Here is a 66,073-nt window from a genome sequence, read left to right on the forward strand (position 1 = left end):
TCTAAAAATAGATAAGACATTAACTGTGTTGTGGATGTTGTGAACTTGATGATTTCATTAACAAAACACCTTAGTAGATTTTACTTAGTGAAAAATGTAGCACTCGACGGATAAGGAATATAGTCCTGACGAATGACTCAATATAGTCCCGACGGATGATGATTTATTATTCATCGAGTGAGTAGCTTGTGTAATAATGAGTCTGTAGCACATTTCTGCATACACCTTGTTTAGATTCTATAGTAGCACTCAAGTCATGTTGACTTTAACTAGATATGCAGAATAGGTTGATTAATTGTACATAGATGATGTCTTGTAATTTATGCATAAATGAAATGAAGTCAAGTGCCAGATAGCTACCCGACGGATAAACAATAATGCCACTCGACGGATGATCAACAAGGCAACCTGACGGATGATCATGTACCCGACGGATAATCAATTCAAACATCTGTTGACAGTGACAACACAGTCACATGCGTCAAGTGTATGCAAAAGGAATGTGGAAGCCTATTCAACTGGGTTTTAGAGGACAAAGAAGTATTACCATTTCCATGTTATTATGAAGATATTCAAAGATGCTGGAATAGAGTAATGAAGCAACATAGTATTAGACTTTATAGGTTTTATTTTATTATCTTGTCTTATTACTTTGTAATCTTGGTGATATATAAACCAAGAAGTAGCAAATAGAACAACAAGAACACTAAGCAAGAACATTATCTCAGAGAAACAATTGTAAGCTGCATCCTTAGCATTTCTCTGTAAACTTAGTTGTTCATATTTGTAAGCAGTTGTGAGCTAATCTTGCTACACAGAGTTCTCTTGATATAATATATATCTCTGGTGGATACATTCAAATCCACCAGAAAGTTTTTAAAGACTTGTGTTTTCAATTACTTGTGTTTTGATTTTACTAACTTCTTATTCCGTACTTTGCAAATCAAACACTTATATATTATTAAGATAGAACATTTTATAATTTGTGAAAAAGGTTCAAGAATTCCATTCAACCCCCTTCTGTAATTCTTGTTGCATTGTTAGGGACTAACAATTGGTATCAGAGCAAGCTCTTGAAGAACAAAGAGTTTAAAGATCACAACAAAACAGCAAGATGAACAAGAAGGATGTTGGAGTCAAGATTCCTTTTCTGTATAAAGATAATTACCATCATTGGAAGGTAAAAATGGATCTCCATTTACTCTCTCAAGATGAGGCCTATGTGGATTGCATAGAGAGAGGTCCTCATGTGCCAATGAGAGCTGCAATTGGAAATGATCCATTTGTCCCCAAGCCAAGGCATGAATGGTCTGATCCTGAGATTGAACAAGTCAGGAAAGATAAGAAGGCCATGAATAACTTGTTCAATGGAGTTGATGGTGACATGTTTGACGACATCATCAATTGTAAAACTGCCAAGGAAGTTTGGGGTACTATACAGATTATATGTGATGGCACTGAACAAGTTAGAGAAAACAAGATGCAGCTACTAATTCAGCAATATGAGCACTTTTATAGTGAAGATAGTGAGTCTCTCACTGATATTTTTAGTAGATTTCAAAAACTACTAAATGCTCTGAAGTTGCATGGAAGGGTCTATCAGACAAAAGACTCCAATCTTAAGTTCCTTAGATCTCTTCCAAAGGAATGGAAACCTATGACAGTCTCATTGAGAAACTCTCAAGATTACAAGGAGTTTACTTTGGAGAGACTGTATGGCATCCTGAAAACTTATGAGCTTGAAATAGAGCAAGATGAGAGGATGGAGAGAGGAAATAAGAAAGGAGGATCCATTGCACTAGTTGCTGAGTTAGAAAAAGAGAAAGATATGAAGATGGAAGCTGTTGAATCAACTTCAAAGGTCTGTGAAAACAAGGGCAAGGGGCTGGTAGCAGAAAATGAAGATTCTTTGAGCCAAGATGACATGGAAGATATTGATGAACATCTAGCATTTCTTTCCAGAAGATTTTCCAAGCTCAAGTTCAAGAAGAACTTTGGAGCAGCTAAGCTAAATAGAAACATGGTGGATAAATCAAAATTCAAATGTTTCAAATGTGGCTTGGCAGGGCACTTTGCCAGTGAGTGTAGAAAGTCAGATTCCAGCAAGAAAAAGTTTGAGCCTGTGGATTATAAACAGAAATATTTTAAGTTGCTCAAAAAAAGGGAAAGGGCTTTCATTACACAAGAAAATGACTGGGCAGCAGATGGTCTGGAAGAGAATGAGGATGTCAGCTATGTTAATCTAGCCCTAATGGCCAAGTCTGATGAAACAGATAAAAGTTCTTCAAGTAATCAGGTAATCACCACTAACCTAGCACATTTATCTAAAGCTGAGTGTAATGATGCAATAAATGACATGTCTGCAGAATTAAATCACTTGCGTGTTACACTTAAGTCTCTTACTAAGGAAAATGCTGAAATCAAAGAAAACAATATTTTTTTAAGTGAGAGGAATAATGAGCTAGAATCTCAGTTCATTGAATTTGAAAAATTGAAAATTGAGTGTAAAATTGCTAAGGATGAATTAACTGAGTCCTTGAAGAAAGAAGAGATCTTGAAGAAGCAGCTTGAACGAGAACAGGAGGTGATTAAGGCATAGAAAATATCTAGAGATGTTCATGTTCAAATCACCAAAGTTCAAGGTATTGAGTCCTTTTGTGATGCAGCCTGGAAGAAGAATAAGGAGAAGCTGGAATCCAACTTAGTTGAGGGATTGCTAACAGATGTGGACTCGACGGATAATGAGAGTCATCCGTTGGATAACCAAAAGGATTATCCGTCGAGTGACATAAATCCTCATCCGTCGGCTGTGAGCAACCCTGTGAGTAAAACCAAACTTGCCAAGTTAAATGAAAAGTATGGATCAGTTTCCAAAAACTTCATTTCAGGAAAATCTAGTCAAGTGAAGAAGGAGAAAAAGGCTAATGTTGGTCATATGACTATCAAGCAATTGAGTGACAGACTGGAAAAGATTGAGGTTAAAACAAAGGCTAAAAAGAAAAATAATAGAAATGGTAAAGTAGGAATTAACAAGCATAACAACTACACACCTGATAAATATACTCCTAGAAAAATCTGTGTCAAGTGTGGTAGTATAAATCATTTATCTGTTAATTGCAAAACTGTCATGCCTACTTCCATATCTGTGCCACCTCATTTTCCCAACATAAATGCCTTGCCTTCTGTGTCCTATGAATGCTATGTCTACACAGAATATGAATGCACAGTTTGCTAATATGCCATTTGCACCTAATCCTTATTATGCTGCATTTAGTATGCCACAAATGCCATTTAGCATGCCTTACTGGAATAACATATTTACTAATAGCATGCCATTTCCTGTTAATCAAAATATGCATGATAATTCTGCTGTAATGAATGGTTTCAAAGGTCCAACTCAAATGACTAAGGATGAATCTGATATCCCCAAGTCAAATGAGATCAAACCTAAGAAACAGAAAAAGAAAGCTAACAAGGAAGGACCCAAGGAAACTTGGTTACCAAAATCAACTTGATTTGATTTTAATGTGTGCAGGGAAATAGAAAGAATCTATGGTACTTGGATAGTGGTTGTTCAACACACATGACTGGTGATTCTACCCTGCTCACAGAGTTCAAGGAGAGAGCTGGCCCAAGTATTACTTTTGGAGATGACAACAAGGGTTATACTGTGGGATATGGCTTGATTTCAAAAGACAATGTTATCGTTGAGGAGGTTGCCTTAGTGGATGGTCTCATGCATAATTTGTTGAGTATCAGCCAGCTTTGTGATAAAGGCAATTCAGTAACCTTCAACTCAGAAGCCTGTGTTGTGACAAATAAGAGAAGCAACAAAGTGGTTCTCACTGGTGTGAGAAAAAGGATCGTGTACCTAGCTGACTTCAACTCATCAAATACAGAATCTGTTACTTGTCTTCTCAGCAAAGCAAGTCAGGATGAAAGTTGGTTATGGCACAAGAAGCTATCCCATTTAAACTTCAAGACCATGAATGAACTTGTAAAGAAAGAACTGGTTAGAGGTATTCCTCAAGTGAAGTTTTCTAAGGATGGATTGTGTGATGCTTGCCAAAAAGGAAAGCAAATTAAAGCATCATTCAGAAAGAAGCTTGATTCAACAATTGAAGAACCTTTGCAACTACTACACATGGATTTGTTTGGACCAGTCAATGTGTTGTCCATTTCAAGGAAAAGATTTTGCCTAGTAATTGTAGATGATTTCTCAAAGTTCTCTTGGACATATTTCCTAAAGTCTAAAGATGAGGCTAGTGAAATCATCATCAATCACATAAGGCAAGTCAATAATCATCCTGATTTCAAAGTTAGAAGAATCAGGAGTGACAATGGAACTGAGTTCAAGAATTCTGTCATGAGAGCATTTTATGAGGAAAATGGGATTCTGCATGAGTTTTCAGCAGCAAGAACTCCATAACAGAATGGAGTTGTAGAAAGGAAGAACAGATCACTTATTGAAGCTGCAAGAACAATGCTTGAAGAATCCAAGTTACCAACATACTTTTGGGCTGAAGCTGTAAATACTGCATGCTTCACTCGAAATATTTCTCTGGTTAATCAAGGAAAATGCATGACTCCCTACCAATTGTTCAAGAACAAGAAGCCAACTCTAAATTTTCTTCATGTCTTTGGCTGCAAATATTATATCTTGAGAAATCAAACTGATCAGAATGGGAAGTTTGATGCTAAAGCAGATGAAGAAATTTTTGTTGGATATGCTGTTGGTAAAGCTTATAGAGTCTACAACCTAAAAACCAACATTGTTGTGGAATCAATACATGTTGTGTTTGATGATAAAAAGATTAAAGGACTGCAAGATGGAGATTACAATGAGAGCCTCAAATTTGACAACGTGGAGATGGTTAGTGATGTCAGTGATGATGAAAGTGATCAAGAAACAGTATCAAAGGATAATGCAGAAAAATCCACTACCAATGAAGCACAAAATTCAACATCTGTCGAGTTGCATAATGCTTCATCCGTCGGGAGACAATATGCTTTATCCGTCGGGAGACAACCAGCTTCATCCGTCGGTACTCAAAATTCACCATCCGTCGGGTTATCAAAAGAAGCTGGAAGTCAGAATAGATCACTTACAGAAAGTTCCCCTTTCTCAAATCAAAGATCCATTAACTCAGGGGGAGTTTCTAACAATCAAAACTCAATCGCACATCAAGATAACAATGAGGCCTCTTCATCTGAGCTAATCTACCTCAAAAAAGGAAATGGACAAAGGATCACCCCTTTGAGATCATCATTGGTGATGTAACTTCTAGAGTTCAAACAAGGAGATCAACTCAAGAAAAATGTCTATACAACAGCTTTCTTTCTAAGGAAGAACCAAAGAAGGTAGAAGAAGCTTTGTTGTATCCTGATTGCATTTTAGATATGCAGGAGGAGCTAAACCAATTTGAGAGGAATAAGGTTTGGAAGCCGGTGCCCAAGCCTAAAGGAAAGAATCCAATAGACACCAAATGGGTATTCAGAAATAAGATGGATGAAAATGGCATAGTAGTCAGGAACAAAGCTAGATTGGTTGCTAAGGGCTATTGTCAACAAGAAGGAATAGATTTTGATGAAACATTTGCTCCTGTTGTAAGACTTGAAGCCATCAGAATCTTCTTAGCCTATGGAGCCCATGCCAATTTCAAAGTCTATTAAATGGATGTCAAAAGTGCCTTTCTGAATGGAGATTTGAAGGAGGAAGTCTATGTCAGTCAGCCTCCTGGTTTTGAAGATCAAAATTTTCCAGAATATGTTTACTATCTTTTGAAAGCACTTTATGGACTGAAGCAAGCTCCTAGAGCCTGGTATGACACTTTGTCAAAGTTTCTTTTAGAGAATCACTTCACTAGAGGTACTGTAGACAAAACTCTTTTCTTTAGAAATGTTAATGGCTCTAGTATACTTGTTCAAATTTATGTAGATGACATTATTTTTGGCTCTACAGATGAAAAACTTTACAAAGAGTTTGTCAAATTGATGCAAAGTAAGTATGAAATGAGTATGATGGGAGAACTAACTTACTTTCTTGGTTTGTAAGTTAAGCAAGTTAGTGATGGAATATTCATTAGTCAAACTAAATACATTTATGATCTTTTGAAGAAGTTTGATCTAATGGATTGCACATCTGCACAAACTCCCATGGCCACTGCAACTAAGCTTGAATTAAACACTACTGAAAAGTCTGTGGATATTTCAAGTTATAGGGGCATGGTTGGCTCACTTCTGTACTTAACAGCTAGTAGGCCAGATATAATGTTTGCTACATGTTTGTGTGCTAGATTTCAGGCTGATCCTAGAGAATCTCACTTAGTAGCTATTAAGAGAATTTTCAGATATCTCAAGGGAACACCAAAACTTGGCATTTGGTACCCTAGATATTCTGGTTTTGATCTAACTGGTTATTCAGATGTAGATTATGCAGGTTGTAGAATTGATAGAAAAAGTACAACAGGAACCTGTCAATTTCTAGGAAACAAGCTTGTGTCATGGTTCAGTAAAAAGCAAAATTCAGTTTCTACTTCTACAGCTGAAGCTGAATATATTGTTGCTGGCAGTTGCTGTGCACAAATTTTGTGGATGAAAAACCAATTGCTAGACTATGGTTTGTAAGTTGAAAGAATTCCCATTTTCTGTGATACACAAGTGCAATTGCCATCACTAAAAATCCAGTACAGCATTCAAGGACAAAGCACATAGACATCATGTACCACTTCATAAGGGAACATGAAATGAATGGTACTGTGGAACTACATTTTGTTCTAAGTGAAAACAGCTTGCAGATATATTTACCAAGCCACTGGATGAATCCATCTTTTCAAGGTTGGTAAGTGAGTTAGGTATGCTAAATTATTCTTAAATCTTTTCAGATAATTTGCAATTTGTAATGCAGCCAGAAATTTAATTGGTTTTTCAGTCTTGGATGAAATTTTGGCTAAGTCAAAATTTACATCTCAACGGATGATCATTATCCATCGAGTTTGATCATCCGTCGGTATACAGTTTGCTAATAAAATCAATTATTTTTCTGGAATATTTTATGACTCGACGGTTAACTGATTTATCCTCATCCGTCGAATTGTCTTATTTTTAGCCGTTGATTCCCTGAACATTATCTATCGAGTATACTTATAGTTTGCAAGTATAACATGACGGATAATTGAAGGAATTTTTACATTTTATTTTTAAACGGCTATTTTGTGCAATTCTTATTGGTTACTTTATTATTTTTGACAGTTATTTTTGAGATAGTATAAAAGCATAATTCATTTTCATTGCTTTTCTTTTATCATTCTCAAATCATCTGCTCTAAATTATCTCTTTCTCAAAAGCAATTATCATCTCTATCTCTGTAATTTTCACTCTCTAACAATGGCACCAGTCGTCAAGATCATGTCACAAACTGGATTTATCTATGAGAATAACAACTTCACGGCTCTAGTAAACAAGGGGATTCAACAGTCTGGTGACTACCACAAAATGATGGATTTTGTGAAGAACTGCAAACTCAACTATGCCATGCTAGAATCACCCACCATCTTCTGTGAGGTTGTTGAAGAAATATGGTCAACTGCTGTGTACAACTCAACTGATAAGACCATCACACTCACTATTAAAGGTAAGGAATTCTGTATTAATAGTGATGTTGTTAAAGCATGTTTCAAAATTCCTGATAATACTGTAACTTCACCACACACAGACACTGACATTGTTAATATGCTTAACTCCATGGGCTATGCACTCTCTACTTCTAAGTTAAGTGAAATTAGGAGGTTGGGTCTTAGAAAGGAATGGAGTTATCTATGTGATGTAGTTACTAAGGTATTCTTTGGTAAAATTAGTAATTTTGATTCTGTCGATATCTCTATGCTTAACATGCTAGTTACTGATAAGTTCTTTAACTTTAGTGATCTTGTTTTGTTTGAGTTGGGGTTTAAGTTAGGGGATTTAGATAAAAGGGGTAAAATGTTTATTATGCTAGATTTTTAATGATGATTTCTAACCACCTCTCTGAGGATATTGTGCTTGAGAATCCAACCAACAAATTAGATTGTTGGGTTCAAGAGAGAAGAATTATTGCAGATTTGAACAGGGAAAACCTTCACAAAGAGGTGCCACTCTTTTATTTCCCTGTAATAGAGGCACCTCAGGTAAGTGAGGTAACTTCATCTGTCTCTACTCTTCCAACCTCACAAATTTCTTTGCATTCTAGTGTAGCTATGGCAACTGTGTCAATGACCCTACAGTTGCCTACCCAAGCTACCAAATCCAAAATTTCTAAATCCAAGTCAAAGAAAGCCCCCTCTGGAATCTCTCAAAAGATGTCAGTTGCAAAATCCACCAAATCTAAAGAGGGGAGTGTGAAGGTGGGTAAGGTAGGTGAGGGACAGGGTGAACATAAAAGAAACCCTAAGGATAAGGTTGGAGAGGTGAGTGTTTCTCAGCCTAGCCACACTACAGTTTCCCAACAGACTATAGTGCTTAATAAGGAAATGAGCTCATTGCTAGTTGCATCCTCCCAAAAGGATGTGACTATTGAATAAAGCTCTCAGCCAAGAGCACAGGCCAAAAGGGTAAGGGACACAAGCTCACCCCAAACCTATATTAGAAAGAAGAAACCAAAAACCCTTGGGGATGTACCGGGTTCACACACTGTGCAAACTAGTGCTAAAGATACAGTCACTACACCTTTTCAAAGTCAGTTTGATGTGGCTCCAATAAATGTGGAGTCACAGCCAAAATCTTTAACAATAGAAGCACCAAACACACCAAACTCACCCACACATTCACTGGATGTAGATATGATTCATACATCAATTCTTGATTCTCCATCTTTAACTCTCATAGAGGAGCCAAAAATCCAAGCAAGTGAGCATCATCTTTTAGATGATTTGTTGGCTCACTTGCCATTTCTTTCGGAGTCTACTGAAACATCTGTGCAAAATCTCAAATCAATCACCACAGATTCAACAGTAGTCTCTACTCCAAAATCTATCATTTCTTCTATCTCGACGGATATTGTTCATCCATCGGCTAGTGATTGTATTCCGACGGATGTGCCTAACAGCAGTCATCCTTCGGCTATCCTAACTACTATCCTGATGGATGTTCCTCATCCGTCGATGCTCACTACACAAGCTGAATTTTCAACAATTGTTACAAGTGTAGATGGGCTAGTGGTTGTACAATCACTCCTAGGATTGAGGGAAGAGAGTGAACGGAGTGAGAGGCTGAGTTGCTCTCATGAAAAAGGAGAGGAAAAGAGAGAAAATATGCAGGCTATTTTTTCTAGTCTGGCAAAAGTGAGTGAGGGGAGTTCCACCTTAGTAGGTGAAGGTGAGGGTGTGAGGGTGGTGAGCCAAGGGGAGCCCTTGATGCAAGAATATAGAGAAATTGAGAGAAAAGCAGGTACAGGAGATATAAGGATGGAAACCATTGCTAGTGAGTCAATGAATGTCAGTGATGCGGAAAAGGAGAGTCTATTTCAGCAAGAATATCAAGCTTTCATAGCTTCTATATCTTTGGATGCTGAGACATTTACTCATCCGGTTCCAGCTTATCAAACTCTAGATGGACAGGGCAATGAGGATGTTGAGAGGATGAAGAACCTGGTGCATACTACTGCTTCAATGCAAAAGGGCAAAGGATGCTATAACTACTATACCTTCCACAGCTGGTAGTGACTTTGAATTAGCTGAATAATCATTTGGGGATGATGGTGAGGATGATGAGGATGATAGAATGAACATTGGGGGAGATGTAGACACTCCATCATGGATGCTAAATAAGGACTGCTCATATTCACATCTCCAATTCACCTTATTCAAGCTTATTCATGACACCCAAACAGCTATTAAAGCATCCACAAGTGCCAGCACCAAAAGGTTACTCAAAGCATACCTGGAATCTCTACAGCTGCACAAGATTCAGGCTCTCCAACAAAGTCAGAATGTGGATGCAATCAAGCCTGAGATTTTAGAATTCAAACAAGACTTTGTAGCAAGGTTGGATGCTAGGCTTCCAGGAACCACAATGACTAAAATAGCTCAAAAGCTAAGGAAGGAAGCTGATTTAAACAGGAAGGTTGAGGCCATGGACTCTAGATTGACAAATGTGGAGAAGTCAGTGGCCAAGATACTTGAAAATCAGGAAGATCAAACTAGTCTGCTCCAACAGTTGGCGGCTGCATAACTCCCTTCCTCTACTCAACTTGATGCTAACAAAAAGGGGGAGAAAGACTCTATCATCCCAGTTAGTCAGGGGGAGTCAATAAGTGAGGGGGAGAAAGTGCTCAACATACAAGTCAGTAAAGTGATTGTGCCAACAATTGCTTTCACTAAGCCACTAGCTATGGATAGCGTTGATCAAATCAATCTAGCAGCAGTAAAGTTGGAATCACATGACAAACTGTGAAAGATTGATATAGCAGCAGTTGAGAAAGAGCTGGATAATAAATGGAAGCATATTGATGAAGAAATCCAGAAGAATTTTGGTCCAATTGAGAAGAAAGACAAGGTCTTTTCTCACTTCTCTCAGTTGAGACAAATTTCTGCAAATGAAATGAGCCTAGGGAACATGAAAAAAGGTCAACTCTCATCAGTCTCCAAAGGCCGGTGTAATTTTTAAACCTAAGAGAAACTATCTAAAGAATTCAAACAGAAATCCACTGGACCTGTCCTATTAAACTCCAAGGCCAGATGAAAAGAAGCTGTTGGCAAGGTCCATTGCATTCTTCAAGGATCCAACTAACTCAGTACTAAAGAGAAGAATTACTAAGATGTACATGAATGGGAAAGAAATCTGTGTGGTGGCTGGATACCCTCAGTTTGCGGAAGCTAAGAAGGAAGAAAAAGAGAGAATTAAAAAAGAAAAGAAGCAAGCTGCTTTAGATGCTAAGAAGCTCAAACAGAAGAAAAAAAAAGCTTCTATAGTAGCCAAGCTCCAAGCTGTGAAAACTGCAACTGAGATTTCTGAGAAACAACTTGTGATAGCTGAAGCTTAGGATCAGAAAATGCACAAAGAACCTCAACAGACAAAGAAGCCAAGATACAAAGTTAGGGTCAAAAGAAGATTGGACTTCAGTGATGATGATATGGAAGATTACAATCCCAACCAGTCTACATCTACAACTGAAACATCCAAGCCCTCAGTGGTGCAGGATGAATATAAGGTGGATCCTACAAGGAATTTTCATGGTGAGCCAATAGTTCCCAAAGATGAGCCAGTAGACTGGGATAGCTTACCTCTTCCTGAGCTTAATTTACCAATCTTCAAAAAAGTTAAAGAAGACAAAGATATGAGCAATGAAGAAGGTCAAGCCTGTGAGTCTCAAAACCAAAATCTTAACCAAAACCCAACCAACTGTCAACAAGGGAGATCTTCTATATATCAGTGACATCAAGGAATTTTCAGATATAAATCTTTACATGGATGAGCTAGAAGAAGTAAGAGCAATTGATGCTCACAGAAATCTCCCTGAAAGACTGGTGTTCAAATACAAGGGTGGGAAAGAGATCATATAGCCCCTTCACAAGATTCTTCAAGAGAGTTGTTCTATTTTGATAAAGATATTCTCATCTTTCAAGATTTTTTTTGGATTTAATGTGACTTCCAAGAGAATGACTTTAAAGAAGATAGAAGAACTAAGGAGCAGAAAAGCCTCAGATGCACTCCCAAGGACTCTATCAATTGCCTTCACAGGAAATATAGTGCACTTGAGGCCTTACTGGCTGATGGAATTCATGGATGAAAAAGGTGTAAGGAGATTCTTCAGACTGGATGACCAATTGAGCATCTCAAGCAATGAAACTCTATTGAAAATGCAAGAAAAGCTGGATCTATCAAATGCTGAAGAACTTGAATTCCACAGTCAACTCCAATATCAAATAGAAGAAAACAACAGGAAGCTTGGGAAGATATCAAGACAATCAAGGAGATAGATCACGTCTGCTCAGACTAGAGGAGTACCTTGAAAATGATTGTGAGAACTGTTTGTACACTTTACTTTGTTCAATTTTCAAATAAATTGTAGCACTTACTAGTTTTATCTACCACAATTCAATCGGTACATTTAGGGTGTTTTGTTATCATCAAATTTCTCTTAATTTATGGCTATAATTTTAGTAGACATAAATTGGGGGGAATTGTTAGGAATATGTTGCGAACTTGATTAAGTTCAACAAAACACCTTAGTAGATTTAACTTTGTGGTTTTGTAGCTCTCGACGGATGTTCTACAATAGTCCTGATGGATGAACTTTATAGTCCCGACAGATCACCCCTGAACATCCATCGAGAGTGTAGCTTATGTAATAATAAGTCTTGTAGCACATTTCTGTAAACAACAATGTATTAGTTGAGTAGATGTTGTAGGATTTTTTAAGTCATGTTGACTACTAGATTGATATGCAGAATAGGTTGACTAATTGTAAATATAAGATGTCTTGTAATTTTATATAAGTGAAATAGAGTCAAGTGGCAGAAAGGCTCCTGGCGGATGATCTACAAAGGCTCCCGACAGATAATCAACAAGGATTCCGACGGATGTCCAACTTAGTCCCGACGGATAATCATATTCAAAAGAGCAGTTGACAGTGACAACACAGTCACATGTGTTGGGTTTTTGCAAATGGAATGTGGCAGCCTAATTGCAGGATCAAGAGAACAAAGAAGCATTACCATTTCCATGCAATTATTAAGATATTCAAAGATTCTGGATAGTGTAATGAAGTAGCATAAAATTAGACTAGAAATAATTTTTGTTTTACTTGTTTGTCTTTTCATCATGTAACTTGGTAATATATAAACCAAGTGTAGCAAGTAGAACAAACAACTAAGTTAGTAGGCATTATTTTCAGAGAGATAGAAAAAGCTGAATATGTTAAGCATCTCTTTGTAATTCTGCAAGTTTACTTTTGTGCTATTCAAGCATCATAGAGTTCTCATCTTAATATTTATATCTCTGGTGGATAAGTTCAAATCCACCCGAAAGTTTTAAAGCCTTGAGTTTTATTACTTTGTGTTTGATTTTCATATCTTTATCATTCCGCAACATAGAAAAAATTTGCACAGTTATATTATTAAGTAAGAACAATTTTAAAATCAGAAAAAGAAACCAGAATTACATTCAACCCCCCTTCTATAATTCCTGTTGCATTGTCTGGGAATAACAATATTACACCCTTCATCCTTCCAGGTTCTTTATATTGTGGGATGGAAGATCAACACTCATTTTAATGAATGGGACGAAAAAGGTACCATATTTTAATAATTTTTTTTTACAAAAATACTACTTTTAAAATTTTTGATCAAAGGAATGGTGTAACGACTGCCCTTGTATCCGACATAGATCCGGTGAAATTAAATGATGCAAAGTATTAATTATAACGCCCCCAAATCTGGGGTCAGAGGATTTGGTCGTCACGAAGAAACCTCAATCCAAATCAACCTGTTTAATCGATAAATAAATGTCAGCGGAAGATATTTAGCATAAATGACCCTAAACTAATCCAAGATCTTTTAAGGTTATAGTTATAGAAACAAGATATCCAAATTCCACAAATAAATTTTCACTTTCTTTTAAAACTCTTTTCAACAAATCCAATTCAAAACTAAACCCACTAGTATAACTTCGAAATAAAGTATACTAGGCCCAAATAAAATACACAACTATAATATAATATAATATAAACACTTTATACAATAAAACTTACACTAGCCCGCAAACCCTGGACCAGCCACCTTCCAAGAGCTTCTTCTTTGCTTCCTCAAATTACGCAGCTAAACAGCGCAAGCTAATCCTCACTGGAGGTTAAATTTGAAAACAGGCAAGTATGAGCGGAAGAAATGCTCAACAAGATCATTATAGCATATATAGGGTCTTTTGATATAAAACCGACATCTGCATTAGAGCAAAACATTTAAAATCATAATTGTTGAACCAGAAAACTCTTTTTGATATTTTCAAGCGAAAGGCTTCAGCAATACTTTGAATCTTGACGAGAATAAAACTCATAAAACTGTGTTTACGGAAATATCGTAAACAACAATAACAAGAAGCAGTGATTATGGATTGAATCATAAACTTTACTCAAAACCGAACTCTTGAAATTAATACTTATTTTGTTGTCATATCAAATTAGATATCAATACAAACTTTGATGCTCACAACATTCCATACTGAAGTCAACATTAATCATCTATACTAATACCACCTTTGATATTTAACAACAACATAAGTATCAGCATAAATCAGAATCTGAATCAAAACTGCAATTCACTTTTAATCCAAAACAGAATCAGTACTTTTAATCCAAAACAGAATCAGTTGATAAATCATTTATTCTATGATTATCAAAACAATTTAGAAAACCATATTTTAGATTGGAACCAATAACATTGCATGCTGTTTCCGATGATCAGTCGTGAAACAATACCGGTATCCCGCAGCCATACCGTAAATATAGGTACTACCCGTATCTCGAAGACATACGGTACCTATAGGGCACCAGAAAAGGCATAACTAGCCTTGAAAGATATTACAGCTGGACCGATATCTTGATCACCTACGCTGTAACCGGTAACCAGTAACCATTCCAATCTTAAAAACTTTTTTATTGAAAAAGGAGCCGAATCATTCGACATCCTAAATAATTTTATTCCCCCATTTACTTGGGCTGGAATACTCGTAACAAAATCATCTTTCTCAAAATCCAAAACATTTATAAATCCGGTAATTTGATACATAAAATCACTTAGCTATTTTGAACCTAGAATAGCAGAAGAATACTTGCATAAAGAGAATTATTTAATTCAGCGATATGTAAAACATTTATCTATTCCGAACTGAGGAAAGCAATACTTGCATGAAAAGATTTAAAATAATTATCACTTGAATAATAAGTGATGATAGAGATACTTGCATAATATGATTCGAAATAAACGTCACTTAAACAATAAGTGAAGTCAGGGGTACTTGCCTTTGGTCCTTAGCAATCATACACACTCGCAATAACACAAATATCTCATGATGCTTTCTCAAGACGTCACCATTTCCTATTCTTAATTCTTTGATATGTCGTTAATGCAGTTACTGCGATCTGATACGAAATCTTATCCAACTTCAGTCTTGATCCCCAACGTCTGGTTCTGTTCGTCTTGAACCATCCGTAACTACTGAACCCCTATGCAACTCTCCATTTTTCTTTTCTTTTGCTTGGTTTCACGCCCTTAATGCTCGATCCTATCATAAGCAAAAAGATACTACTTTAGTATCCTTCTGAAATGATTATCTTATTTCTACCCTTTCGCGATATATATATATATACACATATATATACATATGGCATATTATATAGCATATAACAAGTAGAACACATTTTAGTTTAAAACTTATTACCAACTCAGAATATTATTTAACACGAGAACGCGTAACTTATGATAATATTTTCTACGGAAAATTCGGCATGACCTATTCGTAATATGGACGATACCCTGAATAACCACACCACAAATACAACCCACAAGTCATTTCAATGTTCTTACCCATACATATCCTATACGTGTTACGACTAACAATCATAACATGCTTTCAAATCATTGAAATCAAATAAGTCAAATAGATTTAGATATATAGGAATTTTAGAAAATTTTGGCATGAAGTATTCGTAATTAGGACTGTTTGGTCACACACACTGTAGAGGGGGGTGAATATAGTGTATAGCATAATCAAATAGAACTCTAATAACTCAAGTAACAGAAAATAAACTTTATTCAAAACAATAAACTCTGTTACAGTATGGAACTGTCCTCTCTCAGTGATGAACAAATATCACGAGAGCTGCTAGGGTTACAATGATTAATCTTCTCGATAATGATAACATTTATAGTATAAACCCTATGTCTGTGTTTATATACTACACAGTTACAAGATAATCTCTAATTGATATGGAATATAATTCTGCTTCCTAAAATATATCAATCAGATATCTTTTCTTCCAAGTATTCTATTCTTCATAGAATTCCTTCTTCATGCATATCTCTTCTTATGTTTCTCTTGATCTTTCAATCAGCCGCCTTCCTTATCTGAACGTTTCCTTTAAGTCCTGATATTATCTTCTGATAAATATCTCCTGAACCTTATGTACTAATGACTTAAGTTCTGACTTCAGTATAAGTGCTGATTTCAGTTAAGTACTGATTTGTCCTGTTTAAGTAAGATATGAGAACTAAACATAAATCATATTAGACATGACATTATCAAATATATCTAACAATCTCCCCCAACTTGTAAATTAGCATAATATACAAGTTTAACAGATATTTGATGATGTCAAAAACATTAAGTACAAATGCATAAGAATTTGACTAGATAACTACAACTTACAGTCCTTAAAGCTTTACCAATTTTAACTTCTGATAACAACTTCAATCTGTATACATATCAGAATTTGAGTAGTTATAGATATTGACTTGGCTTCACTTTCTGATCTCTCTGATGTCAGGAGTTGTTCTGAGATAGTTCTTTAATAAACATCTCTCAACATATCTGAGTTCATCAATCATCCTCCTTTTAGCATCTTTAAGTTCTGCAGAATCTTCACCAGTTTGAAAGATTGCAGCCCTGAGATCATTAATTTTAGCTTTCCTTATGTCCTGATCCAGTCTGATCAAATATGCCTTGTCAGACTCAAGATTGAATTCCACAGCCTTGTAACCCAGAAAGGTAGTTATAATCTTAGCAGAGTTAGGCTTCATCTCAACAATATCACCCTTGTGATCTCTGTACTTTGGAAGATATGTGCTGTCAGACTTTACAGAATAAAGCCTTTTCTGTCTCTAAATTTGACTCTTCAAATAGTTTACAGCACTTTCTGTTATTTTGTCATTCACTTGAAGTAAGAATAATACATGTTCCAATTCTTCAAAATACTTCAGTGGAATGGCATTTTCCCTTATATGATAAACCCTACCATCTGTCATGAAGTACAACAAGATGTGTTCTTTCAAGTAGGTATGGTAAACCATCTGTACAGATTCTAGTTCACTCAATCTTTCAGGAGTTGCTCCAATACCGGGTTCACTTAAGGAAGTTGGATCATTGGTTGTGTTCTGTATTCTTCTTTCATCAGCACTACCCAATCCAGATTTATCTCTTGCTTCCTTTCCAGTAACCACTCTTGCTTCAAAACTACTTACAGCAGTCTTCAAAGGTTGAGTCTATTTGGCCTTGGTGAATCCTGGTAGGAGTATCTTTGAAGGTTTAACATGAGCAATGTCAGAGGTTTCCTTTGATTTATCTTCTGATATCAAGTTAACTTGAGCTACGTCAGAGGTTACTTGCTTCTTTGAGATATCAGAACTAACTATATCTTTACTCTGAACAACTTGAGCCATGTCAGAGGTTGTCTTAGAAATTTTTCTTGAAGTCAGAGCAAGATCAGCATCTTCAACAGTAATTTCTTCATCCACAGGAGGCATAAACTTTGATAGGTTCACCAACTTTTTCTTTGCCCTTGGACCTTGGATCTATCTGCAATTGTGATTTAGCCTTGGTTGCTTCAAGATTTGTTCTTTCTTTTATCACAATGCCTTTAGCCTTTGGAAGTTTCTTTTTACCAACAGAAGCTTCAGATTTAGATTTGACTTTTTCTGACTTAAGTCTAGCTTCTTCTTCCATCAGACTCTCAAAGTCCATTCCTGGATTTTCTTTCAGAAATAGTTGTCTTGATATTTCTTCATCAAGATCCAAAAGTTCATCAGAACTTATCCTTTTACCAGTATCAGAAGTAATTCTTTTTTCAGCATCAGAACTTGTCCCGTGACTTGTAATTTCAGCTCTTCTTGATGAGAAACTTCTACCTTGACTATGACCTCCACCCATTCCAGAGTTTCCCTGGTCATCTTTTTCATCATCCTTCCCCTTCAGTGTCTTAACAGTTTTGCATTTGGACTTAATTACTTTCTCCCCCTTTTTGGCATCAGCAGGTAAGAGAAGAGAGACAAGCAATTCCACTGAGGCTTGGATTTCATCGAGTTGAGATTGCAAAGAAGCTTGATTTTGCAAAATATCATCAATCTGAGACTGTTGCTTCTCTTGGGTCTTCTCAATGTAAGCAACTCTGTCAAAGGTAGGTTGGAAAAATTTTTTCTTATCAATTTTCCGAGTCGTTTCTTGCTTGATCAATTCTTCCTGAATTTTATGTAACTCTGCATGCGTTATTGAATGGAGACCTTGAAGATGTCTAGTACTCAATACAGTGACACGAAGCTGTGTCTTGAAATCATCATTAATTAACATTTCATCAGCTTTTGCCAAGTGCTCAGCAAGAATCTTTTCAGATGGAACAAAGGTAACTGAGTTCCATTCCTTATTCCACTCTTGTCCTCTAGGAGTTTCACTCCAAGGTACTGGTGCTTCTCTTCGAACAAACTTCTTGACTAACTCACTTTTGTGAATAGTTTGTTGAGTTGCATGTCCTGATGGACCAGCTGCAGTAGCATCTTCTGTTAGGTCCCAATGTGTTTGTAGAAGAGGGGTTGAATACAAACAGTACCGAATAATCGAATTAAATGCGGAATAAAAAATTGAAACAAAATTCAAGTTAAATAAAAATATTATTAAACTTGAAAGGTGTTACAACAACTATATCGATTACAAGGAATTAATCTCAAATTAATTATTACAAATCTAGAATAAATTTGACATGAACTTTTTCTATTTTTGCAATAATTAGAATCGAGTGCTAAAAGCGATTTGAGATTAAGTTTTAGGGATTTTGATCCGCTAGATTGTTACACAAGAACAAGATAAAGATTTCTAGTGGTTTGGATTTAACTTTATAAACTAGAAATTTGATCTTGAAGTTTGCAGATGAAAAGATGAAATATTGCTGCTTGTTTTTCTTTTTCTGCTTTGTTCTTGACTTCTGTGTTCTGGATAAAATTGTTGAATGGCTGCTTCTGTCTTTTCAATCAATCAACAGAATGGAATGAACTGGAATGACAATCCCATAGCTGGTAGGACTTTCGGTGAGACTATCCTTTGAACTAGCAAGACAATCTCAATAGCTAGCAAGACTTTCGCTATGACAATCAAATGAACTAGCAAGACTATCAGAATGAACTAGCAAGACAATCCTCCTCCCAGTGTAACTTTCGGTGAGACTATTGAAAATGGCCTGGCATGACAATCGGTATGACAATCCTGATTGTCATGCTAGTTCATTTTCAATTGTCTTGCTGATTTAATGCAGATTTTAATCCAATTAAAATTCTGAAAAACCTTAATATTAATTCAGAATTAATTAATCAATTAATTCAATTAATCAATAAATTAATCTTTGCAGATATAATTTATTTTCTTAATTAAATTATATGACTTAATTAATTAATAGAGAATTAATACTAATCTTGAGCAGCAACCATTCTTCTGAAAATCTTCTGAAAATCACTGTCAATTATGAATCAATTCCACCACTTCAATGTTGACACTCGATGTACTGTCTGGTTCATGAGTGACTAACTTCCGTGACGTTTCTTCAAGCCTTGACCTTGATACTCTTGATTTTCTTCAGACTAAATCCTTGTAATTAATTGATACCCTGACGAGATCTCTGTCACTTGATTAAATCCACAATCTTGATTTATATCACTGAGGCATGATCAATTTCTTGAACTTCTTCCAGTGAATTAATTCCTCAAGTCTGTAGATGAACCTTGTTTCTGAATCCTTTGACAGATATTACTTTGCGAGATCTCTTTGACGGTAGATCCACTATTTACTTATTACATTCTTATTTGAGTTGAGTTAAATCCTCGAATATACAAATAGGCTATGACATATGCCACAATCTCCCCCTATTTGTTTGTTAGACAATAACACACAAATACCTAGAGGATAACTCAACTAACAAATAAGAAAAAGATATAAACAGAAATGCAAAGTAAATAGCAGAAAAGTTCTGGATGACATTTAACCTTTTCCAGATTCCAATTAAATGTTCCTCTAGACTGAACATATCTTCAAGTAGTTTCATCTTCTTCTGTACAACCACATTTCCTGTTGAGAAGCGCATATCTGTCTTGCTTCTCCCCCTATGAGAATCAACTGATTAAAGAAGATCACCTTCGTTTACCACCTCTCCCGTACAATAGGATCCGCAGATAAAAACCAATGGTACTCCCCTTTTGAAAACAGCTTCTTCCCTACTAGAAAATCACCTTGTGTTTACCACCTCTCCCGTACAATAGGATCCGTAGTTACAAACAACAATGGTGTGGTGTAGTGTACATATGATCTTTTTCTTCCTCCCTGCTATTTCTCCCCCTTAGTTGAGGAATCCTCCAAACTATTACTTAAGCTTTTATCTCCCCCTTAAAGAAGGAATGTATGTCGTCATCTGAAGGAGTTCTCATATTTCACTTGGTTGGAAAAGAAATAACAAGAAGTTTCTCTTTCTTCCTCACTGTGAGTGTGTGATTCTGTTTAGTGTACCTCACATGTGTTTCACTCTTCTCTCCACTCGTGTTTACACTCATTCTCACAAGTGTATCACTCTTCTCTCATAGCTCCATAATCCAGCTGTACCTGCAAGGAAAATCACCTTAGCCATCCTTAAGGAGGTCATAGGTGGTGCAATGGGAGTTCACAAATCCCCATCCTTGTTAAACTCGTCAGATGAATCTGAGTCATAATTTACAAGTTGCTAGTTTCCCTTTTAGGGTTCCAGATTTAAATTCTGGGAAGGTAAACAATGATCCAATGAATTTAGCATAAAGATCAAAGTTCCCTTCTAATGTCTGTGAAGACATTTCCTTGTGACTCATCAGGTAATATCTGAATCATTGTCAACAAGTTGCCGATCTGCACCTATGTCAGATCCACTATCCGTAGATGCATCCAGGGGATTTAAGCCTGGGGAGGTAGATACTGACCACTGACATATGGCTTTTGGATCAGTATCCTCTCCTAACACCTGTAAAGGCAATTGGTCCATTAACGAACCTTGAACAATCGAATCTGACCTTAAAATGGTCGAAACTCTTATTTCCGTCAACTCATCCTTTGTGTGTGTAACCTTTACTTATGCATCAAGAATTGTTTATGTTTGAAGTGGTGACACTACATCGGATGCCTTGGCCGACAGGCAAAATTCAATAGACGCACCCTGTTGAGAGAATGAATCTAGTAACTGTTTTTGTGCCTTTTCAGCCATTACATCTTTTTGAGAAGATGTATGGGGGCTAGCAGTTGTCTCGGTTTAAATACTACTCATCTATGTAGGAGACAGAGCTACTGGGTTGACTTCAGAACCTTCCTTATATGGTGCACTAAGGCACTATCTCCCTCACGCTCACTCATACTTCATTTTAGTGGTAAGAGAGTGTTGGTTGGTTCTGTTTCTGTGTTTGTCTTTACAGTCTGGGATAGATGTTGTGGGTTTTCAACCTCATGACTGTCAATGAAAGAAAGCCATTGGAGACTGAACCTGTATCACAGAACATAGGGCAATATAGAGAGATAAAATGTACTTAAGATCTATAATGAATGAAAATTATACATTTAATCTTTTGAGAGTAATGATGTACAATAGTGATTTCAAAAGATTTTACATGAAATAAGAAATCACTAATGTAGAAAGAAGTTTGATTTACTCCTAAAACTCACTGCACATATAAAACAATATGATTGTGCCTAGTGATTAGAGAGTTATAAATATGACGATTGCTTGAGCAGTACACTAGTTCATACCAACCTGAATTGAGATCGTGAAGAAGAGATTGCATAGTCCAATAGATCTGCAGCTGCAAAGTCCATGAACTGTGGTGCACTGACTTCCTCTTTTGACTCACCAACCAGGAGTACACTTGTACACATCTTACTAGAGTCCAATTCCAAGTGTAATGTGCAGCAGGTGCCTGATATGTCGTAATATTCTCAAGTCTCGTCACTGGTGCTATATGTTAGATACTGCTTCCTGATAATAACCTAGCATAATATACAAAATTTCACTGATAACATATCCAGCTTGCAAACAGCCATATCCCTCAGATAAACCTTTGTTGTTATCTCCAAAGGTAACCAGGGGGCCAGCTTTCTCAACCACATTTGATAGCAGGGCTCTATCTCCGGTCATATGTCTTGATGATCCACTTGTCAAGAATCCACACTACCGATTACACCTGTATACTGCCCTGCACTTCAAATGGATTAGACCTTCTTCGGAACCCAAACTTGGTTGGGCCCGGCATACTTGTAGAATTGTCCTTTGTCAGGCAAAACAACATTTTTAATTTTAATGGTCTCAACATCCTTAATGACTGAACATTTGACCTTGTAAACAGCCTTAACAAATTTCTGTTTAGGCTTAGGCACAAATGTCTCCTTTCTATCCTTAGAAGGACTAGCAGTCGTAGACCTATCATGCTTCTTGTTATTCACATGCTGACGAGGAGTAGTCTTATCATTAGAAACATGTTTACCATTAAAATAAGCATACATCATATTAAAAGCACAAGACATACAATTAGAAACACCACATGCTTTATGAGAGATATTAATAGCAGGAAATTTATGCATGGTAGACATGGCATTTTTGTTATCCAACTCATGTGTGTCTGAGTTAGTCTCAGTTGTTTTCACAACTTTGACTGGAACTTTCGACACACTCGACTTGGAAACAACCTTCTCATTAGCAAGATCTTCAGCACGTATTTCTTCTTGAATAACAGAAGAGGTCGCATCAAATGGTTCATCAATTGATGCTTTATAGAGGGGTTCATCAACACCCTTAAGCACATGTGGTACTTCCCTCCCTTTAGCACAGACATGAGGAGGGGAGTTTATGCCTAATTCTTCAATAGCAACATTGTAATCATAACCTATTCCAGATGTTTGATTAACAGCTTGCTTACTGTAGAACTCTTTAGCCTTCGAACAAGAATTGAAGTAGGCTCTAACCTTAGTCTCAAGACCGGTGATCTTGTCTTTGAGAATAGTTTCGAGTTTTCTATAACAGTCAACTCTATTCTCTAGAAAAGATACTTGTTCTTTTAACTTGTCTTGATTAATGTGCACAAGTCTTAATTCATTGACCTCTTTCTCAAGGTCTTTGATCTGCTGACTTAACAATTCATTATCACGACGAGCACAATCTAAGGAACCTCCTAGATGATAAACTAATTCAGCATCAGTATATTTTACCTCTTTTCTTGACGATGAAGCTTTTCCATCAATAGCCATAAGAGCAAGATTCCCTTCTTCTTCATCTTCACTGTCAGTATCATCCCAGCTTCTTCCCTTTTCCAGATAAGCCCTTTCAGAGTTACTCTTCTGATTTGAATCATAAGAGTTCTTCCTTACTTGCTTTGGCTTCCTACATTCTGTGGCAAAGTGTCCCAACTCATTACAGTTATAGCATCTAATGGTGCTCCGATCAACCATCCCTGTTTTGTATCCACCACTACTGGTGTTAGAGGATGAAGATCCACCTGTCTGGAATCTGTTGTAGTTGGACGTGTACTTGAACTTGGGATTTCTCATGAATCTGACATTGGAGAATCTCTTGACAATTCGGGCCATTGACTCATCTTCCAATTGCTCCAGCTCTTCCAAGGAATAAAAATCATCATTGGATTGATTTGTAGTAGGAGGATCATATTCTGCTACTATCACATTTTCCTCAGCCTTGGAAAACTGTACCATTCTCTCCGACTGTTGAGATTGTTGTTGTTGTTGACCTTCAGCTACAAGAGCAGTAGATGTGCTGACCATTCTATCTTTCCCGTAGACTTCCTTCTGCTGAATCTGCTCCAACTCATAGGTTTTCAACACACCATAGAGTCTATCCAAAGAAATCTCACTCAGATCTCTAGCTTCTCTAATGGCAGTGATTCTATGTTCAAGATGAGTTGGCAGTTTTAAAAGGAACTTTTTGTTGACCTCCCTGATTGAATAATATTTTCCATTTATGTTCAGGTTATTGATCAATGCATTGTACCTCTCAAACACTTCAGAAATTCCTTCTCCTGAATTTGATTTAAAATGTTCATACTCAGAGGTTAGGATCTCCAACTTGTTCTCCTTAACTTCCTCTGTGCCTTCATTAATCACCTCAATAGTTTCCCACATGTGTTTGGAATTTTTACAGTTCATCACATGTCTGTTCATCAAGGGATCAAGAGAATCAATTAATATTAATTGAAGGCTGGCATCCAAGGAGGCTTCTTCCTTTTCAGCAGGAGTAAAATCTTCAGGCTCTTTTGGATAGGTTCTAGCTTTGGTAATCACAACATCATCTTCTATCACCTTTGGTTCACTAACCATCGGAGTTTTTGGACCCTTCTTTAACAAGTTCAGATATTTGGGATTTGAAACTTGTAAAAATAATAGCATCTTCTTCTTCCACATGATGTAATTTTCTTTATCAAATAGTGGAATTTTAACGGTTCCAACTTTTTGTGAAGTCATTATGAATTTTTGAATAAATAAAAATTCAAGGAGTTAAAAAATCACAAAAGTCTAGGATCTTGATTTGTTCGTTAATCAGAAGGCTCTGATACCAATTGTTAGGTCCCAATGTGTTTGTAGAAGGGGGGTTGAATACAAACAGTACCGAATAATCGAATTAAATGCGGAATAAAAAATTGAAACAAAATTCAAGTTAAATAAAAATATTATTAAACTTGAAAGGTGTTACTGAAAGGAATATGTCCTAAGTCCAATCGTGTATTAGGATTTAGGAATAACTTTTATGTAATCTGTTTTGATTTCATTGATATTAATAAAGACTTGTTTTGTTTTTATTATGGGCTCTATCTATTTAAGTGTTTAAATAAGATATACCATAGTTTAGAGTAAAGCTTTTTATGGATTATGATGAGATCATAATAGTGAGACCTAAAAAGATGATAACTCTAAACTTAAATAGTTCCTGGTCATAGGATTACTAACTGGTAATTAATAATCCGCAAAGATCGGTACATACTATGCTTGCTTCATTATGAAGGATGTCTGTTCTCATAGACATTTGTGTGGTGACACTATAGCTAGTATGTAGGTGCTTATTATAGAATAAGTTCACTGAACATGACTCGCCCAGCTGAACAACTGATGGAGTTCACTCACGTGTCAGCAGTTGTTCGCTTAGTGATAGTTGTACAAGTATCCTTAGACTTGAGGTCATCATAGTCATCTTGTGTACACTGAACTATGCTTTGGTTTAGTTCTTAGTCTCCAGGGATAATTATTAGGGCTCTTCTGGGTATAGGAATTTGTACACGAAGATAGTGTATGATCAATAAAGGATCTACCCCTTCCAGTGAAGGAAGCGAATGTTCAAGGCTGATCCACTTATGATAGTTCAGGAATCTCTGGCCAGAGTGAATAAAATTAGAAAGGAGTTTCTAATTTGCATAGAACTACGCATAGTAAATGGTAAGCAAGTGATTGAATTAGATAGGCTTGATACGAGATCCATGCCTTGTATTTAATCGGGACATTGTAGGGTAGAAGGAGTTTATTGTACGGTAACTATTCACTGAATAGGTTCTTGGTATTCTAAGCAGTGAATTCATATTATCCGGATAGTCGCGATATGTTGAGAAGCATCACTCACGATGTAGAATAAATGTGATTAGTTAATTAATCATATTTAATAAATTAGAGAATTTATATAAATAATGATAAAATAGTTTTATTATTATTTATTTCTACTACCGGCTTAATATTGAACCTACAGGGTCACACCATAAAAAGAGAATGATTTTATGGTGGAGGAATTAATTAATAATGGCTAATAATTATTTATTTATGAAATAAATAATTAATTGGCAAATTTAATAATTGATTAAATGAGATTTAATTGATTATAAATTAATTAAGAAAAGTTCTTAATATTATTAATTAAGGATTTAATTTTTGGAAATTAAATCAAGAGAGAGAATTATTTCTAAAGTGTTTAGAAAAAGGATTAATAATTAAAAGGTGTTTTAATTATTAATGAGAATAATAAATGGGATAATAATAATATTATTTATGGGAAAATTTCAGCTGAAAATTTTGCCTATAAATACACTATTATAGACCCTATTTTATTCTAACCCCAGAAACCCAAAAGTTTCAGAAAATCAAATTCTCTCCACCTCCTCCTCCTCCTAAAAGTCGTTTTCTTGGTGGATACCGGTGGAGTGCTTCCCACTTGAGGAGCAACTGCTAAGGATCTCTGATCGTTGTCTCCGAATTATTTTTAAAGGTTAGATTCGATCCCTCGAATTTTTATTCACGATTTATATGCTTTTATTTGGATTTTGTGTGTGTAAAAGTGTTTTTCCACGCCCCGCTGCATTTAAAAATCTAACAATGGTATCAGAGCGTAGTTTGTATGCATATAGATCTGTGGTAAAAATTTCAGAATTTTATGTGCTTGTATGAATTAATTATGATTTTTACAAGTTATATTATGGATTAATTTTGCCTGATGAGAAATCGTTTCTCAGAATAATTTTGAATGTTGATCTGGGTTCTACAAGTGTTGTAGATCGTCTGGGTATTTTTTTTCATAATTTTATGATGTATAGATTTTTTATTATGTATTTTTGAAGTTCTTGTAATTAAAATTCGTAATTAAATAAGTATAAATATATGTATATATAGTATATATATATGTTTTGTATCATCTGTAAGTTATCTGCATCTACTGTGCTGTTGTCTGCTATTATACGGCTGTCAGCAAAGCAAGAGAAGGTCAGATGTCAGGCGGCGCGGATTCCAAGAAACCAGGCGGCGGCTGAGAAAATAAAAAAAAATAAAATAAAAATATAGGGGTGTAACGCATTCCCGGAATGCGTTACACACCTGTAACGCATTCAGGGAATGCGTTACACCTTTTAAATGGCTTAAAAGGCTGTAACGCATCACCGGAATGCGTTACAGGGTACAGGAACGCGTTACAGCCCGACTGTCCATATTAAATTTGATTTTCTGGGAGTTTCGTAACTCCGTTTTAGGCGTGTAATATACCGTTGGATTTGTTTTTCCGAGACGGATCTAATGGAGCGATCAATTTTAGTTTATATAAAAGTTTTGAACTGTTTATATTTCCATAAAGTGTTTTAAAGCTGTTTTTTATTGCTTTTAAATGCTTCATGTGATACATAGAGATGTATAATGCTTAGACTAATGTGCTAGATGATGTAACATGCCTACCTTGATGTTTATTCATGTTGATATATGTGATATATACTTAGTTTATCATGCGATGATAGATTTAGGTGAACTTAAATGAACATAAGGCGTTTGTTAGATAACCTAGCATAGTGAAATTGTTTCATAACCTTAAGAACAATATTATGAATACAATCATGAGATTCTTGTGTTTGTGAAACACGTAATTGAATATGAATTTTCGATATGAGAGAAAGGATGATTCTGTCAACAACAGATTTCTATCTGTAAGAAAGGGTTATTAAGTGACGCCTCTTGACAATGCTCCACCCGATCTGGGAATCATCTGATTATTGATTATTGATTTGAAATATTTAATTTAAAAGGAAGAATTTCTTTATAATATGATTATTATTGTAACATAATATAATCCCTCTAAAATTAAATAATATCAAGTAGTAATTGGCCAATGATACAACGGGCTTGTGTCGGTCATAGCCTTCCAACATGATAGAAAATAGTTCTTATTTTTGAATCATTGTCGTTTCGTGCCACAGCCGAGGGCTTTGATTTCGAAATAAGAAATACTTGTCTATTACATAGAGATGTGTACATTGAATAAGAATCTAAAGGTCGTTACGTGCCACAACCGTGGGCTTTTGGGGACTGATTCAATTGTACGGAATGTTGGGTTAGACTTGACTTAGAATATTGAGTTTGGCGTGCTACAGCCGAGACTCAATTATTCAAGAGGCTAAAGTTTGATTAGGGAATAACATGAGATGTAATTGACAAGAGTTGTCTGCCTATTGAACATTACATGGCGGTTCGTGCTACAGCCGGGGTCGTGTAATGGAATGTAGGATCCCTATTCCCACTAGCATTATGAATGCTTAATTTTTCATGTAGAGGGTTGAATAAATTAGATAAACTAGTGGGAGCCACTTATGAATAAAGACCCGATTCATATAGTGTTTTAAAATGAAATCGAATATTTGCTAAGTGTTGTTATGTGTTTATCATTTACAGATTTACTTTGTACGTTATGTCTTCTGCACTATCGCTCAGGAGCATACTAGATGCTCACAAATTGACTGGTCCTAATTATGCTGACTGGCTTCGAAACTTGAGAATTGTTCTCAGGATTGAGAAGCTGGAATACGTGATTGACTCACCTAAGCCTACTGAACCTGCTAGTGATGCACATAATGATGAACACGTTGTGTATCGTAAGTGGATGGATGATGCAAATGTTGCTCAATGCATCATGCTAGCTTCCATGAACATTGAGCTATAGAAGCAACATGAGCATATGGATGCTCACACTATCCTCATGCATCTACAAGAGTTGTATGATGTGGCGGGGAGGACAGCTCATATGAGATATCGAAGGAGCTGTTCGGGTGTAGGATGTCTGAGGGATCATCTATGAATGACCATGTACTTAAGATGATCAATTTGATTGAACGTCTTGGACAACTTGGTTTTGCCATGGATGGGGAGCTGAGCCAAGACTTGGTCTTGCAATCGCTTCCGAGTTCGTTCTCGCAGTTTGTTGTGAACTTTCACATAAATAAGTTGGATGTCAGCCTGCCTGAACTCCACAACATGTTGAAGACTGCGGAATCGAATTTTCCCCTAAGAAGAGTTCTGTTCTTATAATTGGTGAAGGTTCCAATCCTAAGAAAAGGAAGAGGAACTCTTCCAAGAAGAAGTAAGTAGGTGAGAAAACGCCGGTTCCACCAAAAGCTGAAGACCCCAAGAGCAAAGTTGTTTGCTTTCACTGTAACAAGGTGGGGCACTGGAAGAGGAACTGCAAGGTTTACCTTGCAGAATTGAAGAAGAAGGGTAGTGAGACTACCGCTTCTGATTCAGGTATGTTCATGATAGAAGTGAATATGTCATTTCTACTTGGGTATTAGATACCGCCTGTGGTTCTCATATCTGCAATTTGTTGCAGGGACCAAGGAGAAGTAGGACTCTTGAGGAAGAGGAGGTGATTCTACTGATGGGAAATGGAGCAAGAGTTGCTGCTGAAGATGTAGAATCATTTCATTTACATAGGCCTACGGGCAAGACTATTGTTTGAAATGATTGTTATTTTGTTCCCTCGATTGTGAGGAATATTATTCCCAAGTTAGACTTGGATGGATTTTCATTTATTATTGAGAATAATGAATGTTCTATTCTTAGAGATAATATTCTTTATGGACGTGGTGCTTTAAATAATGGTCTGTATATATGTGACATAATTTACTTCACATTGAACAAACTAATAAAAGAAAAGGGATTATGAAAATCTCACTTCGTTGTGGTACTGCAGTCTCCATTTAGTAGACATGGAGAGAGGACTGCAAATTTTCTAGGAATGGTACACACAGATGTATGTGGACCAATGTCTAAGCAAGCCATGGGTGGATTTTCATACTTCATTACTTTCATAGATGATAGATCTGGATTCGGATATGTGTTTGATGAAACACAAGTCTGAGGCCTTTGAAAGGTTCAAAGAATATAAGTATGAAGTGGAGAAACAACCAAACATAGTATTATAACTCTTCGATCAGATCGAGGTGGTGAATACTTTAATGGAGTGTTTCTAGATTATCTCAAAGTAAATGGTATAGTCTCCCAGTGGACTCCTCCAGATTGGTATCTGAAAGGAGAAATCGAACTTTATTAGACATAGTTCGGTCCATGATGAGCTATGCAAATCTTCCAGTATTCCTATGGGGTTATGCATTGGAAACCTCAGCATATTTACTGAATAAGGTGCTTTCCAAAATCTGTTCCTCAAACTTCGTATGAGATATGGAAAGAAAGGAAACCGAGTCTTAAACACGTTAAGATTTGGGGATGTCCAGCTTATGTCAAGTAAGTTGACCCAGATAATCTGGAATATCGATCCGAAAATATAGTATTATGGGATATCCTAAAGAGACTTTAGGGTATTACTTTTGCACCGATCATCGGGTGTTTGTCTCCAGACATGCTACCTTCTTTGAAAAGAAGTTTATCCTTGAAGGAAACAGTGGGAGCAAAATTGAACTTAATGAAGTTCAAGAAGCACAAACTACTACAGATCGAGTGGAAACACCTGTTCTGACTGAACAACCTTTTGTGGAACAGCCCATTCATAGATCAGGGAGAGTGTCTCGCCAACCTGAGAGGTAATATGGCCTTGTCATTGAGAATGACAATGAGTTGTCAATCATTTGATGATGACGACCCTGTGACCTATAATGAGGATATGAGTAGTGTTGACTCAGAGAAATGGCATAGTGCCATGAAATCCAGAATGGAATCTATGTATACGGTATACAAAAGATAGATTATAGCAGATGGCCAGGTGGAGACCTATAAGGCCAGGCTTGTGGCAAAAGAATTCAAACAAAGGCAATGGATTGACTTTGATGAAGCCTTTTACCTGTAGCCCTATTATAATCAGTTCGGATTTTGCTTGCGAATGCTGCTTACTACGACTATGAGATCTGGCAAATAGCCAGATGGTTTTCTTTCCAAGGGAAATGAAAACCTAGTGTGTAAGCTGCTGCGAACCATATGTGGTTTAAAGTAAGCTTCTCGTAGATGGAACATCCGTTTTGATGAGACAATCAAAGAGTTTGATTTTATCAAAAACGTGGATGAACCATGCGTCTACAAAAGGGTTAGTGGGAGCGCGATAACATTTCTTGTATTGTATTGAAATAGAGTTGACACACATAACAACATAGCAGACCCACTCACAAAGCTACTTTATGAAAGTCACTTTGATCGTCAAGATGGGTATTAGATACCAGAGTGATTGGCTTTAGTACAAGTGGGAGATTGAAAGGAATATGTCCTAAGTCCAATCGTGTATTAGGATTTAGGAATAACTTTTATGTAATCTGTTTTGATTTCATTGATATTAATAAAGACTTGTTTTGTTTTTATTACGGGCTCTATCTATTTAAGTGTTTAAATAAGATATACCATAGTTTAGAGTAAAGCTTTTTATGGATTATGATGAGATCATAATAGTGAGACCTAAAAAGATGATAACTCTAAACTTAAATAGTTCCTGGTCATCGGATTACTAACTGGTAATTAATAATCCGCAAAGATCGGTACATACTATGCTTGCTTCATTATGAAGGATGTCTATTCTCATAGACATTTGTGTGGTGACACTATAGCTAGTATGTAGGTGCTTATTATAGAATAAGTTCACTGAACATGACTCGCCCAGCTGAACAACTGATGAAGTTCACTCACGTGTCAGCAGTTGTTCACTTAGTGATAGTTGTACAAGTATCCTTAGACTTGAGGTCATCATAGTCATCTTGTGTACACTGAACTATGCTTTGGTTTAGTTCTTAGTCTCCAGGGACAATTATTAGGGCTCCTCTGGGTATAGGAATTTGTACACGAAGATAGTGTATGATCAATAAAGGATCTACCCCTTCCAGTGAAGGAAGCGAATGTTCAAGGCTGATCCACTTATGATAGTTCAGGAATCTCTGGCCAGAGTGAATGAAATTAGAAAGGAGTTTCTAATTTGCATAGAACTACGCATAGTAAATGGTAAGCAAGTGATTGAATTAGATAGGCTTGACACGAGATCCATGCCTTGTATTTAATCGGGACATTGTAGGGTAGAAGGAGTTTATTATACGGTAACTATTCACTGACAGGTTCTTGGTATTCTAAGCAGTGAATTCATATTATCCGGATAGTCGCGATATGTTGAGAAGCATCACTCACGATGTAGAATAAATGTGATTAATTAATTAATCATATTTAATAAATTAGAGAATTTATATAAATAATGATAAAATAGTTTTATTATTATTTATTTCTACTACCGGCTTAATATTGAACCTACAGGGTCACACCATAAAAAGAGAATGATTTTATGCTGGAGAAATTAATTAATAATGGCTAATAATTATTTATTTGTGAAATAAATAATTAATTGGCAAATTTAATAATTGATTAAATGAGATTTAATTGATTATAAATTAATTAAGAAAAGTTCTTAATATTATTAATTAAGGATTTAATTTTTAGAAATTAAATCAAGAGAGAGAATTATTTCTAAAGTGTTTAGAAAAAGGATTAATAATTAAAAAGTGTTTTAATTATTAATGAGAATAATAAATGGGATAATAATAATATTATTTATGGGAAAATTTCAGCTGAAAATTTTGCCTATAAATACACTATTATAGACCCTATTTTATTCTAACCCCAGAAACCCAAAAGTTTCAGAAAACCAAATTCTCTCCACCTCCTCCTCCTCCTAAAAGTCGTTTTCTTGGTGGATACCGGTGGAGTGCTTCACACTTGAGGAGCAACTGCTAAGGATCTCTGATCGTTGTCTCCGAATTATTTTTAAAGGTTAGATTCGATCTCTCGAATTTTTATTCACGATTTATATGCTTTTATTTGGATTTTGTGTGTGTAAAAGTGTTTTTCCATGCCCCGCTGCGTTTAAAAATCCAACAATTACAACAACTGTATCGATTACAAGGAATTAATCTCAAATTAATTATTACAAATCTAGAATAAATTCGACATGAACTTTTTCTATTTTTGCAATAATTAGAATCAAATGCTAAAAGCGATTTGAGATTAAGTTCTAGGGATTTTGATCCGCTAGATTGTTACACAAGAACAAGATAAAGATTTCTAGTGGTTTGGATTTAACTTTATAAACTAGAAATTTGATCTTGAAGTTTGCAGATGAAAAGATGAAATATTGCTGCTTGTTTTTCTTTTTCTGCTTTGTTCTTGACTTCTGTGTTCTGGATAAAATTGTTAAATGGCTGCTTCTGTCTTTTTAATCAATCAACATAATGGAATGAACTGGAATGACAATCCCATAGCTGGTAGGACTTTCGGTGAGACTATCATTTGAACTAGCAAGACAATCTCAACAGCTAGCAAGACTTTCGGTATGACAATCAAATGAACTAGCAAGACTATCAGAATGAACTAGCAAGACAATCCTCCTCCCAGTGTAACTTTCGGTGAGACTATTGAAAATGGCATGACATGACAATCGGTATGACAATCCTGATTGTCATGCTAGTTCATTTTCAATTGTCTTGCTGATTTAATGCAGATTTTAATCCAATTAAAATTCTGAAAAACCTTAATATTAATTCAGAATTAATTAATCAATTAATTCAATTAATCAATAAATTAATATTTGCAGATATAATTTATTTTCTTAATTAAATTATATGACTTAATTAATTAATAGATAATTAATACTAATCTTGAGCAGCAACCATTCTTCTGAAAATCTTCTGAAAATCACTGTCAATTATGAATCAATTCCACCACTTCAATGTTGACACTCGATGTACTGTCTGGTTCATGAGTGACTAACTTCTGTGACGTTTCTTCAAGCCTTGACCTTGATACTCTTGATTTTCTTCAGACTAAATCCTTGTAATTAATTGATACCCTGACGAGATCTCTGTCACTTGATTAAATCCACAATCTTGATTTATATCACTGAGGCATGATCAATTTCTTGAACTTCTTCCAGTGAATTAATTCCTCAAGTCTGTAGATGAACCTTGTTTCTGAATCCTTTGACATATATTACTTTGCGAGATCTCTTTGACGGTAGATCAACTATTTACTTATTACATTCTTATTTGAGTTGAGTTAAATCCTCGAATATACAAATAGGCTATGACATATGCCTTACATCTTCATTTATAGCAGCATCACCAGTAGTATCAGCATTTGAAGCATCAGAACTGACAGAATCAGCATCTTCTGATAAAACAACAGTATGAGAAACAATTGAGGCTTCAGCATCATCCTCTAAGTGCTGATCTGTTTCCAAGTTCTGATCAACAGCCATATACTGATGTTCACCTATATTCTGATCATCAACATCTAGATGCAGAGAAGGTGTTGTAGACAATTCTGGAGTTTCATTAGCATCAGTAAGTGGTGTTGTTGATGGATTAATTGCTGTTGGAGCTTCTAAGTAGAGAACCTCAGGCACAACCAGGTTGTGAATATCAATTTCAGCACTTGTGCCTGGGTCTACAGGAGATACAGTTTCATGTACAGGAGACACAGATGGTGTGTTTGCCTTATCGGTAGCAGCTTCCTGAGTTGGGGACAATGGAGAGGGAGATGCAGTAGCTTCAGCAAATTCTGGTTCTTTTGAGATCAGAGATTCCTGATCTCCTTCCTTAGCTGCTGCTTCCTCATCATCTGAAGCTGTCCTTTTAGCTCTCTGTTTCTTGTATCTCTTTGAAGGTGGGGATTCCTTGGGAGGTTCAGCATAAGTCGTTCTTCTAAGCCTTTTGAGAAGCTTAGATCCCCCAATTCCAGAATCCTTCTGAGAAGGGACCTTCTCAGCTTCTTTAACAATAGGTTCTGATACAGAAACCTGTTCCTCACTATCAGACTCATCTCTCAGAACAATCCTCCTTCTCTTCTGTGGTGTCTGAGGGACAGTCTTTGTCCTCTTGGGCTTGGAAGATGAAGGCTTCACAGTATGTGCTGATGATGAAGGTTGAGCTATCTGTGAAGGTTTGAGATGTGTTCTGATAGAGGATTGAGGTATAGATGTATGAGTGGTATGTTCTGATGGTTGTTGTGGTGTTTGGGATGTGGATGTAGGTTGTACATTAGGATAAACAGATCTAGATGTTTGAGGATCAGCATTTACCAGGATCTGTTTTACAGACTGAGGAATCTGTAAAGGTCTAACCACCATTTTCTTAATATCAGCATTTACCAAGTCATTAAAAGCCCGTTTTGCAAGTTTAAAAGGTGGAAATAAAGAACTGGCTAGTTGAGGGTCATCAGCACAGCAAAAGGTATATATAAGATGACAGAATCTAGCAAAGTAAACTATATTTCTATCCTCTGTTATCCTATCCCCAATAAAGCCTAGCACAGCACTTGCAAAATCAAAATGAGTTTGGTTAATAATAGCATACCCGATGTGCTGACTCATTATCAGAATGTCATCAAAGTTGGAACACTTATTCCCGAAGGCTTTAGTGATGCAGTCGAAGAAAAAGGTCCATTCCTTTCTGATATGTGCTCATTTCAACTGTCCAAGCTTAGACAAACTCTTCCCATACCCCAAATTGGCCATGAGCTGCTGTAGAACTGGTTCCTCCGGTATTGAGAAAATGCAGCCTTCTGGTAAACGTAGAGCCTTGCGAACTGTTCCAGGAATTACCACATGTTCAAAATCATTGACTTCAAAAACAATGCTGGGAGTACTAGTAGCACCACCATTATCAAAATGCCCAGTCCGCCAAAACGTCAGAACTTGTTGGCTGGAAATGACTTGAGGCTGGGTCAATGCATACCCAATTTCACTGTGTGCCAGAAGATCTTGCACAAAGTGCAACTCATATGGAGCTTCATCATGATTTAGGATTGCAGCATAGTTGTTGAGAACGAACTTGGCTCCATCTATAATCAAATCCTTAGGTGCCATGAGAAAAAAAATTGAGAATTAAGGTTGCCTGTAAGGTATTTGATAAAATGTCTGTATGAAAACCAACGTCAGGGGATGAGAGAGAGTAAAAGTAAAGAAAGAGAGATAAAGTGTAAAAGTAAATAAAAGATTGTATAATCTTCTCTCTCTCTTACTTATACATGGTAAAAAAAATAACCGTTGGACACCTGTCAGACATGCAGCAATAATGAATAGTTAATGGGCACGGGAACACAGTAATCATTACTTATCACATGCAGTTTTTCAAGGAAAAACCGTTCCACTTACCAAGTAATCCCATTAATTGAGTTAAGTCAGTTTTAATTCAAAATTTAAACGATTCCCACTTATTTAATCATTTTCACTGCAAAACCAATATTCTGTAAAAATATTCAAGTGTTAGAATGACCAAAAAAATAATAATAAATCAAGTAAACAAGACTGATATTTTAAAATCAGAACTTAATTTATATCAGTAATTAAAATGGTCATCGGAATATGGATATATCAGGATTTAAAAATGCAGCAGAATTATATCAGGATTTAAAAATACAGCAGAATTTAAAACATCTCAGAGACAAAATCTTGCAAAAATATAAAATTTCATTAATATATTAAGAGAATACATTCATAAAATTGAAATTTACATCAAAACATTACAAGACTGTCCTAAGCTACAAACTCCAACATCAACAGCTTTTGTCCTTGGCTAAGAAGCCGGACAAAGCTGACGATGAAGAAAAATAAGAAGAAGAAAACAAATTATTTCTTCTTCCGACTCTCTACAAAAAGAATAGCGAGTCGAATGATTCGCTCTTGTTGGCGGAGAGCTTCCAGCCTTTCTTCTTCTAATCGCTCCAGATGGCGATGGTAGTCCATGTAAAAGAACAGGAGGTGTGTTAGAACCTCCTGGAGAACCGAGTCCCAAATCTCATCAGGAATGACAGTTACGTGCCATTCCTGCTTCCAGTCCTCACAGCTCAACTCCATGTTGAAGGTCTCATAGTTTAAAAACATATTGTAGTTGACCATGATTGTGTTAGTATGAAGGAAAAGAGAGTGAGTATGTGAGAAAAGAAATGATGTGTAGGCTGATTTGAGGTGTTGGTTTATATAGGCAATAGAATGCCAGGAGATGCAAGGAAATTTAATGCTGACAGGTAGAAATAATTCTATCTCGTCTCCCTAGACTGGGAAAAAGAAAAACAGTCATTGGAAGTGTAAAACAGGGTTTAATGTGCACAAGAAACAAGTAAATATTATTGTGCATGTACGTGTTCCACTAACCCTAATTGTATTGACTGTTAATATCTCACCCGTACATATTATGATTTAAAATAAGACTGTTTCAGATTTTAACCAAAAATAAGTCAAATAGAGGATCATAATTTAATATCAACACTTAGACTTATATCAGAACTTAAAAGTCATCAGAACATGATTTCTTAACTCGAAAAATGAATGCCTATCTCTGTGATTCTTCACACAAATTCTGATTTCGGTTCTTCAGAACTTATTTATCAGAACTTCCATCAGAACTTGTCCTCAGAATTTATGCAATCTGACACATAAACTGTTCATCTAAAACAACATTGAACGCCACAGTAATTTTCATCACTTCAGTACATCTTAGAAATAAGGCATAACTAAGAACTTTACTAAAAATCTGTCATTATTCTGAAGTTTACTTTTGAATGAGTTCATGCACGAGTCCACCTCAACTGTTTTGTGCTTATTTTATGCATCTTTTGAAATTCCATTTTATAGTGGCTTCTCAGTGTAAGTGAGTCACGACTGCTTATCAGAATTTATGCTATTATCAGAGTATTTCTCCAGTAATCATAGAGTATGAAAAGTCACCAAAAAAAATAATTATTTGCTTTTCTGATGCATATTACTTAATACCAGCAATGCACTTGGGTCGTCCCTTCCACATTTTTACTCTAGATCTCAAAGGAGTACCTGATTTTTATTCCCTTTTCTTTTGATAAGTGAGGTTTATCAGCACTTAGTACATCCATCAGATTTACTAACATCAGAACTTAACAGATGAGAAGCATTATTCTAGTTTTTGACTTAGTAATAAGATAGACAAAGTAAACGTGACTAAGCTCAATATCAGAATTTGCTTGTGTCAATAGATTTCCACATAAATAATTACTTCTAACATGGGATCTCTAGTATGTTAAAGACTACTAGGTCAACATCTAGCACAATTATCCTCATAGGATTGAATAGTCACAGAAACAATCAGTTCACTATCAGAGTTTAGAAATTCACATCAAACAACAATCAGTACTTAAGCAATTTTCAATTAAGCACAGAATACACAAAGAGAGTAATTTCTGTAAATACTGATCATAAAGTATGATGCATCAGAACAAAAGCTAAGCAGGTTTAGAGAAAGAACCTGAAACCATTCCAAGTTCATTTAACAATCTTGTAAAAGTAGCTTCACACAGTGGTTTTGTGAAGATATCTGCTAGTTGTTGATCTGTTGGAACAAAGTGCAATTCCACTGTACCTTCATCCACATGTTCCCTTAGGAAGTGGTACCTAATGCTGATGTGCTTTGTCATTGAGTGTTGAACTGGATTACCTGTCATAGCAATAGCACTTTGATTATCACAGTAAATAGGTATTTTAAAATATGTTAACCCATAATCCAGTAACTGATTCTTCATCCAAAGAATCTATGCACAACAGCTTCCTGCAGCAATGTATTCTGCTTCTGCAGTTGATGTAGAAATTGACTTTTGTTTTTTGCTAAACCAAGAAACCAATCTGCCTCAAAGAAATTGGCAGCTTCCACTTGTGCTTTTCCTGTCAATTTTGCAACCTGCAAAATCTGCATCTGAGTAACCTATTAGTTTAAAATCTGATTCTCTGGGATACCACAATCCCAGATCAGCTGTTCCCTTAAGATACTTGAAAATTCTTTTCACAGCTGTTAAGTGAGGTTCTCTTGGATCTGCTTGAAATCTTGCACAAAGACAGGTAGCATACATGATATCAGGTCTACTAGCAGTTAGATAGAGTAGAGAGCCAATCATACCTCTGTAATCAGTAATATCTACTGATTTACCAGTATCCTTATCCAGTTTTGTTGCAGTGGCCATGGGAGTGGATGCACTTGAACAATCTTGCATTCCAAACTTCTTCAGCAAATTTCTGGTGTACTTGGTTTGAAAAATAAAAGTGCCTTCTTCATTCTGCTTGACTTGAAGGCCCAGAAAATAGCTAAGTTCCCCCATCATACTCATTTAATATCTTGACCGCATCAGTTTGGCAAACTTCTTGCAAAGTCTGTCATTTGTAGAACCAAAGATGATATCATCAACATATATCTGAACTAGAAGTAAGTCATTTCCATGGTTGAGGTAGAACAGTGTTTTGTCTATAGTTCCTCTGTTAAATCCACTTTCCAGAAGAAACTGAGCTAAAGTCTCATACCATGCTCTTGGAGCTTGCTTAAGGCCATAAAGTGCTTTATCAAGCCTGTAGACATGATTAGGATATTTGGTATCTACAAAGCCTGGAGGTTGTTCAACATATACTTCCTCCTCCAATTCTCCATTGAGAAAAACACTTTTCACATCCATTTGAAAGAAAGTAAACTTTTTGTGAGCAGCATAAGCCAAAAATATCCTTATGGCTTCCAATCTAGCAACTGGTGCAAATGTTACATCATAATCAATTCCCTCCTGTTGAGAATATCCTTTTGCAACCAACCTTGCCTTATTCCTTGTAATTATGCCATCACTATCAGTTTTGTTTCTAAATACCACTTTGTACCAACAACAGATCTGTTCTTTGGTCTTGGCACTAGGGTCCAGACTTTGTTTCTTTCAAATTCATTTAACTCTTCCTGCATTGCTTGCACCCAATCAGCATCTTGAAGAGCTTCTTCCACTTTCTTTCATTCAGTCTGAGAAAGAAAAGAATTGTAAAGACATTCACTCGAAGTAGCTGTTCTAGTTCTGACACCTACATCAGGATTTCCAATAATTAAGTCAGGTGTATGTGATTTAGTCCACTTCCTTGCAGATGGAAGGTTTTCTCTAGAACTGGATGCTCCCCCACGATCCATGCTATCTTCATCAACATTTTCTGATGCTCCCCCTGAAATTATGCTCTCTGAGTTGGATCCTTCAGAATTTAAGTTTTCAGAACTATCAGAACTTGGCTTATCAGAACTTGACGAATCAGAACTTGAAGAGCCAGTTGTATGTTCTGATCCTTCTTGAGATGTGGTTGTATCTTGAGTATGCTCCCCCTGCATAGGTACATCTTTCTTTGGCGTAGTCACCACAGTTTCAATAACATCAGAGTTTAATCCATCAGAGTTTGCAGTATCAGGATTTAGACTGTCAGGATTTTCAGTATCAGAATTTAAGTTTTCATTTTCAAATCTCAGCTGATCATGATCATTGAAATCTTCAAGTCCAGTAATCTTCTTATCATCAAAAGAGACATTGATAGATTCCATGACCACTCTTGTTCTCAAGTTATAGACTCTGAAGGCTTTTGTGGAAAGTGGATATCCAACAAAGATTCCTTCATCAGCTTTTAGATCAAATTTGGATAGTTGTTCAGGGTGAGTCTTAAGAACAAAACATTTGCATCCAAATACATGAAAATACTTCAGATTTGGCTTCTTTTTCTTCACCATCTCATATGGTGTCTTTCCTTGCTTGTTAATGAGTGTTGCATTCTGAGTAAAACAAGCATTCTGCACAACTTCAGCCCAGAAATAGGTTGGAAGCTTTGCTTCATCAAGCATTGTACGTGCAGCTTCAATGAGAGTTCTGTAAGGCATATGTCATAGCCTATTTGTATATTCGAGGATTTAACTCAACTCAAATAAGAATGTAATAAGTAAATAGTGGATCTACCGTCAAAGAGATCTCGCAAAGTAATATCTGTCAAAGGATTCAGAAACAAGGTTCATCTACAGACTTGAGGAATTAATTCACTGGAAGAAGTTCAAGAATTGATCATGCCTCAGTGATATAAATCAAGATTGTGGATTTAATCAAGTGACAGAGATCTCGTCAGGGTATCAATTAATTACAAGGATTTAGTCTGAAGAAAATCAAGAGTATCAAGGTCAAGGCTTGAAGAAACGTCACGGAAGTTAGTCACTCATGAACCAGACAGTACATCGAGTGTCAACATTGAAGTGGTGGAATTGATTCATAATTGACAGTGATTTTCAGAAGATTTTCAGAAGAATGGTTGCTGCTCAATATTAGTATTAATTCTCTATTAATTAATTAAGTCATATAATTTAATTAAGAAACTAAATTATATCTGCAAAGATTAATTTATTGATTAATTGATTAATTAATTCTGAATTAATATTAAGGTTTTTCAGAATTTTAATTGGATTAAAATCTGCATTAAATCAGCAAGACAATTGAAAATGAACTAGCATGACAATCAGGATTGTCATACCGATTGTCATGCCAGGCCATTTTCAATAGTCTCGCCGAAAGTTACACTGGGAGGAGGATTATCTTGCTAGTTCATTCTGATAGTCTTGCTAGTTCATTCTGATAGTCTTGCTAGTTCATTTGATTGTCATACCGAAAGTCTTGCTAGCTGTTGAGATTGTCTTGCTAGTTCAAAGGATAGTCTCACCGAAAGTCCTACCAGCTATGGGATTGTCATTCCAGTTCATTCCATTCTGTTGATTGATTAAAAAGACAGAAGCAGCCATTCAACAATTTTATCCAGAACACAGAAGTCAAGAACAAAGCAGAAAAAGAAAAACAAGCAGCAATATTACATCTTTTCATCTGCAAACTCAAGATCAAATTTCTAGTTTATAAAGTTAAATCCAAACCACTAGAAATCTTTATCTTGTTCTTGTGTAACAATCTAGCGGATCAAAATCCCTAGAACTTAATCTCAAATCGCTTTTAGCATTTCATTCTAATTATTGCAAAAATAGAAAAAGTTCATGTCGAATTTATTCTCGATTTGTAATAATTAATTTGAGATTAATTCCTTGTAATCGATACAGTTGTTGTAACACCTTTCAAGTTTAATAATATTTTTATTTAACTTGAATTTTGTTTCAATTTTTTATTCCGTATTTAATTCGATTATTCGGTACTGTTTGTATTCAACCCCCCATTCTACAAACACATTGGGACCTAACAATTAGTATCAGAGCCTTCTGATTAACGAACAAATCAAGATCCTAGACTTTTGTGATTTTTCAACTCCTTGAATTTTTATTTATTCAAAAATTCATAATGACTTCACAAAAAGTTGGAACCGTTAAAATTCCACTATTTGATAAAGAAAATTACATCATGTGGAAGAAGAAGATGCTATTATTTTTACAAGTTGCAAATCCCAAATATCTGAACTTGTTAAAGAAGGGTCCAAAAACTCCGATGGTTATTGAACCAGAGGTGATAGAAGATGATGTTGTGATTACCAAAGCTAGAACTTATCCAAAAGAGCCTGAAGATTTTACTCCTACTGAAAAGGAAGAAGCCTCCTTGGATGCCAGCCTTCAATTAATATTAATTGATTCTCTTGATCCCTTGATGAACAGACATGTGATGAACTGTAAAAATTCCAAACACATGTGGAAAACTATTGAGGTGATTAATGAAGGCACAGAGGAAGTTAGGGAGAACAAGTTGGAGATCCTAACCTCTGAGTATGAACATTTTAAATCAAATCCAGGAGAAGGAATTTCTGAAGTGTTTGAGAGGTACAATGCATTGATCAATAACCTGAACATAAATGGAAAATATTATTCAATCAGGGAGGTCAACAAAAAGTTCCTTTTAACACTGCCAACTCATCTTGAACATAGAATCATGCCATTAGAGAAGCTAGAGATCTGAGTGAGATTTCTTTGGATAGACTCTATGGTGTGTTGAAAACCTATGAGTTGGAGCAGATTCAGCAGAAGGAAGTCTACGGGAAAGATAGAATGGTCAGCACATCTACTGCTCTTGTAGCTGAAGGTCAACAACAACAACAATCTCAACAGTCGGAGAGAATGGTACAGTTTTCCAAGGCTGAGGAAAATGTGATAGTAGCAGAATATGATCCTCCTACTACAAATCAATCCAGTGATGATTTTTATTCCTTAGAAGAGCTGGAGCAATTGGAAGATGAGTCAATGGCCCAAATTGTCAAGAGATTCTCCAATGTCAGATTCATGAGAAATCCCAAGTTCAAGTACAAGTCCAACTACAACAGATTCCAGACAGGTGGATCTTCATCCTCTAACACCAGTAGTGGTGGATACAAAACAGGGATGGATGATCGGAGCACCATTAGATGCTATAACTGCAATGAGTTGGGACACTTTGCCACAGAATGTAGGAAGCCAAAGCAAGTAAGGAAGAACTCTTATGATTCAAATCAGAAGAGTAACTCTGAAAGGGCTTATCTGGCAAAGGGAAGAAGCTGGGATGATACTGACAGTGAAGATGAAGAAGAAGGGAATTTTGCTCTTATGGCTATTGATGGAAAAGCTTCATCGTCAAGAAAAGAGGTAAAATATACTGATGCTGAATTAGTTTATCATCTAGGAGGTTCCTTAGATTGTGCTCGTCGTGATAATGAACTATTAACAGTAGATCAAAGACCTTGAGAAAGAGGTCAATGAATTAAGACTTGTGCACATTAATCAAGACAAGTTAAAAGAACAAGTATCTTTTCTAGAGAATAGAGTTGACTGTTATAGAAAACTCGAAACTATTCTCAAAGACAAGATCACCGGTCTTGAGACTAAGGTTAGAGCCTACTTCAATTCTTGTTCGAAGGCTAAAGAGTTCTACAGTAAGCAAGCTGTTAATCAAACATCTGGAATAGGTTATGATTACAATGTTGCTATTGGAGAATTAGGCATAAACTCCCCTCCTCATGTATGTGCTAAAGGGAGGGAAGTACCACATGTGCTTAAGGGTGTTGATGAACCCCTCTATAAAGCATCAATTGCTGAACCATTTGATGCGACCTCTTCTGTTATTCAAGAAGAAATACGTGCTGAAGATCTTGCTAATGAGAAGGTTGTTTCCAAGTCGAGTGTCTCGAAAGTTCCAGTCAAAGTTGTGAAAACAACTGAGACTAACTCAGACACACATGAGTTGGATAACAAAAATGCCATGTCTGCCATGCATAAATTGCCTGCTATTAATATCTCTCATAAAGCATGTGGTGTTTCTAATTGTATGTCTTGTGCTTTTAATATGATGTATGCTTATTTTAATGGTAAGCATGTTTCTAATGATAAGACTACTCCTCATCAGCATGTGAATAACAAGAAGCATGATAGGTCTACGACTGCTAGTCCTTCTAAGGCTAGAAAGGAGACATTTGTGCCTAAGCCTAAACAGAAATTTGTTAAGGCTGTTTACAAGGTCAAATGTTCATTCATTAAGGATGTTGAGACCATTAAAATTAAAAATGTTGTTTTGCCTGACAAAGGACAATTCTACAAGTATGTCGGGCCCAACCAAGTTTGGGTTCCAAAGAAGGTCTAATCCATTTGAAGTGCAGGGCAGTATACAGGTGTAACCGGTAGTGTGGATTCTTGACAAGTGGATCATCAAGACATATGACCGGAGATAGAGCCCTGCTATCAAATGTGGTTGAGAAAGCTGGCCCCCTGGTTACCTTTGGAGATAACAGCAAAGGTTTATCTGAGGGATATGGCTGTTTGCAAGCAAAATATGTTATCAGTGAAATTTTGTATATTATGCTAGGTTATTATCAGGAAGCAGTATCTAACATATAGCACCAGTGACGAGACTTGAGAATATTACGACATATTAGGCACCTGCTGTATATTACACTTGGAATTGGACTCTAGTAAGATGTGTACAAGTGTACTCCTGGTTGGTGAGTCAAAAGAGGAAGTCAGTGCACCACAGTTCATGGACTTTGCAGTTGCAGATCTATTGGACTATGCAATCTCTTCTTCACGATCTCAATTCAGGTTGGTATGAACTAGTGTACTGCTCAAGCAATCATCATATTTATAACTCTCTAATCACTAGGCACAATCATATTGTTTTATATGTGCAGTGAGTTTTAGGAGTAAATCAAACTTCTTTCTACATTAGTGTTAGGGCGAAAACACGCGCTAATATTCACGCAAGTATACGCGTTCGCAAGTAATATAGAATACTTTCTAGTTCGTTCCCTCAGAGACTCAGACTAAATTATTGTCTAATTAAACTTACTCACCAATGTATGATTACTTCTCAATATTAAGATAATAACACTTAAAATTGTTGATTAAATATTAACTATAATTAACTACTTAATTAACCACTTAACTAACACTTCAATTTATCAATAATAAAACACTCATGAGATCACAACTTCATTATTACTTCCTTCTATAGCCATTGTTATTACCTTTAGCATGTGACAGTGATGATATTAATCGAATAACACGAAACTGATAAAAGCCAACTTTCATTGTACTAATACCATTCTACCAAGCATCTACAATTAAGATAGAAGTTGAATAGTCATCAATTATGTTGAGTTCCTATATGTCTACAGAAATTGAAAACACAACGATTTAAGCTCAAGTTATTCCTTTTGATTACATAGGGCAAATAAAACTGTTAGAGTTACCCACTAATCATGCACAACGTACATGAACCTATGCTAGCATGGCAAGTTCTAAACCTCAAGATCCACCGTCGCTTCACAAGAGATTAACACCCTATCTTATATGTTCGTGACGCACATAAGACGAATACGCACAACCAATACTAGATATCATGCAATCATCACACACTAAAGTATTAAACAATTAACTAAAGAATTCCATAATAAATCCGTTGCAACCCCATGATCACGATTAGCCCATAATAGAACTTATCGCCATCATGGGTTCAGATGAAATCATGATAAACAAACACAAGAAAATAATAACTAAACTATTTATATTAAAACAGAGTACATCACAAGAGTAAATAAGTCAAAGCAAGAAAACTAGCATCCAACGTCACAACGAAACAAGAATCACAAGAAAATATGCTTCCTCTTCGTTGCGGTGTGCTAAATCGGTCTTCTTCCTTATCTCCTTCGCTTCTTGCGTAAAACACAATCTAAAACATAATCCCCTTAATACTCTCTGTGAAAACGTCTCAAATCTACCTATATAATAGTCCCATAAAACTCAGATTACATAGAAGTTGGAAGCCAAACAGAAGTAGAAGTCTAAAATAATTTATCTTTTTCCCCGACCCTGCGCGGCCGCTCAGCATAGCTGCGCGGGCGCGCATGCTGCGCGGCCGCTCAGCATTGCTGCGCGGGCGCGCAGGCCTCTACTGGAAAAAATCCAGGTTTGCTCCGTTTCTTCGCCGTAATCTGCCCATTCCTTTCCTCTCGCAATGGTGAACACATGCCAAGGCTTATTCTTGATGATTCCTCCCCCGAAATGCAACTAATACCCTGAAATGCATAAACACTAGAAAAACGCATCAAATACACAAAATACTTGATTTCAAGACACCAATTTAAGCCATTTTAAGACGTTCTAAGTGGTATAAAATGCCACTTATCACACCCCCAAACTTAAATCGATGTTTGTCCTCAAGCGTCACAGACTCAAAAACAAATAAAAATATGCATGAATGCAATCTATATGAAAATGCAACGATCCCCCTTACTACAATTAACCAACCAAATTGTCACATCTCAACGAATGCAGTTAGACAACTAAAGATCAATAAACTCATGCAAACGGACATACAGCCAGAAACGTGGTGTGTGCAAATGCTTAACAGATATGCTTCGGAACTAGACCAATTACTATGACTAGACTATCCTCAAGGCAATCCTCCGATTATACAAAGAATAAAAATTCTAGGCACAAAGTGATATACAACACTACAAGAACTCTGGAGCTTACTACGGAATCGTGCTTTTTATTTACAACTCAAATGCTTATTTGACCGTGCAATGAGTGAGGTCCACAAAAGACTTATACAATGGTATCCATGTAACGAGCGTTAGGTTAGCGGATCCCAGACTCTAAAAGCCTTAGGTCACTAGGCACAAAGTCCCCTAAGAACTTAATAACTCGAATACCAAAGAGCCCACTCTTGATCAATTATGCAAAAAAATTTTTTTTTTTTTTTTTACAATAACTTCTGAGCAAGTGCGTTTCGCTCCATCTTGCTCAACCCTAGACTACTCGCAACGTATGCGAGCCGGCTACTAGCCATTTGACGCCTAGCCACAACTAGCAACAACTTCCATATTTTTTTCTCCAAATTTTTTTCTTTTTTCATGTCTTTATCACTAAGAACCTATAATCGAATTCTAAGCATAATAAGTAGATTGACCTTGAAAACAACCAAATCATAACACAATCTAGCCCTTTCGCATTCTCTAAGACTTAGTGGACTTACAAGTGTTTCTAGCATGCATATCAACCTACACAACTTAATATCACTTTAATGCTATCACTACACTCGCATCAATATCACAATTCAGTCGATAACTTATTGCAAAAGGGATCATGGTAAATGCATGAGCTACATGACATTCAAAAAAAAAACTAAATGGCATAAATTATGCAACTATATGAACTAAACTATCATGAATATGCAACTAAATGACACACACACAATATTCCTTAACTACCACCCCCAAACTAAAAATCTTCACTGTCCTCAGTGAAAGTAGTAGAAAGGAACACAGGGTATACCTACTCGGAGTCATCATCATCATCACCCTCAGTGGGTGGAGTATCAGGCGGTGGGTATGTAGAGTCCTCACCAAAAACTGGCCACTGGATATCAGCTCCAAGGCCTCGAAAAGCAGTCCCTAACGCAAGGGTGAGCTCCTGAGCAAACCTGCTCTGCGTCTCATACATGGCATCCATCCGCCGTGAAAGCCTCCTATACTGGGCATCACCCATCCCAGCACCCTCCTGAGCTCTCGAAGAACCAGCCTCACCACGCTCTGGCCTAGCCATAGTAGCACCTCATGCTAGGACGCCCTCCTGGAAGACGATAACCCAGCCCATGCTCCTCAGGCTCACCACCGGTCCACTCCTGCATCCCATTCAGAGTGCCAGAATCAATCGGAGCTGCTGGCAACTGCAACTGCTCATGAGCCGGCCAGTTCACTCCCACTGCTCGGCATAGCTTTGTAACCGTGGATGCATAAGGGATGTTCATATGCTTTGCTCCCCTCAAAAACTTCAGAATTCCTTGGTAGATAAACTCACCAAGGTCCACATAGTACTCATCATGCAGAATTCCCCACAACAACTGTACTCTCTCAACTATGACCTCGTGTGCATGTGAAGAAGGCAAAATATTAGCACATATAAATGCATTCCATGCACGGGCATACCTATTCATGGTGATCGCCGGAAAGTGACGATATTCATTATTGCCTGGACTGCGGGTCCAAACTGTGCCCGATCGACAGAGAGTCGCACAAATCAAATCCAAGTCAAAATCCTCAGCAGTCTTTTCATTCCAGTTCTCCTCCTCGGGCTTCCTCTCTCGCTGTCCAATCACACGGCGAATCGCCGCAGGATGATAATCAACCGTCAGCCCACGGACTACAGAAAACCCATTCTTTTCAGCCTTCGCGTTCACGTAGAACTCGCGAACAACGTTCATCGGTACTGCTTCGGGTGACTCACAAAAAGCTATCCACCCCTTCTCTGTAATCATGGGCAACAACTCACCATCCCTCCCTGATGGTAAAAACCCCCTCTCCTTCAGAATCGGCTTCCCCAACAGCCTAGTGTACTCCTCCTCCGCAGCTCTGTCAGTTAACCGAGGCCTTGCAGCAGTACCCCTCGATGAATCAGCAGTAGGCACTGTGCTGCTGCTGTCAATAGTGCGTGCTCTCTTGGGTGCCATTGATTCGTGAATAAAAGTGTGTAAGAACAGATTTTTGATGTTTGTGAGAGGGTTTAAGTGTAGGAAGTTTTGTGGGAGATATGTAGGATAGGTGTATGTATATATAGGGTGTTGATTAGATTAGGGTTTGGAAATTAAGGGATAAAATGATGGGGTAGTGGGAACAATTCGTGGGTTTATGGGCTAAAACTGTTTTTGTGTTTTTGTTTGTTTTTTTTTTCTGAACTGTAAAAAATTTTCTGGAACTCGACCCCTGCGCGGCCGCTCAGCATAGCTGCGCGGGCGCGCAGAGGGTCTCTGGAAAAAAAAAATTTCAGCCCCTGTTTTCTGATTTTTTTGTGTTTTTGGATAGGTTATTAACTTCTAAGGGTTCCTGTAACAACAATTCATGGGTTGCCTCCCACGTAGCGCTTCTTTTTCGTCATTAGCTTGACGTTCCGTACCTTTCTCAAGTAGTCAACAAAATGGCACTAACCACCTCTCGGTTTGCCATGTCCCCATAGTAGTGCTTCAACCGCTGACCGTTAACCTTGAATGCTTGGTCCGAATCATTCTCAAAAATTTCCACCGCTCCATGTGGAAACACAGTTTTGACAATAAAAGGTCCAGACCACCTTGATTTCAACTTCCCAGGAAAAAGTCGGAGCCGAGAGTTGAATAAAAGAACTTGTTGCCCTGGCACAAATAACTTAGGATGTAGCTTCCTATCGTGCCACCTCTTCACCTTTTCCTTATACATTTTGTTATTCTCGTACGCTTGAAGTCGAAATTCATCAAGTTCATTAAGCTGAAGCATTCTTTTCTTACCAGCTGCATCTAAATCCAGGTTCAATTTCTTCAATGCCCAGTAGGCCTTATGCTCAAGCTCCGCCGGTAGATGACATCCCTTACCAGTACACCAACTGAAACGGTGACATCCCAAGTGGAGTTTTGTATGCTGTTCTGTAAGCCCAAACAGCTTCATCGAGCTTTAAAGACCAATTCCTTCCTTGACGGACAAACAACCTTCTCTAGAATGCGCTTTATCTCTCTGTTAGACACTTCCGCTTGACCATTTGTTTGCGGATAATAGGCAGTAGCTACTCGATGATTCACATTATAACGCTGCATCATAGAAGTGAACTTACGGTTGCAAAAATGCGATCCTTCATCACTTATGATTACCCGAGGTGTTCCAAACCTTGTGAAAATTTGCTTATGAAGAAAATTTAGTACTGCCTTTGCATCATTTGTCGGTAAAGCTTTAACTTCGACCCATTTTGAGACATAATCGAATGCCAGCAAGATGTACTGATTATTGCAAGATGAGATAAAAGGCCCCATGAAATCGATTCCCCATACATCAAAGACCTCGACTTCAAGCATCACATTTAATGGCATCTCATCCTTCCTTGACAAATTTCCCACTCTTTGGCAACGATCACACCTTAAAACAAACTGATGAGCATCCTTGAACAAAGTAGGCCAGAAAAAACCTGCTTGCAGAATACGAGCTGCCGTCTTCTCACCTCCATAGTGTCCACCATAAACCGTGGAATGGCAGTCTCGTAATATCCCCTCCGTCTCACAGAACGGGATACATCTCCTGATGATCTGGTCAGCTCCCTGTCTAAACAAATATGGTTCATCCCACATATACCACTTCACCTCATGCAGAAACTTCTTCTTTTGGGCGGATGTTAAATTAGGAGGCATTATGTTGCTGACGAGATAGTTTACAATATCTGCAAACCATGGTTCTTCCTCCTAAATTGCAAACAACTGCTCATCCGGAAAAGATTCATTGATTAACGTCCTATCTTGTGAAGTAGAATCGGGATTCTCCAACCTAGAGAGATGGTCAGCTACTTGATTCTCAGTACCTTTTCTATCTTTGATCTCTAACTCAAATTCCTGAAGTAAAAGCACCCAACGAATGAGTCTCGACTTCGAATCCTTCTTAGAAACCAGATAGCGAATAGCTGCATGATCAGTGAATACTGTTACTTTCGTACCAAGCAGATAAGATCGAAATTTCTCAAAACCAAAGACTATAGCCAAAAGCTCCTTCTCAGTAGTGGTGTAGTTCAATTGGGCACCATTTAAAGTCTTACTCGCATAGTAGACCACATGGAAGAGATTTTTCTTGCACTGTCCCAGAACTGCACCTACCGCATAATCACTCGCATCACACATCATCTCAAACGGTTCTGTCCAATCTGGTGTTGTAATAACTGGTGCAGTGATCAAACTCTTCTTGAGAGTCTCGAATGCTGCCAAACATTCATCATCAATTTGAACGGCACATCTTTCTCAAGCAAATTGCACAACGGCTTAGATATCTTTGAAAAGTCCTTGATGAATCGCCGATAAAAACCCGCATGACCAAGAAAACTACGGATTCCTTTCACAGAATTAGGTGGGGGAAGATTTTCAATGACTCCCACCTTGGCCTTGTCCACCTCCAGACCCTTGCTAGAGACCTTATGCCCAAGGATAATGCCTTCACGCACCATAAAATGACATTTCTCCCAATTAAGCTAGTTTCCACGCATCTTTTGAGTACGGCGCGCAGATTATTCAAACATTCATCATATGAGTGTCCAAAGACGGAGAAGTCATCCATGAACACTTCGACGTTATTTCCAATCATGTCAGAGAATATAGCCATCATACATCTCTGAAAAGTGGCCGGGGCGCCACATAACCCAAACGAAACTCTGCGAAAAGCAAATGTGCCAAATGGACAAGTGAAGGTAGTTTTTTCCTGATCCTCTGGTGCAATACAAATCTGATTATACCCGGAATAACCATCCAGAAGACAAAAATACTCATGACCCGCCAATCTGTCAAGCATTTGATCAATAAATGGAAGGGGGAAGTGATCCTTCCTTGTGGCTTTGTTCAATTTTCTATAATCCATGCATACTCTCCATCCTGTAACTGTTCGAGTAGGGATGAGCTCATTCTTTTCATTTGCGACCACAGTGATACCTCCCTTCTTAGGTACACATTGTACGGGGCTCACCCACGAGCTGTCAGAAATAGGATAAATGATGCCTGCATCTAGCCATTTCAGAATTTCTTTCTTCACCACCTCCTTCATGATGGGATTCAGTCTTCGCTGCTGGTCCACAGTTGGCTTACTACCTTCCTCTAGCAGAATTTTATGCATACAATATGAAGGACTTATCCCCTTGATATCTGCTATGGTCCATCCTATAGCCGATTTGAATTCTCTCAAAATCCTTAAGAGCTTGTCTTCCTCACTACCTGAAAGGTCAGATGAAATAATAACAGGTAACGTAGATGAATCACCTAAAAAAGCATACCTCAAGTGTTCAGGTAATGGCTTGAGCTCCAAGGTAGGTGCTTCCTCGATTGATGGTTTGAGCTTCCCTTCAGCGTTCTTGAGGTCAGAAGTACCAAGAGATTCAAATGGTATGTCCAGCTTTCGCTTCCAGGGAGAAGCGTTCAGATATTGTAATTGCTCGTTGTTATCTTCATCATCGCTGTCAAAATCCCCCACTAAGGCCTTTTCCAATGCATCAGACATTAGCATGTGATCGAGTTCCGAAGTAACCGCAGAATCAATCACATCCACTTTTAAGCACTCCTCATCTTCTGTAGGGAATTTCATTGCCTTGAATACGTTGAAGGTCACATCCTGATCTTGGACCCGCATAGTCAGTTCCCCTTTTTGCACATCTATCAAGGTACGGCCAGTAGCCAAGAAAGGCCTCCCCAAGATTATGGAAATCTTCTTATCTTCCTCAAAATCCAGAATAACAAAATCTGCTGGAAAGAAGAGCTTATCCAATTTGATGAGCACATCCTCAACTATGCCCCTTGGGTAAGTAATGGAACGGTCAGCCAATTGTAGTGACATGTACGTGGGTTTTGGATCAGGCAGATCCAGTTTTTTGAAGATCGACAACGGCATCAGATTAATGCTTGCTCCCAAATCACAAAGGCACTTGTCAAAAGTTAGATTGCCAATGGTGCAAGGAATGGTGAAGCTCCCTGGATCTTTCAGTTTTGGTGGTAACTTTTGTTACAGAACAGCGCTGCATTCTTCCGTGAGAGCAACGGTTTCAAGGTCATCCAGTTTCACCTTCCTTGAAAGAATAGTCTTCATAAACTTCGCATAACTAGGCATTTGTTCCAGAGCCTCAGCGAAAGGTATATTGATGTGAAGTTTCTTGAACACCTCCAGAAACTTCCCAAACTGTCTATCCAGCTTTTGTTGCTGCAATCTCTTAGAAAAAGGTGGTGGAGGATAGAGCTGTTTCTCCCCTGTATTAGCCTCAGGCAGAGTGTGTTCAACAGTAGTCTTCCTTGGTTCCGCCGCTTTCTCCTTTTGCTTAGATTCTTCACCTCTAATTTTAGCTTCTACTTCTTTTGCCTTTTCAGCATCAGCTACTTTTCCAGACCTTAAGGTAATAGCCTTGACTTGCTCTTTAGCTTCCTTCATGCCTGGTACTTCCGTGTCACTGGGAAGAGTGCCAGGTTGACGATTGAGCACTGCATTGGCTAATTGACCAATTTGATTTTCCAAGGTCTTGATAGAAACCGCCTGACTCTTGCACAACAGCTTAAGTTCCTCAAAATCAGCACTAGTGGGTGCAGCTGTACTTCCCTGTTGAGGATATGATTGCCTTGTAGCATACTGCTGTGGTTGCTGGAATCCAGGTGGGTTAAACTGTTTACTCACTCCTTGCTGATATGGTGGCTGAATAGCATTCTGATTATTCCCCCAGCTGAAATTTGGATGATTTCTGTTGTTAGGATGATAGGTCGCTGGCACAGGCTGCTGTTGTCGCTGATAATTATTCACATACTGAACAGATTCGTTTACAAGAGAACACTGATCCGTAGCATGAGAACCTGCACAAAGCTCACAAACCATAGCTATTTGATTAACTCCATACGTAGCCAGAGAATCAACCTTCATTGATAGCGCTTGGAGCTGGGCTGCAATAGCGGTGGCTGCATCAACTTCCAGAATACCTGCTACCTTGCCTGACGTCATCCTCTGAGTTGGGTTTTGATGCTCATTTGCAGCCATCGTCTCTATAAGATTATACGCCTCAGTATAGCTTTTAACCCATAAGGCGCCTCCAGCTGCTGCATTGAGCATGGGCCGAGATTGGGCCCCCAAACCATTATAGAAACCAGTGATCACCATCCAATCCGGCATTCCATGATGTGGACATTTTCTCAACATTTCCTTGTAGCGTTCCCAAGCCTCGCACATAGATTCTGTAGGTTGCTGCGCAAACTGAGTAAGAGCACTCCTCATAGCAGCAGTCTTTGCCATTGGATAAAACTTCACCAGAAACTTTTGCGCAAGATCTTGCCACGTAGTGATGGACCCAGCTGGTTCAGAATGTAACCAGTCTTTAGCCTTATCCCTCAGTGAGAATGGGAAAAGCCTCAACTTGATAGCCTCATCAGTCACGCCATTATACTTAAAAGTGCTGCAGATCTCGACAAAATTCCTTATGTGCATGTTGGGGTCTTCAGTTGCCGCTCCTCCAAAAGAAACAGAATTCTGCACCATCTGAATAGTGCCCGACTTGATTTCAAAGGTGTTAGCTTGAATAGCCGGATGAAGGATGCTTGACTGAATGTCATCAATTTTAGGCCGAGAAAAATCCATAAGAGCTGGATCAGCTTGAACAATACGATCTCCCATGTTTACTGGTTCTTTCTGCTCAGTTCCTGAATCCGAATCCTCAAAATCTAACTTCTCCGGAATATCAAGAACTTCGTCTGTCTCCTCAGCTGTATCTAAAGTCCTCTTGCGAGCACGAGAACGAGTTTGCATAAACGCTTGCTAAAGTACCTGAAACACAACTGAAAAGAGTAAGTAACTACTACGTCCTAATCACTGAGTCCTGATGACCAATGATGGTAAGTACATAAACTAAACAATTACGCCGAGTCCCCGGCAGTGGCGCTAAAAACTTGTTAGGGCGAAAACACGCGCTAATATTCACGCAAGTATACGCGTTCGCAAGTAATATAGAATACTTTCTAGTTCGTTCCCTCAGAGACTCAGACTAAATTATTGTCTAATTAAACTTACTCACCAATGTATGATTACTTCTCAATGTTAAGATAATAACACTTAAAATTGTTGATTAAATATTAACTATAATTAACTACTTAATTAACCACTTAACTAACACTTCAATTTATCAATAATAAAACACTCATGAGATCACAACTTCATTATTACTTCCTTCTATAGCCATTGTTATTACCTTTAGCATGTGACAGTGATGATATTAATCGAATAACACGAAACTGATAAAAGCCAACTTTCATTGTACTAATACCATTCTACCAAGCATCCACAATTAAGATAGAAGTTGAATAGTCATCAATTATGTTGAGTTCCTATATGTCTACAGAAATTGACAACACAACGATTTAAGCTCAAATTATTCCTTTTGATTACATAGGGCAAATAAAACTGTTAGAGTTACCCACTAATCATGCACAACGTACATGAACCTATGCTAGCATGGCAAGTTCTAAACCTCAAGATCCACCGTCGCTTCACAAGAGATTAACACCCTATCTTATATATTCGCGACGCACATAAGACGAATACGCACAACCAATACTAGATATCATGCAATCATCACACACTAAAGTATTAAACAATTAACTAAAGAATTCCATAATAAATCCGTTGTAACCCCATGATCACGATTAGCCCATAATAGAACTTATCGCCATCATGGGTTCAGATGAAATCATGATAAACAAACACAAGAAAATAATAACTAAACTATTTATATTAAAACAGAGTACGTCACAAGAGTAAATAAGTCAAAGCAAGAAAACTAGCATCCAACGTCACAACGAAACAAGAATCACAAGAAAATATACTTCATCTTCGTTGCGGTGTGCTAAATCGGTCTTCTTCCTTATCTCCTTCGCTTCTTGCGTAAAACACAATCTAAAACATAATCCCCTTAATACTCTCTGTGAAAACGTCTCAAATCTACCTATATAATAGTCCCATAAAACTCAGATTACATAGAAGTTGGAAGCCAAACAGAAGTAGAAGTCTAAAATAATTTATCTTTTTCCCCGACCCTGCGCGGCCGCTCAGCATAGCTGCGCGGGCGCGCAGGTTGCTGCGCGGCCGCTCAGCATTGCTGCGTGGGCGCGCAGGCCTCTACTGGAAAAAATCCAGGTTTGCTCCGTTTCTTCGCCGTAATCTGCCCATTCCTTTCCTCTCGCAATGGTGAACACATGCCAAGGCTTATTCTTGATGATTCCTCCCCCGAAATGCAACTAATACCCTGAAATGCATAAACACTAGAAAAACGCATCAAATACACAAAATACTTGATTTCAAGACACCAATTTAAGCCATTTTAAGACGTTCTAAGTGGTATAAAATGCCACTTATCAATTAGTGATTTCTTATTTCATGTAAAATCTTTTGAAATCACTATTGTACATCATTACTCTCAAAAGATTTAATGTATAATTTTCATTCATTATAGATCTTAAGTACATTTTATCTCTCTATATTGCCCTATGTTCTGTGATACAGGTTCAGTCTCCAATGGCTTTCTTTCACTTGACAGTCATGAGGTTGAAAACCCACAACATCTATCCCAGACTGTAAAGACAAACACAGAAACAGAACCAACCAACACTCTCTTACCACTAAAATGAAGTATGAGTGAGCGTGAGGGAGATAGTGCCTTAGTGCACCACATAAGAAAGGTTCTGAAGTCAACCCAGTAGCTCTGTCTCCTACATAGATGAGTAGTATTTAAACCGAGACAACTGCTAGCCCCCATACATCTTCTCAAAAAGATATAATGGCTGAAAAGACACAAAAATAGTTACTAGATTCATTCTCTCAACAGGGTGCGTCTATTGAATTTTGCATGTCGGCCAAGGCATCCGATGTAGTGTCACCACTTCAAACATAAACAATTCTTGATGCACAAGGAAAGGTTACACACACAAAGGATGAGTTGACGGAAACAAGAGTTTCGACCATTTTAAGGTCAGATTCGATTGTTCAAGGTTCGTTAATGGACCAATTACCTTTACAGGTGTTAGGAGAGGATACTGATCCAAAAGCCATATGATAGTGGTCAGTATCTACCTCCCCAGGCTTAAATCCCCTGGATGCATCTACGGATAGTGGATCTGACATAGGTGCAGATCGGCAACTTATTGACAATGATTCAGATATTATCTGATGAGTCACAAGGAAATGTCTTCACAGACATTAGAAGGGAACTTTGATCTTTATGATAAATTCATTGGATCATTGTTTACCTTCCCAGAATTCAAATCTGGAACCCTAAAAGGGAAACTAGCAACTTGTAAATTATGACTCAGATTCATCTGACGAGTTTAACAAGGATGGAGATTTGTGAACTCCCATTGCACCACCTATGACCTCCTTAAGGATGGCTAAGGTGATTTTCCTTGCAGGTACAGCTGGATTATGGAGCTATGAGAGAAGAGTGATACACTTGTGAGAATGAGTGTAAACACGAGTGGAGAGAAGAGTGAAACACATGTGAGGTACACTAAACAGAATCACACACTCACAGTGAGGAAGAAAGAGAAACTTCTTGTTATTTCAATTCCAACCAAGTGAAATATGAGAACTCCTTCAGACGCCGGCATACATTCCTTCTTTAAGGGGGAGATAAAAGCTTAAGTAATAGTTTGGAGGATTCCTCAACTAAGGGGGAGAAATAGCAGGGAGGAAGAAAAAGATCATATGTACACTACACCACACCATTGTTGTTTGTACCTACGGATCCTATTGTACGGGAGAGGTGGTAAACACAAGGTGAATTTCTAGTAAGGGAAGAAGTTGTTTTCAAAAGGGGAGTACCATTGGTTTTTATCTGCGGATCCTATTGTACGGGAGAGGTGGTAAACGAAGGTGATCTTCTTTAATCAGTTGATTCTCATAGGGGGAGAAGCAAGACAGATATGCGCTTCTCAACAGGAAATGTGGTTGTACAGAAGAAGATGAAACTACTTGAAGATATGTTCAGTCTAGAGGAACATTTACTTGGAATCTGAAAAAGGTTAAATGTCATCCAGAACTTTTCTGCTATTTACTTTGCATTTCTGTTTATATCTTTTTCTTATTTGTTAGTTGAGTTATCCTCTAGGTATTTATGTGTTATTGTCTAACAAACAAATATGGGGAGATTATAAGGCATATGTCATAGCCTATTTGTATATTCGAGGATTTAACTCAACTCAAATAAGAATGTAATAAGTAAATAGTGGATCTACCGTCAAAGAGATCTCGCAAAGTAATATCTGTCAAAGGATTCAGAAACAAGGTTCATCTACAGACTTGAGGAATTAATTTACTGGAAGAAGTTCAAGAAATTGATCATGCCTCAGTGATATAAATCAAGATTGTGGATTTAATCAAGTGACAGAGATCTCGTCAGGGTATCAATTAATTACAAGGATTTAGTCCGAAGGAAATCAAGAGTATCAAGGTCAAGGCTTGAAGAAACGTCACGAAAGTTAGTCACTCATGAACCAGACAGTACATCGAGTGTCAACATTGAAGTGGTGGAATTGATTCATAATTGACAGTGATTTTCAGAAGATTTTCAGAAGAATGGTTGTTGCTCAAGATTAGTATTAATTCTCTATTAATTAATTAAGTCATATAATTTAATTAAGAAAATAAATTATATCTGCAAAGATTAATTTATTGATTAATTGAATTAATTGATTAATTAATTCTGAATTAATATTAAGGTTTTCCAGAATTTTAATTGGATTAAAATTTGCATTAAATCAGCAAGACAATTGAAAATGAACTAGCATGACAATCAGGATTGTCATACCGATTGTCATGCCAGGCCATTTTCAATAGTCTCACCGAAAGTTACACTGGGAGGAGGATTGTCTTGCTAGTTCATTCTGATAGTCTTGCTAGTTCATTTGATTGTCATACCGAAAGTCTTGCTAGCTGTTGAGATTGTCTTGCTAGTTCAAAGGATAGTCTCACCGAAAGTCCTACCAGCTATGGGATTGTCATTCCAGTTCATTCCATTCTGTTGATTGATTAAAAAGATAGAAGCAGCCATTCAACAATTTTATCCAGAGCACAGAAGTCAAGAACAAAGCAGAAAAAGAAAAACAAGCAGCAATATTTCATCTTTTCATCTGCAAACTTCAAGATCAAATTCTAGTTTATAAAGTTAAATCCAAACCACTAGAAATCTTTATCTTGTTCTTGTGTAACAATCTAGCGGATCAAAATCCCTAGAACTTAATCTCAAATCGCTTTTAGCATTTGATTCTAATTATTGTAAAAATAGAAAAAGTTTATGTCGAATTTATTCTAGATTTGTAATAATTAATTTGAGATTAATTCCTTGTAATCGATACAGTTGTTGTAACACCTTTCAAGTTTAATAATATTTTTATTTAACTTGAATTTTGTTTTAATTTTTTATTCCGCATTTAATTCGATTATTCGGTACTGTTTGTATTCAACCCCCCCTTCTACAAACACATTGGGACCTAACAAGTTCTATTCTTTCTTTCAACAACTCCATTTTGCTGTGAAGTTCTAGGAGCAGAAAATTCCTGCTTGATTCCATGATTTTTGCAGAACTCTTCCATTATCAAATTCTTGAACTCGGTACCATTATCACTTCTTATTATCTTCACAGAATCTTTGACCAATTTATCCAGTTGCCTGACATGATCAATCAAGATAGATGCAGTTTCACTTTTTGTGTGCAAGAAATACACCCATGTGTATCTGGTGAACTCATCCACTATGACCATAGCATATTTCTTCTTTACAATAGACATGACATTTACTGGACCAAATAGATCAACATGTAGTAGGTGATAAGGCTCAAGAATTGATGATTCAGTCTTGCTCTTGAATGAGGATTTCCTTTGTTTAGCCTTCTGACAAGAATCACAAAGGCCATCAGGAGCAAATACTGACTTTGGTAGTCCTCTCACAAGATCTTTCTTGACTAGTTCATTTATATTGTTGAAATTTAAATGAGAGAGTTTCTTGTGCCAATTTCATCTTTCTTCAATTGATGCTATACTCATCAGACAGATTGCAGAACCATCAGTACTTGTTGAAAGCTTGGCTTCATAGATGTTACCATGCCTGTATCCTTTCAGAACAGCTTTGCCTGTAGATTTACTAATAACTTCACAGTGTTCTTCAAAGAAATCCACATGATAACCTTTGTCACAGATTTGACTAACACTTAGCAGATTGTGTTGAAGTCCTGAGACCAGAGCTACTTCTTTAATGATGACATTCCCAAGATTGATATTTCCATATCCCAACATTTTTCCAATGTTGCCATCTCCATAAGAAACACTTGGGCCAGCCTTCTCCACAAAGTCCGATAGCAGGGCTTTATTTCCAGTCATATATCCTGAACATCCACTGTCCAGAACTGGGATGTTTTTCCTATTGCCCTGCAATCACAAAGACCACTAATGATTAGTTTTAAGACCCAGACTTGCTTGGATCCTTTGGCCTTATTAAGTTTGTTAACATTTGCAGCGGATTTAACATCAGAGTTTAAGTTAACATTTTTCTTATCAGAATTTACACTATCAGACTTTGAATCAGAACTTACACTAGAAGGAACAATGCTAACTTTCTTTAAAGAAGGTTTTATTTGATAATAATCATAGTACAGACTATGATATTCCTGAATGCCATAAACTACCAAAATGAAAATAAGGATTTTGTGGCTTATATCTAACAGACTGACTCTTAACTCCTGACTTTGAAGGTAAGGAGTTTATGTTCTTATTCTTCCTGCAAAAAGAAGCCAGATGGTTAGAACTTCCACAGTTATGACACGTTAGGCTTATAATCATTGCTTTTATTCACACCTTCTTTTCCATTCCTATTTTTCCTAGGTGATTTTACCTTATTTGCATTCTTAACATCTTTCAGCTTATGCTTAAGTTGTTTATTTGTCATTAAGCCTACGTTTACTTCAGTTGTCTTTTCCTGTTTTAGTTTGTCAGAAGTTAATTCCTTTTTAACTTCTGATTTCTCATTATCAGACTTTACAGCTACAAACTTAACAGGCTTTAACTTTGATTTTTGATTAACAACTATAGGCTTAATTTCTATAGTTCCTTTATCATTCTTATCATCTCCATAACCTAAGCCCTCTTTCCAGTTTTCACTACTTAACAAATTCTGAGTTGTTCTGCCAGAATTAGTCCAAGTCCTGATTATCTCTCTTTCCTTTTCTAACTCAGCTTTTAGAGATTCATTCATTTTAAGCACTTCATCCCTAACATAGAAAGCATCATCTCTATCTTTCTGAGTTTGATGGAACATGACTAACTCTTTTTCTAAATAATCATTCCTCTTTTTGCAAGTCAGAAGTTAATCTTTCACATGTTAAAGTTTGATCTCTATAGCTAATGAACATGGTTTTAAGATATCTTCTCAACTCATTAATATCATCAGTATGAAATACATAAGTAGTTTGAGGTACCTTTAACTCAGCAGCTTCAGAACTGCTTTCAGCACTTGCCATATCAGCATTTGCCATCAAGGCATAATTCTCCTCACTTTCAGAATCTGAGGTGTCTGTCCAGCTTTTGTTCTTTGTGACAAGAGCCTTGCCTTTGTCACTCTTCACTTTCTTGCAATCAGGAGATATGTGGCCTTTCTCACCACAGTTGTAGCATTTGACATTTGTATAATCTCCTATGTCAGACTTTCCTCCTTTGCCCTCAGATTTTCTGAAATTCTTCTTATCAGAACTTGCACCTTTCCTGGAAAACTTCTTTCCCTTCCTGAACTTCCTGTATGCAATCTTTGTGATTCCTTTTACCATATGGGCACACAACTTCATCATCTCTTCATCAGCATCCGTCTCAGGCAAGCTTTCAGATTCTGAGTAATCATCACTATCAGAACTTGATGACTCAGTATCAGACTTTGTGAAGAGAGCTTTACCCTTGCCTTTCCCTGAGGTAGCTGCCTTGGGGGATTCTTCTTCAGCCTTAAGAGCAACTGTCCTTGACTTTCCTCCTTTCCTCTTGCTTCTTTGTTCCATCTCAAGTTTATGAGTCTTGAGCATCCCATAAATTTCATCAAGAGTTGTTTCATCAAGATATAGTTGTCTCATATTGTTGTTGCCTTCAAATCCCAGCTTTCAGGAAGAGCCAACAGGAATTTAAGGTTTGAATCTTCAAGATCATACTCCTTATCAACCAGTGACAAATCATTCAAAAGTTTGACAAATCTATCATATAAATCAGTCAATGACTTATTAGCCTTTGAGTCAAAGTGTTCATACTCTTGAGTGAGTATTGTCTTCCTGTTCTTCTTAATCGTATCAGTTCCCTCACATCTTGTTTCCAAGGCATCCCATATCTCCTTTGCAGTCTTGCAGTTTATTACCATGTTTGACATTACATTATCAATGGCACTATGCAGTAAGTGTCGTACCTTAGCATCCTTAGCAATTGATGCGATATCTTCAGTAGTGTAGTCACTCTTCTCCTTTGGTACTGACTTTGCTGCTTCACCTGCAACTGCAACTGCGAGCTTGGTTGGTTTGTGAGGCCCTTCCTTGATTCTATCAAGATATTCTGGATCTGTAGCTTCCAGAAACATAGTCATCCTCACCTTCCATATGGGATATTCAGATGGTCTCAATATGGGAACTCTAATAGCCTCATATCGGCTATGGATTTGTGTCATTGGAGGTTCTTCAGTTTTGGTGGGCTTAGTTGGAGTTTCTACTTCAGACATGATTATTTTTGGATCTTAAACTGTTTGTGTGTTAACAGATAGGCTCTGATACCACTTGTTAGGTCACACACACTATAGAGGGCAAATCGAACTCTAATAACTCAAGTAATAGAAAACAAACTTTATTCAAAACAATAAACTCTGTTACAGTATGAAACTGTCCTCTCTCAGTGATGAACAAATATCACGAGAGCTGCTAGGGTTACAATGAATAATCTTCTTGATAATGATAACACTTATAGTATAAATCCTATGTCTGTGTTTATATACTACACAGTTACAAGATAATCACTAATTGATATGGAATATAATTCTGCTTCCTAAAATATATCAATCAGATATCTTTTCTTCCAAGTATTCTATTCTTCATAGAATTCCTTCTTCATGCATATCTCTTCTTACGTTTGTCTTGATCTTTCAATCAGCCGTTTTCCTTATCTGAATGTTTCCTTTAAGTCCGGATATTATCTTCTGATAAATATCTCCTGAAGCCTTAAGTACTGATGACTTAAGTTCCGACTTCAGTATAAGTGCTGATTTCAGTTAAGTACTGATTTGTCCTGTTTAAGTAAGATCTGAAAACTAAACATAAATCATATTAGACATGACATTATCAAATATATCTAATAAGGACTATCCACCTATTTTTCAATTCCACAATTTAATCTTATAACTAAAGAAAATAAAGTTGCCTCAACTTGCAGCAACATAAAAGTAAACAAGTAAGAAAAGTACCCGCCCAGACTTGCGGCACCTAAACAATTAAGGAAAACTACCCGCCCAGACTTGCGGCACCTAAACAATTAAGTATACTTAATAATTTATAATAATTGAACTTACAGTTATATAATTTAGCATCACCAATTCAACTTGAGTAAACACTTAAATAAATCACCTTGCACATATATCACATAGACTAGTAACTATACACATATTCAAATCACACTCTAATAATTAGCAAAGAAACTCAATCTCAAATAAGCATATACTAACATGTATTTCCATAAAACACATTGCTATATATTCTCATTTAACATCAAGTGCAAACAAAAGCTTTGTAAACAATTAAACATATAAAAACACATAACAAGTATCTTGGCTGCTCGATTTCACAGAAACTAAGTTCACCTCTGGATTTTTAATAAATTCATAAATAGGTCTGTTGTAGTGAAATTTGGTGGAGACTTAACTGATTCACATATCTAACTACCATAAAAAATTCAGATGAAAGTAAGGTGTTTAGAGCCCCTGAACATAGTCGTCACTATGGCCAACAGATCCTGGCCAGAAATTCTGCGCACCTTGCACTAGATATTTTGTATCTAAACTTGTGCAAGTCTGGTAGTAACCAAATTTTGCAGAAATATAATTCAAACATAAACCTATAATTATTATGTTTTAACCTATCAAGCAATTAGGTCTCTAAACTTCTCAAAACAGTCATCCAAAACAGGACAATTTCCTCGAAAATACTGAATTTTCTGCACTTAAACCTAATTAACAACTTTAATCAATTCTAGCATAATATAATTGCCCAACCAACTTATGAACATAAAAATAATATACCATGAAAGAAAGAAAAAAAAATAGACTCAACTTATATAAAAACATAGTTCAAGATCCCATGAATCAATGATCACAACCAAAGCTTACAATCAAGTAATTATATATTTTAGGAATCAAGTCTGGAAAGAGATAAACCCACACTCTATTAATCAAATAATCAAACACTTAGCATATAGATTCCATTAAAGTATATTAGCTAAGGTCTAGTATCAATACACATTCTATATAGGCCAGAATCATATAGTTATTCAATAAAGGGTCAATCTTTATGTTCTAATGGTTAATAGGCAATCAGGTATAAGGGAGAAAATTTCATGCATACACAACTGAGTGTACAGAGCATTCCATAGCATGTGAATGAAAGACTTAAACTAATACATAAAACCTTCAGAAACTCAGCATATAATTTACATATTCGTATGAATTTAAAAGCTTATATACTGAAGAAATATAAAAATTCCCCTCCCTAAATAGCCATAAGCATTCAAATAGGCCCTAACAGCATGGGACCACACGTAGCATTACCAAATATCGATTCTTAGGGCCTAGCAACCAACAAGCAACATTCGATAACAAGATTCTATACACTGAAGCCATAAGACACATACACTTACAATTAACAAGATACGACTAACAGGAATCACAAAACAAAGTGTCCGAGATAGCAATTCGACAAGAAATCAATTAGACTCATGATTCCATATTGCCCAACACTAACTGACACTTAAAACCAGTAACTAGTTCAATAATAAATTTATCCTGCAACCATTCATCAACAGTCAAGTCTTCAAGTAATTCACCATTCAAATTATTCAAAACCTCATCCACGGCTCACGGTTGTTCATCGTCATGGCCAGTCGCTGCTCGAGAAGACTCGCTTTCTCGAGCTCTGAACTCGAACGATGACTCCCTTACTCCACAATCATCACCAACCATCAGAATTTGCATCACCAATCAAAACCCCAATCAACACAGGTTAATCAAAAGCAATTCAAGTAAAATTGACTTATATACAAGCAATAACAGAGAAACAAAGGTATATACTTTTGAAACGGTGGAAAAACGGAGTGAGTTTCTAGGGGAAAACGAGAGTGAACAGAGGAGGGTCGAGAGAATGAGAGATTTAAGAGAGACCCGGGAGAGATATGAGAGAATGAAAGGGGAGAAAAGAAATTGGGTCCTGCTGGTTTTAAGAGAAAAGAGGCAGGGGTATTCCTGTAATTTGCTAAAGATTTTTACTTACCATTTTCTTTACACAAAAATACATAAAACGAATTTGAGTACTATTTCTCTGCATTGTAAAGGGTGATAATTATACTAAAATTATTTTTAAAATGTAGAGAACAAAATTAGCTTCGTCCCCATATTTTTAAAATAATTTTTGAGCAAACGATTTATTTTATACGAATTTTGCAAAATAATGCTCAAAAATAGAAATAAAGCTTATTAAATTATTTTAAAATACTTCAATCTCAATATAAATTCAACTATTATTTTTAAAATGTCTCTTAGGGTATTTTAGAGGTATTAAAATAAGTTTCATGATTCAATCATATACCGATGATTTATTAAAAATATTTAAAAATCCACTAAACCCCATTTTTCACATAATAAATCATGAAAATATCTTAAAAAAACATTTTGACCACAATGTCACTCATATATGAATCAAATAACACATAATCACATCTATCAATTAATAAAATCTCATACTTACCAATTTCTTATTTAATCCTTATTTATAATTCCTTTTGTGTAATCATTGATTACACTTTAAACCTTATACTAACTCGCAAAACTGGAATAATTTATTTTTTTGCATTTACTCACTAATTCATATAGATATCATAAAATTCAAATAACTCATATAATATTATTCACTTAACACATAAAAGAATAGTATTTATATACAATTGTTTCTTTTTTTTTTTAATATTTTCACAATTCACCCGCTACAAGGGAGAATCTAGATAAAACTAAATATATTTTTGAAAACAGTAAAAGTAATTAAATATTCTCACAATAATGATAGATCGATACCATAATTATCAGTTAACACATAAATCATTTAAAGACACGAATTCATCAAGGAGGAATAAAATATCCATATTTTTATTCTTTCCCAATTGAAACAATCATATAAAATAATCCAGATATTAATAATATTAAATCCTAAAAATTTACGAT

At 36.7% G+C, this 66,073-nt stretch overlaps 1 non-coding gene across 1 annotated transcript; it reads left to right on the forward strand.

Annotated features, from left to right (window-relative positions):
• Positions 1-53,711: 53,711 nt before the first annotated feature.
• On the forward strand, positions 53,712-53,818 carry LOC141715641 (small nucleolar RNA R71). The gene has a single exon (XR_012572396.1). It is a non-coding gene; the product is annotated as a small nucleolar RNA R71 (small nucleolar RNA).
• Positions 53,819-66,073: the final 12,255 nt, after the last annotated feature.

Source organism: Apium graveolens, chromosome 3 (assembly GCF_009905375.1).
Source record: "Apium graveolens cultivar Ventura chromosome 3, ASM990537v1, whole genome shotgun sequence".
In the NCBI taxonomy this organism is placed as follows: Eukaryota; Viridiplantae; Streptophyta; class Magnoliopsida; order Apiales; family Apiaceae; genus Apium; species Apium graveolens.